Raw genomic sequence first — 72,089 nt, 5'->3', positions numbered from 1 at the left:
TAACAGGTAAGCTTGTGATGCAGTGTTAATAAAGGTATTTCATTTAATACACACTAAACAGAGACTTCAGTTTGTAAATGAAAATCTGGACCACACAGACTGAAGGAATTAGTCTATCTTTACTACGGATCAATACAGATTACTCTCTGGCAGAGGCAGGGAGTATTATGGTGATTCATAATCTACAACACAACATAAGCCCAGTGTCAGTACCACAGTTTTCTTCTTTTGAGTGCCTCGTTGTCTCTGCCCCTCTCACTACCATCATCGCTACAGTCTATAGACCTCCTAAGACTAATGAAGCCTTTTTGTCCGAGTTTGCTGATTTGCTGGCTATGCTGTGCCTCAAGTATAAGAGGATTCTTATTTTGGGGGACTTTAACATCCATAACAAAGGACTTTCTGTGTTTATTGGAGTGTTTTGATTTAGCTCACAAATTTCACAAATGGTAATCCATTGATATGTCATATTTCAATAACTTTCTTGCTTCTTCCTTAAGTTGTTTTTCTCAATCAGATCCCCTTGATGACAAAATTTCTCTGTTAAATAATGTTCTCATATCTGGCTTGGATACCTTTGCTTCTTTGAAATCACAGACCATTTCCGGTGTCCCTCAGTGTTCAATCTTGGGCCCCTTACTTAGCATTTACATTTTTCCTCTTGGTCAGCTCATAAGATCTCTCAGTCTTAATCATCATTTTTACGTAGATGACACACAGATTTACATTAATTCTAAACCTGGTGATAATGTGGCAGTCACTTTTCTTTCACATTGTATTGCTGAGATAAAAATATGGATGGCTCAAAATTTTCTCTGTCTTAACAGTAATAAGACTGAAGTAATGCTCAGTGGTTCTCCTCACCAGCTTTGTAAAGCTGGCTCTTTAAATTTAACCGTGGATGGCTATGCTTTAGAGTTTCAAACAAAATTTAAAAAATCTAGGAGTTATATTTGATGCAAGTCTGTCTTTTGATCCACATGTGCAGAATACTGTTAAAACTTCCTTCCTTCATCTCAGAAATATTGCAAGATTGCAGCCTATGTTATCTTTTTCTGTGGCTGAAAAGCTGATCAACACTTTTGTCTTTTCTCGCATTGATTATTGCAATGCGCTCCTTGCAGGAGTCTCTGAATCTACAATAAATAAACTACAGTATGTGCAAAATTCAGCAACCTAGCATTCAGAATCCTGACTAGGTCCAGGACAAGTGATCATATCACTCCTATTTTGGAATCCTTGCACTGGCTCCTTGTCAGGTTTTGTGTAGATTTTTAAAATTCTTACGCTTACATACAAGCCTTTGCATTGTTTGGCTCCTCAGTATTTGGCTGAGCTTTTAACCCATTTACACCCGAAACTGTGATCTCTGCTCCTCCAATTCTGGTCTTTTAATTGCTCCTCAGACTCATTTGCATATTACAGGTGATAGGGCCTTTTCTTCTTTCACTCCAAAACTGTGGAACTTGCTACCATCTGATCTTAGAGAAACCCAGTCTTTTAGTGTATTTAAATCTTCTCTTAAGACTTATTTCTTTAGGATTGCTTTTACTTGATTACTTTGGGTTTTTTGGGTTTTTGTTATTTAATTATTATTATTATTATTACTATTATTGTTATTAATAATTGAATTGTATTTTAATTATTAACTTTTTTTGATACATGTCTTTATACTTTCATATAAAGTGCCTTGACAGGCCTTTTTAAAGGCGCTATATAAAATAAAGTTTCATTCCAAAACCATGGACATTAATATGGACCTGCCCCCCTTTGTGGCTATAACAGCCTCCACACTTCTGGCTTTTTACAAGATTTTGGAGTGTGTCTGTAGGAATTTGCGCCAATTCAGTCAAAAGATCATTTTCGAGGTCAGGCACTGATGTTGGACAAGAAGGCATGACTCACAATAGATATTTCAATTATCCCAAAGGTGTTCAGTGGGGTTGAGGTCAGGGCTCTGTGCAGGCCACTGGAGTTCCTCCACACCAAACTCATTGAACCATGTCTTTATGGATCTCACTTTGTGCACAGTCATGCTGGAACAGGAAAGGGCATTTCCCCAAACTGCTGTCATAAACTTGGAAGCATACAATTGTCTAAAATGTCTTTGTATGCTGTAGCACTAACATTACACTTCACTGGAACTAAGGGGCCCAAACCCTGAAAAACAGCCCTAGACTAGCACTTACAGTTGACCAGGGCAGGGCATGCTGAAGGGTGTTCTCCAGGCCAGGTATTCACCCTGCAGTTAAAGCTCTCCCAAAGCTGTGCTCCTGGCCATTGAATAAGATCACAGTTAATTACACACACCCACACACCCCCCCACACACACACACACACCATTTGCACAGGCAGTCTAAGCTCCCACACGCATATAGCTCTGAGTGAGTGTACTGCTGGGATATATATATATATATATATGTATATATATATATATATATATATATATATATATATATATATATATATATATATATATTTGTGGGAAAGTATTTAAAACATTGTGCTAGAAATTGGTGAACCTATCATTTGTCATTTGAACCTTTTTGTAAACTGGGAAATTAAGTAGACTGTGGTAATTGAAGGTGATGGCTGCCAGGTAACAATTAATTAAGAATACCTGTTGGGACAATTACTCTGCATTGGGTTGAAACTGATGTGCTGGAAAATTGTGTGCTTGTTGAATGTTTGTGAAATCTTTGTTGAAATTTGAAATTGAAATTTGTATTTTGTTATTTTGTTTACACCCCCAATTGTCCCCATATACTGATACACATTACAATTCACTCATTTACTGTCATTTTACATAACATGTTACATGTAACATTGCTCCATATAGATATAAAATTAAAACATGTCTGCTTGCTCCCCCTCAATCCACTTTGTGGACATTGAAGCTCCTGAAGTTGAAACTCCAATCTGCCCAATGGCACCATGTCCTCAGCTTCCCCCTGGACTTCATCCACCTTCCCTTACACACCCACTCCTTCCAGCACGGTATATCCAGGAACCCATGTGCAGTTTGCCAAGTCAGCACTAGTGGGCAGCACTCCAGTGCAATCCCTCTCCTGGGAACAGGATCCAGACCACATGCAGCTATGCATTTCACCTGAATTTTCCCCTCTATCTTCTGTGGCCCAACAGGACTTAACTGGTGTACTCCCATCTCCTGGAAGAGATATTCAACATCTTACTCTACAAGTACAAGGGAATTGGGATACACTGATGGATTTCATGAAAAAAAAACAGCAGACAGTAGTTTGTGAACTTACCCAGAGGCTGAAGGCTACTTCCTCCAAACACGCGGGCCAAATTTCTAGCCTTGCTGTCAAAATGGAGGACAACCAATGGCAAGTTCTCACCCAATATGGTGACACACATGACTGCGCACACATGACACGTTGAGGCTGGCACTAGTCGACTGACCAAAGCCATGAACGTCATGATTTCAGAGGAACTCCAAAAAGTTGAGTCTACCTTTGTCTCTGAGGTGTGCCTCATGGTGGAACAGCTTCAGCTAGAAGTTCAACAGGACCTCAGAACCATGCAAAAGAACTTCCAAGAAAGCTATGATCAGCTTATGGCAGAACTTCACCAAAACAACACTCAAATTGCCAAACTTTGCACAGACTTAAACAGGTTTCAGACTGAAATGGCAGACAGATGTAACATTCAAGCACAGGAAAGGGCAGACCTACAAAAGAGAACGTACCACCACCCTCTCCTAATACTACCCTTCCCTCACCTCCATCTCCAGTGACTGCACCAACACCTCACACTACCTCTGTCATCAAAAGTGACCACATTACTTTCTTTCCATCTTCATAGTCATTTCCCACCTTTCCCACCTTTGGAAGGCCATCTGATGATGCTGACCCTTTGCTGTACCTAACCCACTGTCAGGACTTTTTGGCATTACACCCCCTGGCAGATGCAGGTATTTTGGCCACCTTCCACACTGTATTGTATGGCACATCAAGTGACTGGTGGGAAGTTGCTCGATCCTCCATAACAACATGAAGCAGGTTTGAATCAGCTTTCCTCTTTGCTTTCCTCACTGATGACTATGAAGATGAGCTGGCTGAGCAAGTCTGGACTAGGACACAGGGAAAGAATGAAACCATCAGAGATTTTGCCTTCACGTATAGAGCCCTCTGCAAAAGCTGGAAGCCCACCTTAAAGGAAAATGAAATGGTGAAGATGATTCTAAGGTAAAGTTTGGTGTCCCGCAAGGCTCTGTTTTAGGCCCGCTGCTCTTTTCTCTATATATGCTACCTCTGGGCAAAATTATCTGTAAGCATGGTATTAGCTTCCACTGTTATGCTGATGACACACAGTTGTATGTTTCAGCAAAGCCAGATGACAGACACCAGCTTAATGAAGTTGAGGAATGTGTAAAAGACATTAGAAACTGCATGTTTATTAACTTTCTCTTACTTAATTCTGACAAGACAGAAGTACTTGTACTAGGACCACATGTAGCTAGAAGTAAGCTTTCTGATTACATAATAACTCTGGATGGCCTTTTTGTTTCATCATGTGCAGCAGTAAAAGACCTTGGTGTGATTATCGACTCTAGTCTTTCTTTTGAAGCTCATGTAGATAATATCACTAGGATAGCTTTCTTTCATCTCAGAAATATTACTAAAATAAGAAATATATTGTCACTACACGATGCAGAAAAATTAGGTCATGCTTTTGTTACCTCTAGATTGGATTATTGTAATGCCTTACTGTCTGGATGTTCCAGTAGATGCATAAACAAGCTCCAGTTAGTACAGAATGCAGCAGCGAGAGTCCTTACTAGAACCAGAAGATATGACCACATCACCCCTATCTTATCCACACTGTATTGGCTCCCAATCAAATTTTGTATTGATTATAAAATACTACTATTGACCTATAAAGCACTAAATGGTCTCGCGCCACAGTACCTGAGCGAACTTTTGGTCTTTTATGATCCGTCACGCCTACTCAGATCAAAAGGTGCAGGCTATTTGTTGGTACCTCGAATAACGCGGGCTACAGCTGGGGGTAGAGCTTTCTCTTACAAAGCCCCACAGTTATGGAACAGCCTTCCACTTAGTGTTCGGGGCTCAGACACAGTCTCAGTGTTTAAGTCTAGGCTGAAAACATATTTGTTTAGTCAAGCCTTTTGTGAATAGTTTTCTTAGGTACAGGGGCAGGTCTGGAGGGTTTGACAGGCATAGAGTGTTGTGGTGAACTGGGATGTTTGGATGCTGTCGCCCCCCCACTCTCACACGTTCACTCAGGTTTGTCGACAGTGGAGTGGCTGGCTGCCTTATGTCCCAGGGTGCCTTCATGTCTGTGTTAGCTTCTGGCTCTCCCTTTTAGTTATGCTGTCATTCAATTCAATTCAATTCATTTTTATTTGTATAGCGCTTTTTACAAAGGTCATTGTCTCAAAGCAGCTTTACACAAACAAAAGTAAAGTGAAGTGTGTGTGTGTGTGCCGTCTCTGATGATCAAGCAGGGCGACGGTGGCAAGGAAAAACTCCCTGAGATGGTGATAGGAAGAAACCTTGAGAGGAACCAGGCTCAACAGAGAACCCATCCTCATATGGGTTTACACTGTAGTGTGCGTGTGTGTGAGCACAATGTGTGTTGGTGTAGTCCATGGAAAACAGCTGAAGCGTTTTTGTGGCAGTATGAAGCATTGCCGGTGGACAGGTCCAGAGTGAAGGGGGGGAGGTCTGGATCACCGGCAGCTCAGGAGTGTAGCTCGGCAGAAGGAGAAGGAAAGTGGTTAGGTACACTCACAGTCACCGTGTGGAGATAAAACTCAACATCCACGAGTCCCCCAGATCTACTCCTTTGATAAAAACACTAGTCGCTAAATGCTAGGTTAAATAAATAAGTCTTCAACCTCGACTTAAACACTGAGACTGTGTCTGTTTCACGTACATTAACTGGGAGACTATTCCATAATTTTGGGGCTTGGTAAGAGAAAGCTCTGCCCCCTGCCGTGGTTTTGGCAATGCGTGGTACTGATAGACAGCCTGCATCCTTAGAGCGAAGTAGGCGCGGCGGAACGTAAGGTACTAACATATCGCTTAAATACTGCGGAGCGAGACCGTTTAATGCTTTATAGGTTAGGAGTAATATTTTAAAATGTCATAGCTAGTCTTGCCGGAGTCCCTGCTTGCACTCTGCATGCAAAGTACATCGTGCTTAACCATTAGAGGACAAAAGCTCACCTAACAATCTTTTGCTTTCTCTCCATCTCTCTCTCTCCCTCACTCTCTGTTGAGCTACACACGCTACTCCTGAGATGCCAGTGATGCCAGTGATCCTGACCCCTTCTGCTCCTCCTCGCTGCCTGACCCATCCTGATGCCCTACTTCTGGTTGGAGTTCTCATCGGTTGAGTTCGCTCGCTGCTGCTGGGGGTGGCCCCATATGGACTGCCTGAAGAACTGTTTGGATTGCTGGGGATGGTGCCACTTGGGGGCTGTGGAGATGGCTTGGGGATCACATATGGGGAGCTGTACTGTAATGGCTTGGGACTGTGATTGCTGTAGTGGCTTTGGGGCTGCAGTTGCTACGAGCAGCTTCGTACTCAGGACTCCATCAGTGGACAGTGGATAGATTTTCAACCAGCCGGACTTCTTACAAAAACTGTGATGAATTTATTGGATGCACAATTGCACTATTTGTCCATATAGTATGAAGAGCTAGTGAATCTTGGTCATCAGTTGGAGAAGAACCATGAGAAACTACAATCACTACAATATGAAGGAAGTATGGGCTTTAAACATCATCCAACACCACAAAGACCCACCTCTAACTGACCCATTGATAGGCCCCAGGTCCAGTAAAGATTATCATTCACCTGGCAAATGTCCTCATTTTATCTCCCCTCAAACCAACCAGCCTCCCACCAGCAGCAAGCATATTATATTATATTATATTGCTTTTTTGCGTTAGTGCAATTCATTATTTTGAGTGTTTATGTAACCAGTGGCTTTTTGAGCTACTCTGGGTTGGAGTGATAACATGTGACAGCTTTATCCTGTCTGGTGCCTGAACATTAATTTTATTTAATTGAATAATTTAATTACATTTAATAATTAATTTAAAGTGTTCATTAAATTTGGGTTGGCAGTCACTGTTAACAATACTTCATGAAGAGGTTGGTCTTTAGTCATCGTTTGAAGACAGCTAGTGATTCCACTGTTCAGACATCTAGGGAAAGTTCATTCCACCACCTAGGTGCCAGAACAGAGAACAGTCTTGATGCATGACTTCCTTGTACCCTGAGAGATGGTGGGTCCAGAGAATTAGAGGGAGCATAGTGCAGTGTGGGGTGTGATAATCCTCATCCTCGACCTTTCAGCGGTGTTTGACACAATGAACCACAAAACTCTCTTGTCCACCCTCATGAGTCTAGGAATTCATGGTGCAGCATGGCAATGGTTTGTTTCCTACCTAGAAGGTCTGTCATATCAGGTGACATGGAGGGGATCCACATCTGCTCCCCTCCCACAAGGATCAGTATTTGGTCCTCTTCTGTTCTCCCTCTATACTCGATCTCTTGGTGAGGTCATATCTTCTGAGGTCATATCCTCATATGGACTGAACTAGCACCTGTGTGGCCTGTGTGTATAGAAATGGATGAATCTTTCTGATGTTGTAAAGGAGAAATTGACATGAGCGAGTCACTTTAACAATGTGAGAGAAAAAGGACATTTGATTGTCCATGGTTACCCCAAGGTTGCATGCAGTGACAGAAGGTGTGATCTGACAATTGTCCAGGGAGATCTCAAGATCCTGATATGGGGATGAATCACCTGGGCTGAACAGTTCAGTTTTGCTGGGTTAAGTTTCAGGTGATGAGCTGCCATTCATGATAAGATGTCTGCCAGACATGCTGAGATCTGAGCAGAAACATGAGTGAGTGAAGGAGGGAAGGATATGCTAAGTTGATTGTCATCCACTTAGCAGTGGTAATGAAAACCCATGTGAGGATATGACTTCACCAAGAGATTGAGTATAGCGGAAGAACAGAAGAGGACCAAGTACTGAGCCTTGTGGGACACCAGTGGAGAGTGTTCATGGAGCAAATATGGATCCCCTCCATGTCACCTGTGAAGAATAGTTATGGTTTTTCATTGTAGCTCTTACAGCTCTTCTTACTTTTCATATTATCAGCATGGTATGGTATATAATTTTCAGACTTACTGAAGCATGTTAAACAGTTCCCAAGATTCTGATAATAAAAACCTCCTTAGAATCCATCTATTGTGAACAAGAGTGTGTTTGCCAGTGCCTAGGAGGCAGTTTTAGCTGTGTGCTGAGTTGAAGACTGAACATTGAAGGGACAACACCTGGTTGAGGAATAAACCTTGAACGGACAACACCTGTGTATGTAAATGAAGCTTCAGTAAAACTATTCCTCTTCTCCAAGTTTGTGCCTGTTTGCATCTTTATTAAGAAGAAAATCAGAAAAATACTTCACAATCTATCAGTTGGCATAGTTGGCAGGATATGACTGAGATCCAGTGAGTATTTTTCAACAAGAAAAAACAAAGTGCGTGCATCAGGGAGGTAAGACGTCAATCCTCCATATTTCCTACTGTGGAACATTTAATGCCTCAGGCCATATCAAAGTAACCTGTCAAGAAAATCAAGAAAAGTTTGCAAGCATGTTTTGGAAGTTTTGGGTGGATGTTATACTGCATGCATAAGAAAAATCGTTAATGCTTAAGTGAGAACGCTTCCTCGTGAAGATTCAGTGAATGAATCTGCATTTGGAAGTGTTGAATGTTGGGTTGCTGAATGTTGAATTGCTGTGATGTGGAGAGAGCTGTGATTGCAAGTGACACTGCAAAAGACATATATTGAATTACATATGTAAATGACTAGTGAGATACTGCACTGAAGAAAGCCAGTAAGAAGAGATCGCTAAATCAGAAGAAGGCCTTGAAAGTGAATTCCTGCAGAAGAATAAAAAGTGTATCGACACGTTTCTGTTTATGTCTGATGTCTATGTCTCTGTTCTGTTTAAGTTTCAACTGTGTGTAAGTGAAGACGTCTACAGTGTGAATTGTGAACCACTGTGACCTGACCAAGTGACTAAGAGTCATGGCAGAAGAAAATCCTAATGCTAAATCTAACAGCATGATCATGTATGCTCATAAATCATTGTGGAACACGGAGAAAATCAAGAATGCATATGAGGGAATAAAAGCCACTGGTAATACACAGAAACAGCTCAAGAGAGGCTTGGTGGTTTTCTTGCATATTCGCAGACACAAAGAGATCCAGACAAAGTCTGAGACGGACAGAAGATTTAAAGATTATGAAAGGAGCACCTGAGAGAGAACTGTGAAGGCTGTTTATGTGGAAATCAAGTTAAATGCAAGCCTCAAACAACAACTAGAAGAGCAGCTTGAGTTAAATGTGAACCACAAACAACAAATAGAGCAGCAGCTTGAGGCTAAAGCAAGCATGGAATCTCAAATAGAACAGCAACTTAAATGCCAAGCAAATTTGGAACAGCAGCTTCAATGACAGCTTGAGGCAAAAGTGAGTTCAGATCAACAGCTTTTGTGGTTCAAGAATAGAGTGGCCAAGTTGGAGCAAAAATTGTCAAGAGAAAACATAGAAAAAGTTCAAAAACACTGGTGTTGCTTCTGTGAGCCTCCCTGCTCTCCCTTCCTTACGCCTTTCCTTACCTATCACTCAGTGCCCCTCCTTACTCTGAGATGAGTCGAAGACGAAATTGGTGAACTGCAATAATCTTGGAGGAAAGGGAAAAATGGAACAAGGTTGCCACCTACTGCCCGAGATGACACATTGTCTTGTACCAGTAATGGATGAGAGTGAAAGTTATGTTCAGGACTCAGACAGAGTGTTTCAGTCTCAGTGTTTAAGTCTCGGCTGAAAAAATATTTGTTTAGTCAAGCGTTTTGGGAATAGTTTTTTCTTAAGTAAAGGAGCAGATCTGGAGGGTTCACATGCATAGAGTGTTGTGGTGAACTGGGATGTTTGGATGCTGTCGCCCCCCCACTCTCACACGTTCACTCAGGATTGTTGATGGTGCAGTGGCTGGAGCTTTATGTCCCAGGGTGCCCTCATGTCTGTGTTAGCTTCTGGCTCTCCCTTTTAGTTATGCTGTCATAGGTAGTCTTGCCGGAGTCCCTGCTTGCACTCTGCAGGCAAAGTACATTGTCCTTAACTATTACATGACAATAAGTGGAAACCACTCACTGGGTTTCTCTGAGCTACTCATCTGGGTGATAAAGGATAGTGCAATTATAAATAAATCCTTTCTATAACTGTATACTACATTGACAAATAGTGCAATTGTGCAGCCAGTAAATTCATTAAATTTTTCACATGAAGTCTGGTTGACTTGTGCACTGCTTGATGTTCATTTGACTAGTGATGCTGTTCTCAACTTACAGACTCAGTTCAAATGGCAAGAAAGCAAATGATTGATGCTTGGACTTCTCCTGGTCCTGGTGGTCACAGCCTGCTTCCAGGACAGTGAGTCATTGTCTCCAAACCACAGCCCTTGCAAACACCATTAGAGCCAAAGTTTGAGGGACCTTATCAGATTATCCTTGTCACTGACACAGCAGTGAAGGTGAAAGGAAAACTATGGTGGATTCATGCCACACGTGAAGTTGGTCAATGAACCAGCTGAAAAGAAGCAGCAGCAAGACAGCAAGTCAGTAAGGTGAAGTGCTCGTGACCTCTCCCTGACTGGACTATGCATGCTTGCTCTGCATGACGTAAAGTCATAAACAGACCAGAAGAAATAAGCTTCACAGAGTTTCTAGAGACTGGGTAATGCTATCATAACAATTAATCTTTATTATCCATGTAGTCTTAGATGTTCTATACCATTATATCATGTAGTCTTATAAATGTTGTTTTACTGAGTGTTTCTAATTGATTAATATTATGTGTTAATAATTGTGTACTCTCAGAGTTTCAACAGATTGAGAAGAGAAGGAGTATAGGTATACAGTGACATTGTTGAGTGTGGTGAGTGTTTTTGAAGAAACTATACACACATTTAACCGTGTTGTCATATATCACAAGACAATGAGTACAAAACAACCACAGTCATTCTGAAGTGTATGAAGCACACTGAATTGTTACAATACATTTTTGAGAACTGCTCATGACTTGGCACAAGACCTGAGAAGAGAGCAATGTTGGATTTGTGGCCTTGTACACTGACGTGCTGAGATTTATCTACAAATTGCCATTCCATTCTCCTTAAGAGAGCATGGTACTATCCTCAAAAGAACCGAGTGCCTATATTTACAATCTTGCATTCCATCTCAAACCAGTGACAGCTATTAGAGAGCCCATTCCACTAGCTTATGTGCCCAAAGGCTTAATGACGGTAATGGTCCACAAGTAAGCCAAAGTTATTGTTCTTATTATTTGTGTTATGGCTTTCCACATGTTAAAATCACTATGGCCACACACAGACACTTTCGTGCTGAACACCCCTAAAGTGTTGGACAGAGCCCAACCGGCATATAATGGTACACTATTCATATGTGGTAGACATGCTTATCAAATTCTATGCTAACTGGGTGGGATCTTGTTACTGGGGTCATGTAGTGCCAGCCTTGAGGCATACCCCAGACCTTAAACACTGTAGAGCAAGCATGATCTGTTTGGTAATAAAGATGTTGTAGCTTGCCCAACTCAACACTTTTTTGCAGCTCTAGTTCCACACTACGAGATTAAATTTCTCAGAGTTGTTCATACTATGGAGTATATTGGTAATGACACTGCTAAAGCCCTTGCTAATCCTCAGAATTAGCAGCAGTACATAAAAATGACTCTTCAAAATTGGATGGCGTTAGATATATTACTGGCAAAAAAGGGGGTACTTGCGCTATAGTTGGTAAAGAGTGTTGCACCTTCCTCCCAGACACATCCGAGAACATTTCATATCTAGTAGCGAACATACACTGGCAGGTGTAGTCTTTGAGGGAGAGTGCTTAGACGCTTAATATTATTTTGCCAGTAATATATCTAATGCCATCCAATTTTGAAGAGCCATTTTTATGTACTGCTGCTAATTCTGAGGATAATTGTGCAAGGGTTTTAGCAGTGTCATTACCAATATACTCCATTGTATGAACAACTCTGAAAAATTTAATCTTATAGTCATCCTGGGGTGGACCATGAATTATAAGGCTTTCCCAGTAAAAGACACAGGTAGAACATATTTTCAGCCTCACCATCTCAGTTGTTATTTAATTTGTGGTCTTCCTTTAATCACTTATATAATCATTTATCATTTATCATTTAATCATATATATATATATATATATATATATATATATATATATATATATATATATATATATATAAATTCCTTTAATCACTTATATAATCATTTATCATTTATCATTTAATCTATATATATATATATATATATATATATATATATATATATATATATACTTGTTTTTTTTTTATTATGAATCTTTTAATAAATCAAAAGGTGGGCATGAAGAATAGTTATGGTTTTTCCATTATAGCTCTTACAGCTCTTCTTACTTTTCATATTATCAGCAGTATATAATTTTCAGACTTGCTGAAGCATGTTCTCTAGATGCATGTTTTAATGAAAACCTCCTTACAGTCGATCTATTGTGCATGAATGTGCATGCCAGGGCCTAGGAGACAGTTTTATCTGTGTGCTGACCTTGCGATAGCAGCCTAAGTAAGATGTTTTGGGAAAGGGCTTTTTGGGTATGTAGGGGAGTTGAGGACTAAACAGTGAAGGGACAACACCTATGTATGTTCATGAAGCTTCAATAAAACTATTCATCTTGTCCAAGTTTGTGCCTGCTTGCATCTTTATTTAGAAGAAAATCAGAAAATTAGTTCACAATCCATCACCTAATATGACCGACCCTCCAGTTAGGAAGCAAACCATTGCCATGCTGTGCCACAAATTCCCAGATTCATGAGGATGGACAAGAGAGTCTTGCGGTGGACTGTGTCAAACGCTGCTAAACGTTCAAAGAGGATGAGAACTGATGACAGTTGATTTAGTGGCATTGAGCTTCTTAGTGATGGCCACAAGGGCAGTTTCTGTGGAATTTGCCACTTTAAAGCCAGACTGGATAGAATCTAGGAGGTGGTTCTGCGAGAGATAGAGACAGTTGTTCATAGACAGTATTGAGGATTTTAGAAAGAAAAGTGAGAAGCGATACCAGTCGGTAGCTGCTGATATCCGAAGGATCCAAAGTGGGTTTCTTCAGGATATAACCCTTGCTGGCTTGAATGCAGTTGGTACATGACTAGATGTTATGGAGTCATTAATGATACTAGCAATGAAGGGGAGAAAGTCTTGTGAGATGGTTTGGAGCATTGTGGAAGGGATTATATCCAATGAGCAGACAGTGGGATTGCAGGACAAGATAACTTGCAGGATTTCTTCTGTTGATAGATGAGAAAAATATGTCAGGGAAAGAGAATGGTAATCCTAAATGCGTAGTGTAGGAGTTGGGGTAGGAGTGAAGGTCTGGCAGATTTTTCAATCTTCCCATCATAAAAGGTTGCAAAGTCTTCAGTAGTTCAGGAGGACAGAGAAGGAGGTGCCAGCAGATTAAGCAGTGAAGGAAAGATGTTCTGGAGCTTGCAAGGATCTTGTGCAGTAGCTTCCAGCTTTTCCTTATAGAAGGCAGTCTTAGCAGAAGTATCGTGGTAAAAGATAAGATCGGCTGAGACTTCAGTTTAAGGTATTCCAACCTTATATGCTATTAAATGTTCAAGGAGTGCTTTATAGAATTCCTATTTAGTCAGTGGTAATATTAAAATGATATCTATGCTCATATAAACTGAGGAAATACCACTGTCCTCCCTCCCAAAAAAATGCTGTGTCATCTGCTTCAATTCAGTACAATTCAATTTAATTTACATAGTGCTTTTGACAATGGCCATTGCCACAAAGCATCTTTACAAATATCTGCATATAGATATAGATTTAGATTTATCCCTAATGAACAGTAATACGGTGAAAAGGAGAAACTCCCTGAGAGGACATGAGGAAGAAACCTTGACAGGAACCAGACTCAAAAGGGTGAACCAATCCTCTTTTGGGTGACACTGGATAGTGAGAATAGAAATCATTACTCTTCTACCATTTTATACTATAGGGTCAAGCCGTGCATTGTGTTGGAAAGATCTCCAGTATAAACATCGGGGTCATCGTTGATTTCAGTAGAGTTTTAACTTTACTTCTGTAATATCCAGGCAAAGTTATTCACTGTATAATGAAAGAGACTTGAGCAATAGTTTTAAACCAATGCAATCATTAGGCTGTCCAAATGAAAACATCTATAACGATCTTTAAGGTATCTGTGTGGTACCATTCACAGCAACCTCAAAGCAAAATTTAGGCTATCCATTCAGGGCCAGGAGATTGCAAGATCCTGAGATGGGGTTGAATCACCTGGGAGCAGTAAGTGCTTCTTAGGTCAAAGTGGCAGGGTTTACATTTACAGAATTTGGTAGATGCCCTTTTCCAGACTGACTTTCTTTTTTTTTTTTTTTTTTTAAGATATATAACTGGGCAGTTGGGGGGTTAAGTGCCCAGCAGTGGTAGCACTGGGATTTGAACTCACATCCTTCTGATCAGCTGGCCAATGTCTTATCCACTGAGCTACCACTGCCCCTTGACAGCCTACCGATCACCATGGGTATATTGTGGATGATACCAGACAGTCACCCTAAAGGATAAGATTGTAGCAGTGGGGGCATGGTCAAGCATCAGCTGTGGGTGGAGAGGAGGTGGGTTGAACCAGCAGGTAGCATGATAATTTTCACCTGTGTCTTATTACTACCTGTCTATTTATGTGAGTTTCTTTGTTGTTTTCAGTAACTGAGGTAACCATAGAGAGAAAGAGATGCATAGTTGGTGGAGTGTGCAACACACATACAAATGCCTGCAGAGGGTCAACCTGAACCATGAAGTTGAACCAGGTGAAAGCTAGTGATGGCGGAGCTAGTTTGGTTTGTCCTTTTTGGGTGAGTTTTTGAAAAGCGCAGTGAAAATAAATGTGAGAGCAGAGCTCTGCTGAAATTCCACCTGCCTCCTGAGTCTTCCTCTGCACCCATACGAAACAGTTCTACACGCCTAAAGACAGCAATTGCCTAAGAATAGTTTGCATAGCAATTGCAATAGCAATTGCCTAAGAATAGTTCTTCATCATTACAAATGTGATAACTTCAGTTAAGAGATACAAAATACAAGAGAATTTCAGATACAAGAGACTTAAAACTCTAACAATGCTCATACTCAAGTTCCTTTTTAACACAAAGTTTCTTGGTGTGCACATGACGGAGGACCTCTCCTGGACTCTCAACATCACCTATCTAGCCAAGAAGGCCCATCAGTGCCTCCACTTTCTGCAGAGGCTGAAGAGAGCCAAACTCCCCTCCCATCCTCACCACCTTCTACAGTGGGACAACAGAGAGCATCCTTACCAGCTGTCTCACTGTGTGGTATGGAAACAGAACAGTCTTTGACCAGAAGAACCTACAGTGACTTGTGATAACAGCAGAAAAGACCCATCACCATTGCCTTGTACATTAACCACAGCATCCGCAAATCCACCAGCATGGCAGATGACCCCTCTCACCCATCTCAAGTACTGGAAAATCCGTGCCACCACCACCAGACTCTGCAAGAGTTTCTTCCTAGATGCATTCAGATTACTCAACACCCGGCTGCCTCCCAATACTCACCTGGACTATTCAAACACCTAACCCAGTACGGCTCAATACCATTGCACACCAGCACTTTAAAAGCTGAATCAGACGCTTTTTATTTATGACTTGAAGTGTGATTCTCCCGTACAGCCACATGTGTGCTAATCTATTGTATACAAGAGAAAATTTCATGCAGCCTGTTGTGTTGTGTATGATTGTGAAGCACACTGCCCAGATCTTTGGGTTACATTGTAAATGCCTGGTCAGGATGATGAAAAAAAATGACTAAATATAGTTTTTATTTGATTACACTTACTTACAAGACATTAATTTAAAGAATAAATTAAATTTAAATTGAAAGTATTATTCACTGCTGCATTCAACATTCCATTCACTTCAACTTAGAGCAATATATCTTTTCAGATACTATCTTCTTATGAAGATTTGAGAAATGTATTGATTTTGTGGCATAGAAATAATTAATTAAAATGGAAAGTATGAATCAGTTAAATATATAAATTATATTATTTTCTTTTTATCAAATTATATATTTAAAACTTTTTTTTTCATTTTTTTAGGGAGGAACCATGTTTGCTTTCAGTCTGTTTTCAAAAGAGTCCATTCCGTGTTGTGTATTGGACATTGTAAGACCTTCTTCGACTGTAACGTCTCCTTAAGGCAGCACAGCAGCCACACAGCAGACACTGAGAGATACACAGGAAAAAAAGAGAAAAAGAAAAGCAAATGAGATGAGAGAGAATTGAGAATCTGATTTTTGAAGTTGCTGAAATTTGTTACCTATTTTATTTAATATATAAAACTAGAAATCTTTAGTATTTGAAAACTAAAAGATACTAAACTTTAACATTTTGGTGAAACTTACACAGAGTAGAATCCAGCATGGTATGAGAATAATGGCTATACTACAGGGGATAATGATGGCCAGTGCCCATCCTGGAAGCCCTTCCTCATTGGGGGTCAGCAGCAATTCAATCCCAGAGGTTGTGGGTGCTGCGGTGAGAGGAGATGGGTCACTCAGTCCACTAACTATGAGTATCTGAGTAAGAAATCCACTTGGTACAAAACTGAGATCACTTTCCGAAAAGACGTATTCTGAATCAGCCACAATCATGGTAGAGTTACTCCTAAAAGGAATGAGACAAAATTAAATAAAGTGTGATGACATTTTAAAGTTAAATTTTATACTTTTTCACATATAAATCTATTCTCAGGGAGGTTTGAGTCATTACTTACATATAGTTTGCTCTTGGGAAGATAAATGGTTTAGAATTTGGGGAATTCAGAATTCTGTTAAGCTGAATATAAATGTAAAGATTATATACACTTGTAATGTTTCAAATAATTTAGAAGTTTTTGAAAAAAAAATGATTTTATTTTATTATATGACCTATGACTAGACTGCAAGACTGGCCATACTCACCAGGCCATTGATGGTGTCTTGGATTAAATCATATGTTTTGTTCCGTAGTTCAGTGTTCATAGAGAAGCTCACATTGTTAATTTCAAATCCAAAGCTAATAATGTACGAGTTGTTGCCGAATTCTAGAAGTAAAATGTGAGAGTTATAAACTATATACTACATCTTAATATTATTTACAAAACTGCATAATCAGGAAAGAGACTCACTCTGATAGGTGACATTCTGTATGCTGACAGGATTATACACTCTTACTGTTTCTGTATCTCGTGCTAATCTGACACTGGAGTCCAGCAGGGTATTGGCAGCTTTGATAACATCAGCCTCACTCGGTACATTTGTCAAGTTCTTAAACACTAGACGGAGATAAATCACCACAGTCCCCAGTCTGAAACAGGAGAGGAAGTAAGATGTGGTTATTCCACACTATGTGCAGATGAAAGGGGAATAAAAGTATGCTAATAATAATAAAAATTCAACTAATTAGAATTGATGTCCAGATAAATATGAAATATGGCCCTTATTCATCAGAGTTGCATGGTCAGGCTTGATTATAAAACTGAGCGTATGCAAATCCCAGTGACAGTTTCGTTATTCATCCATTTTGCTTATTTGCACGTTTAAACTCACATCTTCTTGGAGTGTGTGTAAATTTGAACATAATGTCTTAACAACCTGAAAAATGTTTAATTTGCACTTTAATAATCAAAATCAAATAGTCAATAATTATAGTAAGTTTAGTATAGTAGTGTAAATAACAACGATAAAAATCTAAGCATAAAAAAACACAATAGCACAAGTGTTATTAAACTGCACAGGTAATGAGATATAGTATTAATGTATAATGTGTATATGTAAACCAGAGGTGAAGACGTTGATCTTTATCACCTCGTTAGTACTTCAGTTGATGCAGAGACAACCCGCACACCTGGGATTTTCAAGACATCTGAAGATCATTGCATGTTTTTTCAAGTTATATTATTTCACATCAACACTAAAACATACCAGATGTGATTTTGTTTCATTTATTTAATTATTGATTTGTTTATATATTTGTGTGTTCAATTTATATAGTGCATTTCTAACACCCCAAGTTGCTTTACAAGTACAGTATGTAACACAAAGTAAAATAATTAAAAAAAAAGGCTTGAGTACTTTTTTTTAATACTATTCAAAATGGATTCGTTTTCTGGACATTTGTGTTATTAGTAATGTCAGAGGATGTCTACTAATTCTGAAAGATTCACATGGAATAGGCAATGTCCATAATTCACAGAAATGACAGGCATGTCTTCCTGATAAAAGGATATTTGTATTGGTGTTTTAAAGAAGGTAAAATATGGAGGAATCTTTCCAGACAACAGAGATTACCGAGATACTGTGGTAATAATTACATTACCCATCTCCACATGTAAAACTAATTCCATCTGAATAGGGCTGAATAGGGTCGTCTCCTTTTCAGTGTTTGTTTAATTTCTTTTAGCATTTTGTTTATATGAATAAGGATTTGTTTATTTGGTTTGTTGGAACTATATGAGTATTAAAATGAATAAAAACAAGTTGCTTTCATTGGATCTTGGGTAGCCTGCTTTATGCTTACTTGTTATTGGCTTACTGTACCAGGAAGTGTTTCATGTAAATCAGATGTATATGATGGTAAAATGGGGTGTGTTGTATGAATATGCCATGTAAAATCTGCATCGTTTCTACATAACTTTGATAAATAAGGGTCAGTGCTTGTTTTAATGGAAGACACTTTCATTAATAGTGCACAGTGAAATTATTTTATGAATGCAAGCACTTACAGAGATGGAGGTGAAGTGCTCTGCACAGAGGTGGTTGGTGTCAAACCTACAAAAACAAGATCTAACTTGTAGATACTGCAAGTGAAGGTCATACATAAGATACACAGTTCAATTATATATATTTATAAAGTTTAAAATGAATGTACCATATGCATTTAAAACATTGAGCAAGTTGGTTAGTTTTGTAATGTTTTCCCCTTGGAAATTGTACAGCATTTCCCCGACAATCTGATTAAATATGCTCCTGTAAATCAGATAATTTAGCATTAGATCTGTGTAATTCAGTGTTATGTTACCAAAGTTGAGTTTAAAAAAGTTACTTGGTTACATACATGAAGTTGGTTTTTTGTGGATGCAAAGTAGAATTCACTGGATCAGCCAGGATTATGGTAAGCTAATGAAAGAAAAAATGTTATATGGATTTACCCTGCATAGCAAAACTTACTTGAGACTAATTAATATGATGAAAAATATTCTGGGATTCAGTAGATTATTATTTCTCTGTTAATGGAGATGGAGACAGAATCACTTCTTTTTAATCTACCTATCTATATATCCATCTATCTATCTATGAGCAATAATTTATTTATTTATTTTACACACACACACACACACACACATATATATATATATATATACATATATATATATATATATATATACACTGGATAGTAATGTCTACACACAATTTCAGGTTTTTTGTATAAAAAATGAAATAAAGATAACCAAGATGTTCTCCACCTTTAGCATGTTATTGCAGCTAACAAAATTCAAGTAAAAAACAAACAGAAATGTTCTATGGGAAAAAAGAAAAACTTGGTTGCATAAGTGTGCACGCCCTTTCATTATGGGGCATGATATGATATGACATGATATGATAATTACTTTTGAACATTTTGAATGTATTAATCAATCATATTCAAAAGTAATTATCATACACCTGTTGTCACTGAAGTAATTAACAGCAAATATTTCTGTAGGATCTTCTTGGTTTCATCCAGCTGCTGAAGCTACGGTCTGCAAAGAGCAAAACATGCACAGAATCTCATTGTCAAAAGGAATTTCCAAAACATATAGATGTAGCATGGAACACAATGAAAGTCACCAGTAAGTGGAGAAAATGGGGCCTCACAGTGACATTACCAAGAAACGGACTTCCCTCCAAAATTGATGAAAGGACAAAACAAAAACTTAACAGGGAGGCTTCTAAGAGACCTACAACAACATCAAGATCACAGCCTCTGCACAACATGAGGCTCAGCATATCACCAGGTTTTGCAAACTAGCGATTCTCTAGCTAGCAATTTTCAGTGTATCTGTTTGTTAAAACTTTGTGAACAAGACATACAATCGACAAGCTCTTCTGGGCATAAAAATTCATTGTGAAAACACTGGATTTGAATTCCATCAGCTACCACTGGAGATAGCCAGGACATCATGCTTGAGTAAACCAGCCAGTCTCACAGGAAGTGCTGAAAAGACGGGGTAAGTGAGGTGAGCTGGCTAGGCTAAGCTAGACTAAGGCTAAATTCTCACTGACTGGTGTTACCTAGTATCTTCTTCACCAATGTACAGTCAACTAGACAGACAAATTGCATATATGGATCACTTGGAAAATGCTGATAGACTGCAACATAATGATTTACACAGAAACTTGGCTCAACAGCAATAACCCAAACAGTGTTATTGACCTTCATAGCTGATAGAACAGTTGTAGACTCTAATAAAGTAGAAAGTGAGGTTGTGTGTGCACCTTTGTAAACAAGGCCAGGTGCATGGACACTGTTGTTTCAGAGGCACAGTGTTCTACTAGATTGTTATTTAATACTGTAGCATAATTAACTAGGAGTAAGACCACAATAGAAACATACACAATAATTATATAGCAGTGATATTGAGTTCTGAATTATTGAGTTCCTGTTTTCAAATTGTTTGCCAGGAGTTCTTGCCTGTGACAGCATTTAAACTATACCATTTTTTTCTTTTTTCATCAATGATTTTGTGCTATTGTTTTATTTTGTTGTATTTTTCACTCTCCCCTTCTGCCACATTTTCATTTTCTCAAACAATGCTTTTGTTTTTGTTTAAATACAGCAAGCAGAGGCCAGCCACATTGGATTGGTCTAAAATAATCTCAACAAATCTTCGCCTAACGTATGTTAAACACTCAACATGGCAAACATTCAGCTTGTTCAGTGTGTTGTGTGCAGGATGTTTAGTCATTCTTCCTCCATCGTTAGTAATAGCTTTATCTGTGCTAAGTGTATATTAGTTAGCTCTCAGACTGAGAAGCCTGCAGCATTAGAGATGCGTCTCCAGGCTCTAGAGAGGGTTAGTGTTAGTGAGAGCAGCATAGTTTCTTTCTTCATAGTTTTCATAGTGGAAAGTCTGGATGCCTTAGGCGGAGTTAGCAATCCCCCAACTCTGGCATTAGAGCCCTCACAGCGGGGCAAATAGGTGACGACTTGGTGGCATAATCAGCTTATGAAATTAGCTAGGCCTTTAAAGGCTCCAGCAGCACTAGTTAGGTGTATACCGGAAGCCAGGGCGCCAGACATATCAGGAATTTTAGGGTCTTAGGCAAGCTCTCGACCCTAACTGAAGATAATAAAAATAATCCTAGATTGTTATTTAATACTGTAGCAAAATTAACTAGGAATAAGACCACAATAGAAGCACGCACACAATCATTATATAGCAGTGATGACTTCATGAATTTTTCCAATCGCAAAATTGAAAATATCAGACAAAAATTTCAGACTTTAAATTAAATTCAGATAATTTGATAATTAACCCTGTAGAGAACAATATAATGATAACAGATTAGCTGTTTGTATGTTTTACTCCCCTACAAGAGACCAAACTTATTTAACTAATTTCATCATTAATATCATCAGATTGTATACTAGATCACTTACCTACATGTTTCTTCAAACAGCAAGAAGCAATCGAACCTCTTCTTAAAAATAATCAATTCTTCCGTTAGCATTGGCTATGTACCTAAATCTTTTAAACTAGCAGTTATCAAGCCCCTGATTAAAAAACCTGACCTCAACCCCTAGAAAAGGTTGTAGCACAGCAGTTATGCTCATACCTACATAGGAATAACATTCATGAAATGTATCAGTCAGGATTTAGGCCTCATCGTAGCACAGAGACAGCACTGGTTAAAGTGGTAAATGACCTACTACTGGCCTCTGATCAGGGTTGTGTCTCCTTGCTTGTGCTGCTTGACCTTAGTGCAGCTTTTGATACCATTGATCATGCTATTCTCCTCGATAGACTAGAAAATGTAGTAGGCATTAAGGGAACAGCCCTTTCCTGGCTCAGGTCTTATTTGACTGATCGTTATCAGTTTGTAGATGTAAATGGTGACTTCTCTTCGCATACTAAGGTAAAGTTTGGTGTCCCACAAGGTTCTGTTTTAAGCCCACTGCTCTTTTCATTATATATGCTACTTCTGTGTAAAATTATTCGTAAGCATGGTATTAGCTTCCACTGTTACGCTGATGACACACAGTTGTATGTTTCAGCAAAGCCAGATGACAGACACCAGCTTAATAAAGTTGAGGAATGTGTAAAAGACATTAGAAGCTGGATGTTTATTAACTTTCTCTTAATTAATTCTGACAAGACAGAAGTACTTGTACTAGGACCACATGCAGCTAGAAGTAAGCTTTCTGATCACATAATAACTCTGGATGGCCTTTCTGTTTCATCATGTGCAGCAGTAAAAGACCTTGGTGTGATTATTGTCTCCAGTCTTTCATTTGAAGCTCATGTAGATAATATAACTAATATTGCTTTCTTTCATCTCAGAAATATTGCTAAAATAAGAAATATATTGTCACTACACGATGCAGAAAAATTAGTTCATGCATTTGTTACATCTAGGTTGGATTATTGTAATGCCTTACTGTCTGGATGTTCCAGTAGATGCATAAACAAGCTCCAGTTAGTCCAGAATGCAGCAGCAAGAGTTATTAGAATCAGAAGATATGAGCACATCACCCCTATCTTATCCACATTGCATTGGCTACCAATCAAATTTTGTATTGATTATAAAATACTACTATTGACCTATAAAGCACTAAATGGTCTCGCGCCACAGTACCTGAGTGAACTTTTGGTCTTTTATGGTCCGCAACACCTACACAGATCAAAAGGTGCGGGCTATTTGTTGGTACCTTGAATAGTGAAAGCTATAGCAGGGGGCAGAACTTTCTTTTACAAAGCCCCAGTTATGGAACAGCCTTCCACTTAGTGTTCGGGACTCAGACACAGTCTCAGTGTTTAAGTCTAGGCTTAAAATGTGTTTAGTCAAGGCTTTTGTAAATTGTTTTTTTCTTAGGTACAGGAGTAGATCTGGAGGGTTCCCAGGCATAGAGTGTTGTGGTGAACTGGAATGTTTGGATGCTGTCGCTCCCCCACTCTCATGTGTTCACTCAGGTGGAGTGGTTGGCGCTTTATGCCCCAGGGCTCCATCATGTCTGTGTTAGCTTCTGGCTCTCCCTTTTAGTTATGCTGTCATGGCTAGTCTTATTAGAGTCCCTGCTTGCACTCTGCACACAAAGTACATTGTCCTTAAACATTATGTGACACTCTCTGTCAAGCTACACATGCTACTCCTGAGATGCCAGTGATCTTGACCCCTTCTGCTCTCCAGATCTGAATGATCCATCCTGATGCCCTACATCTGGTTGGAGTTCTCCTCACTTTGAAATCACTTGCTGCTGCTGAGCATAGCCCCATATGGACAGCCTAAAGATACCTGAGATTACTGTGGATGGTACCACTTAGAAACCATGAAGATGACAGTTTTGCTACAATGGCTTAGGACTACAATTACTATGATAGGTTTAGGACTGCCACAAACAGTTTTGCACTCAAGTCTCCATTAGTGAACAGTTGATTACTTCAACAAAATATACTTCCTGTTAAAACTAATGAATTTTCTGGTTACACAATTGCACTTTTTGACCATACAGCAAACAATTTTAGAAGGGATTTATTTATAATTTCACTATCCAGCCTCACCCGATGAGGATGGGTTCCTATTTGAGTCTCATTCCTCTCAAGGTTTCACTCTCATACTGTTCGGGGATTTTTCTTTGCCACCGTCTCCTCTGGCTTGCTCATTAGGGATAAATTTATGAATTTAAAATTAATATCCTAAATTTATATATTTCTGTAAAGCTGCTTTGTGTCCACTGTTAAAAGTGCTATACAAATAAAATTTAATTGAATTGAATAATTATTAAGTGTAGATCCTTCTACCATCCTGTGAATTCATATGTACCATAATGACTCCTATATATGTCTCTTCCAGTGCTAAGTCATCTACAAAAGAACTTGGTGCTGCTACTAGCAAACTACAAACAGTACACTCGATCAGGGAAACACAACACAGGACCATCAAAGCCAAGCTTCCATCTGTTGACCTGCTTCTCACACTCTACACCAGTGATGTCTGCTCCTCCCTGAACAGCTCCTCACCCTAATGGCATTCTAGGCCATGTGCTCAAGGCCTGCGCAGAACAACTATCTGAAATCTTCATAGACATTTTCAACCTTTTCCTAGCCAAAGCAGTGGTTCCCACCTGCTTCAAGAAAGGAACCATTGTGCCAGTGCTGAAAAAATGCCACTCCATGACCCACACCCACCATCACCAAGTGTTTTGAGAAGCTGATCTTCTAGACCTGAAACTCTGCATCATCTCAACACTGGACCCATATCAGTTCGCCTACTACCCCAACAGGTCAACAAATGATACCATCACCACGGCACTCCACTCTGCCCAGACCAACCTAGATAATAGCAACTCCTACATTAGGATGCTATCCATTGACTTTAACTTGGCCTTTAACATCAATCATCCTTCCAAGCTTATCTTCAAGTTTACGGCCTAATACAATTACAGACAGATTACAGACAATTGCAGAAAGAGGTGCATCAGAACCTCCTTCTGTAATTGTACCCTGGACTTCCTCACTAACAGACCACAGTCTGATAGGTTCGACAGCCACATGTTCTCCACCCTTGTACTGAACACCAGCATCCCCCAGGGCTGTGTGCTTAGCCATCTATTGGACTCTCTGTTCACCCACAACTGTGTACCTTTTTGTGGCTCAAAATTCTTAATCAAATTTGCAGATGACACAGTGATGGTAGGCCTGATTAGAGATGATGATGAGATAGCCTACAAAGAGGAGGTCCAGTACCGGTGATGTGGTATGCTGACAACCTGTCCCTCAACACCCAGAAGACCAAGGAGCTCATTTTGGACTACTGGAAGAGGAGTACTGACCAGAGGAGTCATATGCACACCCCTATCTACATCAATAGGGCTGTGGTAGAGCATGTGACCAGCTTGAAATTCCTGGGTGTCGACATCTCCAAGGAGCTCACCTGGGCCATCAACACCTCCATCATGATCAAGAAGGTGATTGAGCATCTTTACTTCTTGAGGAGACTGAGGAAAGCTCACCTATCTACCCAGATACAAGTGAGCTTCTTCTGCTGTACCATTGAAAGCATACCGAAAGCATCTCAGTGTGGTACAGCAGCTCTTCAGTCTCTGACCATAAGGCCCTCTAGAAGGTCACGAAAACTGCCAAGCACATCAATAGTGCCCAGCTACCATCCACCATAGGCATCATATACATAATAGGTGAAAGGCATCAGCAAGGACATCTCGTACCCTTACCATAGATTGCTCACTCTTTTCCCACCGGGGAAGCACTACATGAGCTTCTGCTGCCCCAAAAGACTGAGTGCTGTATTACAAACAAAAGGTGACATGGTGTGTACACTATTATATCCACTCTATATGTATGCTTTCTCCAGGTTTATACTTTTGCCAACTATATAGTCAGTCTGTGCCATCAGTCTCTGATTATAACCCAGAGCAGTCACTTTGAGAAATTGTGTGATGAAATTTCATGTCACCATCACAAAGATAGCCATTGCGACAGTCTATGCTTGCGCACTTTAAGACAGAGCTTATATATCTATAATAACTCAGATAGAAATAATTATTTTCGTATGACCAGGAGTGTCTGTGTAACACAAACTGAGGTCTGATATAACTGCTATAAAACAGGTGTCATGTACACTCACAGCGTTATTGATGATTCTCTCCACTTGGTTGTAGGTGTCATTCCTGAATTCAGGATTCTCTGGCATAGGGATGTAACTGATGTTGATTGTGAAGATGACTGCACAGGAAGTGACTGAAATATCTGTGGAAAAAACAAAATGTTCATTAGAATGGTTAAGATCTCGAATGAATGGGATCATTATGTGAATAGTTGTAGCTGTACAGTGTTAAATACAGAAAACATACTCTCGTATGTGAAATTCAGCACATTTACTGAATCACTGAGGTTTGCATATCGAGAACTCAGCAGAGATGTGATGACACTGAGGACTAAACTCTCACTGGGAACGGGAGACGACAAGTTGAACAAAAGTCTGGTCTGAACCACAGCCGAGCCAGACCTGAAGACGCAAAAAAGTATTATTTTTTTTCTCAATCGCAATTCAGAACGATGAATGAATTCGCCGTTTACTAAACATGCATGAAATGATCTTACTGTATTATCGGAGTAGCTGCAGAAGACAACAGTGGAACTCTTGCAGTTGATGGAGGAACTGATGTATAATAACCTGCAAGAAAAGTTTTATTAATTCATAAAGTAAATAAAACATGCATTTATCTTCAATCAACAGAGAGACAGCAATCATAAATCAAGATTTTGTAGCACAGCTTACCACTTTGTTTCTGGAGCTCACTGAGAAAGGTGATTGGTATATTAGTATCTCCATCTTGGAAGCTGTACTCTATGTCACCTTCAATCTGTTTTCCAGAACATCTACGTAAGGCAGCAGAAAGTTAGATGGTCTTCATACCAAGGACTGTGCAGTAAGCGGTACAGTAAGCATTCTCGGAACAGAAATCAGTGCTGCTTTCAACTTACGTGAAGTTGGAGGAGTTGGGTGCAAATGGTTCTGCGCCGGGTGCGTTGAGAAGTGTGTTTAGCTGGAAAATGTGAATATTTTAAGGTTACGTGACGAATGATGTGACAGTTCAAATTCTGAATTTTTAGCTGTTCCAAATTTAGCAGTTGTTTGAACACTAGGTTTTCTATGCGTTGACCAAAAGTGGAAAATTTCCTAAATTATTCCCAGTGAATATGTATTCAAAATGTGATATGGGTAGTAAGCTGGCATTTAAAACTGATTTTAATGATGGTCCCAATTTTTACTGAGATGTCATAGGAGTACCCTTATCCAGTCTACATGTGTTCTGTGTATTTAGAGACGGCCTATGAATGTGTGCCTCAGCATTTACTAAAGGAGGTACTGCAGGAGTACGGGCTATCTGTGTCACTACTTTGTGATCCAGTCTCTGTATGAGTGCAGGGAGATTCATGCCAGTTTTCTTGTTGTTAAGTCAAAACTGTTTACGGTGGGTACTAGACTCTATCAAAGGCGTGTCTTGATTCCTGTTTAAGGTTTTCATGGACAGGATATCAAGGTGCAGCCCAAGACAGATTGGTGTCCAGTATATGGAGGTAGAAGTAACATCCCTGTTATTTGCAGATCACGTTCTCTCGTCACGATTCAGAGAGGATCTCTGAAAAGTCCTCGAACGTTTCGCTACGTGTGAAGTAGCTGGGATGAAAATCTACTGAGGCCATCATTTTTTCTCTGACAAAGGTGTGGTGCTCTCTTCAGGTGAGCGGAGAGACACTGGCCCTGGTGGAGTTTATCTGAATTGAGATATTATTCACAGGTCATGGAACAAGAGATTGACAAACAGATTACGCCAGCAGCAGCAGTCTTACAGTCACTGTACCAGTCTGTGGTTGTGAAGCAGGAGCTCAGTTGGTGGACAAAGCTTGGGGTAGAACCACTGCTCCTCCAAATCGAGCATAGGGAATTGAGGTGGCATGGGCACATTACAAGGATAACCATAGCTTGGCTTCTACTAGAGCTCTATCAGGCACATTGCACTGAATGAGGACCCAATGGCAGACCTAGGAGCTGCTGGAGTGGGGGTATCTGAGTGCCTCACTTGAAAGAAGCCCTTGACATTGGTTTTTTTCTGTTATGATATCACATGCTTTTCTGGCATTTTATACTGAATCAATGTCTGAGCAGAAGAATATGCCTTGTTATGCACATGGTCACCTCAAGTCAGCATGACTGTTATGTGTTTTCAGAATACAGATTATATGAATTGAATCCAATTCTTGTGCCAAAGTAACATGCTCCTACAGCCAACACAAAGTGCATTCAACATGTACACTCACAGCATTATTGATGGAGTTCTCCACTTGGTTGTAGGTGTTGTTCCTGCGTTCAGGGTTCTCTGGCATGCTGAGGTTACTGATGTTGATTGTGAAGATGACTGCATAGGAGGTGTCTGAAATATCTGTGGAATACACAAAACATCCATTAAAATGGTTATATACAGATGGGACAATAATGTGAACAGTTGGTGCTGTGATGTGTGATAAATAGAGAAAACATACTCTCGTATGTGAAGTTCAGCACATTTACTGAGTCACTGAGGTTTGAGTATCGAGAACTCAGCAGAGATGTGATGACACTGAGGACTAAACTCTCACTGGGAACGGCAGACGACGAGTTGAACAAAAGTCTGGTCTGAACCACAGCCGAGCCAGATCTGAAGACGCAAAAAAGTATTATTTTTTTTCTCAATCGCAATTCAGAACGATGAACGAATTCGCCGTTTACTAAACATGCATGAAATGATCTTACTGTATTATCGGAGTAGCTGCAGAAGACAACAGTGGAACTCTTGCAGTTGATGGAGGAACTGATGTATAATAACCTGCAAGAAAAGTTTTATTAATTCATAAAGTAAATAAAACATGCATTTATCTTCAATCAACAGAGAGACAGCAATCATAAATCAAGATTTTGTAGCACAGCTTACCACTTTGTTTCTGGAGCTCACTGAGAAAGGTGATTGGTATATTAGTATCTCCATCTTGGAAGCTGTACTCTATGTCACCTTCAATCTGTTTTCCAGAACATCTACGTAAGGCAGCAGAAAGTTAGATGGTCTTCATACCAAGGACTGTGCAGTAAGCGGTACAGTAAGCATTCTCGGAACAGAAATCAGTGCTGCTTTCAACTTACGTGAAGTTGGAGGAGTTGGGTGCAAATGGTTCTGCGCCGGGTGCGTTGAGAAGTGTGTTTAGCTGGAAAATGTGAATATTTTAAGGTTACGTGACGAATGATGTGACAGTTCAAAAAATCTGAATTTTTAGCTGTTCCAAATTTAGCAGTTGTTTGAACACTAGGTTTTCTATGCGTTGACCAAAAGTGGAAAATTTCCTAAATTATTCCCAGTGAATATGTATTCAAAATGTGATATGGGTAGTAAGCTGGCATTTAAAACTGATTTTAATGATGGTCCCAATTTTTACTGAGATGTCATAGGAGTACCCTTATCCAGTCTACATGTGTTCTGTGTATTTAGAGACGGCCTATGAATGTGTGCCTCAGCATTTACTAAAGGAGGTACTGCAGGAGTACGGGCTATCTGTGTCACTACTTTGTGATCCAGTCTCTGTATGAGTGCAGGGAGATTCATGCCAGTTTTCTTGTTGTTAAGTCAAAACTGTTTACGGTGGGTACTAGACTCTATCAAAGGCGTGTCTTGATTCCTGTTTAAGGTTTTCATGGACAGGATATCAAGGTGCAGCCCAAGACAGATTGGTGTCCAGTATATGGAGGTAGAAGTAACATCCCTGTTATTTGCAGATCACGTTCTCTCGTCACGATTCAGAGAGGATCTCTGAAAAGTCCTCGAACGTTTCGCTACGTGTGAAGTAGCTGGGATGAAAATCTACTGAGGCCATCATTTTTTCTCTGACAAAGGTGTGGTGCTCTCTTCAGGTGAGCGGAGAGACACTGGCCCTGGTGGAGTTTATCTGAATTGAGATATTATTCACAGGTCATGGAACAAGAGATTGACAAACAGATTACGCCAGCAGCAGCAGTCTTACAGTCACTGTACCAGTCTGTGGTTGTGAAGCAGGAGCTCAGTTGGTGGACAAAGCTTGGGGTAGAACCACTGCTCCTCCAAATCGAGCATAGGGAATTGAGGTGGCATGGGCACATTACAAGGATAACCATAGCTTGGCTTCTACTAGAGCTCTATCAGGCACATTGCACTGAATGAGGACCCAATGGCAGACCTAGGAGCTGCTGGAGTGGGGGTATCTGAGTGCCTCACTTGAAAGAAGCCCTTGACATTGGTTTTTTTCTGTTATGATATCACATGCTTTTCTGGCATTTTATACTGAATCAATGTCTGAGCAGAAGAATATGCCTTGTTATGCACATGGTCACCTCAAGTCAGCATGACTGTTATGTGTTTTCAGAATACAGATTATATGAATTGAATCCAATTCTTGTGCCAAAGTAACATGCTCCTACAGCCAACACAAAGTGCATTCAACATGTACACTCACAGCATTATTGATGGAGTTCTCCACTTGGTTGTAGGTGTTGTTCCTGCGTTCAGGGTTCTCTGGCATGCTGAGGTTACTGATGTTGATTGTGAAGATGACTGCATAGGAGGTGTCTGAAATATCTGTGGAATACACAAAACATCCATTAAAATGGTTATATACAGATGGGACAATAATGTGAACAGTTGGTGCTGTGATGTGTGATAAATAGAGAAAACATACTCTCGTATGTGAAGTTCAGCACATTTACTGAGTCACTGAGGTTTGAGTATCGAGAACTCAGCAGAGATGTGATGACACTGAGGACTAAACTCTCACTGGGAACGGCAGACGACGAGTTGAACAAAAGTCTGGTCTGAACCACAGCCGAGCCAGATCTGAAGACGCAGAAAAGTATTATTTTTTTTCTCAATCGCAATTCAGAACGATGAACGAATTCGCCGTTTACTAAACATGCATGAAATGATCTTACTGTATTATCGGAGTAGCTGCAGAAGACAACAGTGGAACTCTTGCAGTTGATGGAGGAACTGATGTATAATAACCTGCAAGAAAAGTTTTATTAATTCATAAAGTAAATAAAACATGCATTTATCTTCAATCAACAGAGAGACAGCAATCATAAATCAAGATTTTGTAGCACAGCTTACCACTTTGTTTCTGGAGCTCACTGAGAAAGGTGATTGGTATATTAGTATCTCCATCTTGGAAGCTGTACTCTATGTCACCTTCAATCTGTTTTCCAGAACATCTACGTAAGGCAGCAGAAAGTTAGATGGTCTTCATACCAAGGACTGTGCAGTAAGCGGTACAGTAAGCATTCTCGGAACAGAAATCAGTGCTGCTTTCAACTTACGTGAAGTTGGAGGAGTTGGGTGCAAATGGTTCTGCGCCGGGTGCGTTGAGAAGTGTGTTTAGCTGGAAAATGTGAATATTTTAAGGTTACGTGACGAATGATGTGACAGTTCAAATTCTGAATTTTTAGCTGTTCCAAATTTAGCAGTTGTTTGAACACTAGGTTTTCTATGCGTTGACCAAAAGTGGAAAATTTCCTAAATTATTCCCAGTGAATATGTATTCAAAATGTGATATGGGTAGTAAGCTGGCATTTAAAACTGATTTTAATGATGGTCCCAATTTTTACTGAGATGTCATAGGAGTACCCTTATCCAGTCTACATGTGTTCTGTGTATTTAGAGACGGCCTATGAATGTGTGCCTCAGCATTTACTAAAGGAGGTACTGCAGGAGTACGGGCTATCTGTGTCACTACTTTGTGATCCAGTCTCTGTATGAGTGCAGGGAGATTCATGCCAGTTTTCTTGTTGTTAAGTCAAAACTGTTTACGGTGGGTACTAGACTCTATCAAAGGCGTGTCTTGATTCCTGTTTAAGGTTTTCATGGACAGGATATCAAGGTGCAGCCCAAGACAGATTGGTGTCCAGTATATGGAGGTAGAAGTAACATCCCTGTTATTTGCAGATCACGTTCTCTCGTCACGATTCAGAGAGGATCTCTGAAAAGTCCTCGAACGTTTCGCTACGTGTGAAGTAGCTGGGATGAAAATCTACTGAGGCCATCATTTTTTCTCTGACAAAGGTGTGGTGCTCTCTTCAGGTGAGCGGAGAGACACTGGCCCTGGTGGAGTTTATCTGAATTGAGATATTATTCACAGGTCATGGAACAAGAGATTGACAAACAGATTACGCCAGCAGCAGCAGTCTTACAGTCACTGTACCAGTCTGTGGTTGTGAAGCAGGAGCTCAGTTGGTGGACAAAGCTTGGGGTAGAACCACTGCTCCTCCAAATCGAGCATAGGGAATTGAGGTGGCATGGGCACATTACAAGGATAACCATAGCTTGGCTTCTACTAGAGCTCTATCAGGCACATTGCACTGAATGAGGACCCAATGGCAGACCTAGGAGCTGCTGGAGTGGGGGTATCTGAGTGCCTCACTTGAAAGAAGCCCTTGACATTGGTTTTTTTCTGTTATGATATCACATGCTTTTCTGGCATTTTATACTGAATCAATGTCTGAGCAGAAGAATATGCCTTGTTATGCACATGGTCACCTCAAGTCAGCATGACTGTTATGTGTTTTCAGAATACAGATTATATGAATTGAATCCAATTCTTGTGCCAAAGTAACATGCTCCTACAGCCAACACAAAGTGCATTCAACATGTACACTCACAGCATTATTGATGGAGTTCTCCACTTGGTTGTAGGTGTTGTTCCTGCGTTCAGGGTTCTCTGGCATGCTGAGGTTACTGATGTTGATTGTGAAGATGACTGCATAGGAGGTGTCTGAAATATCTGTGGAATACACAAAACATCCATTAAAATGGTTATATACAGATGGGACAATAATGTGAACAGTTGGTGCTGTGATGTGTGATAAATAGAGAAAACATACTCTCGTATGTGAAGTTCAGCACATTTACTGAGTCACTGAGGTTTGAGTATCGAGAACTCAGCAGAGATGTGATGACACTGAGGACTAAACTCTCACTGGGAACGGCAGACGACGAGTTGAACAAAAGTCTGGTCTGAACCACAGCTGAGCCAGATCTGAAGACGCAGAAAAGTATTATTTTTTTTCTCAATCGCAATTCAGAACGATGAACGAATTCGCCGTTTACTAAACATGCATGAAATGATCTTACTGTATTATCGGAGTAGCTGCAGAAGACAACAGTGGAACTCTTGCAGTTGATGGAGGAACTGATGTATAATAACCTGCAAGAAAAGTTTTATTAATTCATAAAGTAAATAAAACATGCATTTATCTTCAATCAACAGAGAGACAGCAATCATAAATCAAGATTTTGTAGCACAGCTTACCACTTTGTTTCTGGAGCTCACTGAGAAAGGTGATTGGTATATTAGTATCTCCATCTTGGAAGCTGTACTCTATGTCACCTTCAATCTGTTTTCCAGAACATCTACGTAAGGCAGCAGAAAGTTAGATGGTCTTCATACCAAGGACTGTGCAGTAAGCGGTACAGTAAGCATTCTCGGAACAGAAATCAGTGCTGCTTTCAACTTACGTGAAGTTGGAGGAGTTGGGTGCAAATGGTTCTGCGCCGGGTGCGTTGAGAAGTGTGTTTAGCTGGAAAATGTGAATATTTTAAGGTTACGTGACGAATGATGTGACAGTTCAAATTCTGAATTTTTAGCTGTTCCAAATTTAGCAGTTGTTTGAACACTAGGTTTTCTATGCGTTGACCAAAAGTGGAAAATTTCCTAAATTATTCCCAGTGAATATGTATTCAAAATGTGATATGGGTAGTAAGCTGGCATTTAAAACTGATTTTAATGATGGTCCCAATTTTTACTGAGATGTCATAGGAGTACCCTTATCCAGTCTACATGTGTTCTGTGTATTTAGAGACGGCCTATGAATGTGTGCCTCAGCATTTACTAAAGGAGGTACTGCAGGAGTACGGGCTATCTGTGTCACTACTTTGTGATCCAGTCTCTGTATGAGTGCAGGGAGATTCATGCCAGTTTTCTTGTTGTTAAGTCAAAACTGTTTACGGTGGGTACTAGACTCTATCAAAGGCGTGTCTTGATTCCTGTTTAAGGTTTTCATGGACAGGATATCAAGGTGCAGCCCAAGACAGATTGGTGTCCAGTATATGGAGGTAGAAGTAACATCCCTGTTATTTGCAGATCACGTTCTCTCGTCACGATTCAGAGAGGATCTCTGAAAAGTCCTCGAACGTTTCGCTACGTGTGAAGTAGCTGGGATGAAAATCTACTGAGGCCATCATTTTTTCTCTGACAAAGGTGTGGTGCTCTCTTCAGGTGAGCGGAGAGACACTGGCCCTGGTGGAGTTTATCTGAATTGAGATATTATTCACAGGTCATGGAACAAGAGATTGACAAACAGATTACGCCAGCAGCAGCAGTCTTACAGTCACTGTACCAGTCTGTGGTTGTGAAGCAGGAGCTCAGTTGGTGGACAAAGCTTGGGGTAGAACCACTGCTCCTCCAAATCGAGCATAGGGAATTGAGGTGGCATGGGCACATTACAAGGATAACCATAGCTTGGCTTCTACTAGAGCTCTATCAGGCACATTGCACTGAATGAGGACCCAATGGCAGACCTAGGAGCTGCTGGAGTGGGGGTATCTGAGTGCCTCACTTGAAAGAAGCCCTTGACATTGGTTTTTTTCTGTTATGATATCACATGCTTTTCTGGCATTTTATACTGAATCAATGTCTGAGCAGAAGAATATGCCTTGTTATGCACATGGTCACCTCAAGTCAGCATGACTGTTATGTGTTTTCAGAATACAGATTATATGAATTGAATCCAATTCTTGTGCCAAAGTAACATGCTCCTACAGCCAACACAAAGTGCATTCAACATGTACACTCACAGCATTATTGATGGAGTTCTCCACTTGGTTGTAGGTGTTGTTCCTGCGTTCAGGGTTCTCTGGCATGCTGAGGTTACTGATGTTGATTGTGAAGATGACTGCATAGGAGGTGTCTGAAATATCTGTGGAATACACAAAACATCCATTAAAATGGTTATATACAGATGGGACAATAATGTGAACAGTTGGTGCTGTGATGTGTGATAAATAGAGAAAACATACTCTCGTATGTGAAGTTCAGCACATTTACTGAGTCACTGAGGTTTGAGTATCGAGAACTCAGCAGAGATGTGATGACACTGAGGACTAAACTCTCACTGGGAACGGCAGACGACGAGTTGAACAAAAGTCTGGTCTGAACCACAGCCGAGCCAGATCTGAAGACGCAGAAAAGTATTATTTTTTTTCTCAATCGCAATTCAGAACGATGAACGAATTCGCCGTTTACTAAACATGCATGAAATGATCTTACTGTATTATCGGAGTAGCTGCAGAAGACAACAGTGGAACTCTTGCAGTTGATGGAGGAACTGATGTATAATAACCTGCAAGAAAAGTTTTATTAATTCATAAAGTAAATAAAACATGCATTTATCTTCAATCAACAGAGAGACAGCAATCATAAATCAAGATTTTGTAGCACAGCTTACCACTTTGTTTCTGGAGCTCACTGAGAAAGGTGATTGGTATATTAGTATCTCCATCTTGGAAGCTGTACTCTATGTCACCTTCAATCTGTTTTCCAGAACATCTACGTAAGGCAGCAGAAAGTTAGATGGTCTTCATACCAAGGACTGTGCAGTAAGCGGTACAGTAAGCATTCTCGGAACAGAAATCAGTGCTGCTTTCAACTTACGTGAAGTTGGAGGAGTTGGGTGCAAATGGTTCTGCGCCGGGTGCGTTGAGAAGTGTGTTTAGCTGGAAAATGTGAATATTTTAAGGTTACGTGACGAATGATGTGACAGTTCAAATTCTGAATTTTTAGCTGTTCCAAATTTAGCAGTTGTTTGAACACTAGGTTTTCTATGCGTTGACCAAAAGTGGAAAATTTCCTAAATTATTCCCAGTGAATATGTATTCAAAATGTGATATGGGTAGTAAGCTGGCATTTAAAACTGATTTTAATGATGGTCCCAATTTTTACTGAGATGTCATAGGAGTACCCTTATCCAGTCTACATGTGTTCTGTGTATTTAGAGACGGCCTATGAATGTGTGCCTCAGCATTTACTAAAGGAGGTACTGCAGGAGTACGGGCTATCTGTGTCACTACTTTGTGATCCAGTCTCTGTATGAGTGCAGGGAGATTCATGCCAGTTTTCTTGTTGTTAAGTCAAAACTGTTTACGGTGGGTACTAGACTCTATCAAAGGCGTGTCTTGATTCCTGTTTAAGGTTTTCATGGACAGGATATCAAGGTGCAGCCCAAGACAGATTGGTGTCCAGTATATGGAGGTAGAAGTAACATCCCTGTTATTTGCAGATCACGTTCTCTCGTCACGATTCAGAGAGGATCTCTGAAAAGTCCTCGAACGTTTCGCTACGTGTGAAGTAGCTGGGATGAAAATCTACTGAGGCCATCATTTTTTCTCTGACAAAGGTGTGGTGCTCTCTTCAGGTGAGCGGAGAGACACTGGCCCTGGTGGAGTTTATCTGAATTGAGATATTATTCACAGGTCATGGAACAAGAGATTGACAAACAGATTACGCCAGCAGCAGCAGTCTTACAGTCACTGTACCAGTCTGTGGTTGTGAAGCAGGAGCTCAGTTGGTGGACAAAGCTTGGGGTAGAACCACTGCTCCTCCAAATCGAGCATAGGGAATTGAGGTGGCATGGGCACATTACAAGGATAACCATAGCTTGGCTTCTACTAGAGCTCTATCAGGCACATTGCACTGAATGAGGACCCAATGGCAGACCTAGGAGCTGCTGGAGTGGGGGTATCTGAGTGCCTCACTTGAAAGAAGCCCTTGACATTGGTTTTTTTCTGTTATGATATCACATGCTTTTCTGGCATTTTATACTGAATCAATGTCTGAGCAGAAGAATATGCCTTGTTATGCACATGGTCACCTCAAGTCAGCATGACTGTTATGTGTTTTCAGAATACAGATTATATGAATTGAATCCAATTCTTGTGCCAAAGTAACATGCTCCTACAGCCAACACAAAGTGCATTCAACATGTACACTCACAGCATTATTGATGGAGTTCTCCACTTGGTTGTAGGTGTTGTTCCTGCGTTCAGGGTTCTCTGGCATGCTGAGGTTACTGATGTTGATTGTGAAGATGACTGCATAGGAGGTGTCTGAAATATCTGTGGAATACACAAAACATCCATTAAAATGGTTATATACAGATGGGACAATAATGTGAACAGTTGGTGCTGTGATGTGTGATAAATAGAGAAAACATACTCTCGTATGTGAAGTTCAGCACATTTACTGAGTCACTGAGGTTTGAGTATCGAGAACTCAGCAGAGATGTGATGACACTGAGGACTAAACTCTCACTGGGAACGGCAGACGACGAGTTGAACAAAAGTCTGGTCTGAACCACAGCCGAGCCAGACCTGAAGACGCAAAAAAGTATTATTTTTTTTCTCAATCGCAATTCAGAACGATGAACGAATTCGCCGTTTACTAAACATGCATGAAATGATCTTACTGTATTATCGGAGTAGCTGCAGAAGACAACAGTGGAACTCTTGCAGTTGATGGAGGAACTGATGTATAATAACCTGCAAGAAAAGTTTTATTAATTCATAAAGTAAATAAAACATGCATTTATCTTCAATCAACAGAGAGACAGCAATCATAAATCAAGATTTTGTAGCACAGCTTACCACTTTGTTTCTGGAGCTCACTGAGAAAGGTGATTGGTATATTAGTATCTCCATCTTGGAAGCTGTACTCTATGTCACCTTCAATCTGTTTTCCAGAACATCTACGTAAGGCAGCAGAAAGTTAGATGGTCTTCATACCAAGGACTGTGCAGTAAGCGGTACAGTAAGCATTCTCGGAACAGAAATCAGTGCTGCTTTCAACTTACGTGAAGTTGGAGGAGTTGGGTGCAAATGGTTCTGCGCCGGGTGCGTTGAGAAGTGTGTTTAGCTGGAAAATGTGAATATTTTAAGGTTACGTGACGAATGATGTGACAGTTCAAATTCTGAATTTTTAGCTGTTCCAAATTTAGCAGTTGTTTGAACACTAGGTTTTCTATGCGTTGACCAAAAGTGGAAAATTTCCTAAATTATTCCCAGTGAATATGTATTCAAAATGTGATATGGGTAGTAAGCTGGCATTTAAAACTGATTTTAATGATGGTCCCAATTTTTACTGAGATGTCATAGGAGTACCCTTATCCAGTCTACATGTATTCTGTGTATTTAGAGACGGCCTATGAATGTGTGCCTCAGCATTTACTAAAGGAGGTACTGCAGGAGTACGGGCTATCTGTGTCACTACTTTGTGATCCAGTCTCTGTATGAGTGCAGGGAGATTCATGCCAGTTTTCTTGTTGTTAAGTCAAAACTGTTTACGGTGGGTACTAGACTCTATCAAAGGCGTGTCTTGATTCCTGTTTAAGGTTTTCATGGACAGGATATCAAGGTGCAGCCCAAGACAGATTGGTGTCCAGTATATGGAGGTAGAAGTAACATCCCTGTTATTTGCAGATCACGTTCTCTCGTCACGATTCAGAGAGGATCTCTGAAAAGTCCTCGAACGTTTCGCTACGTGTGAAGTAGCTGGGATGAAAATCTACTGAGGCCATCATTTTTTCTCTGACAAAGGTGTGGTGCTCTCTTCAGGTGAGCGGAGAGACACTGGCCCTGGTGGAGTTTATCTGAATTGAGATATTATTCACAGGTCATGGAACAAGAGATTGACAAACAGATTACGCCAGCAGCAGCAGTCTTACAGTCACTGTACCAGTCTGTGGTTGTGAAGCAGGAGCTCAGTTGGTGGACAAAGCTTGGGGTAGAACCACTGCTCCTCCAAATCGAGCATAGGGAATTGAGGTGGCATGGGCACATTACAAGGATAACCATAGCTTGGCTTCTACTAGAGCTCTATCAGGCACATTGCACTGAATGAGGACCCAATGGCAGACCTAGGAGCTGCTGGAGTGGGGGTATCTGAGTGCCTCACTTGAAAGAAGCCCTTGACATTGGTTTTTTTCTGTTATGATATCACATGCTTTTCTGGCATTTTATACTGAATCAATGTCTGAGCAGAAGAATATGCCTTGTTATGCACATGGTCACCTCAAGTCAGCATGACTGTTATGTGTTTTCAGAATACAGATTATATGAATTGAATCCAATTCTTGTGCCAAAGTAACATGCTCCTACAGCCAACACAAAGTGCATTCAACATGTACACTCACAGCATTATTGATGGAGTTCTCCACTTGGTTGTAGGTGTTGTTCCTGCGTTCAGGGTTCTCTGGCATGCTGAGGTTACTGATGTTGATTGTGAAGATGACTGCATAGGAGGTGTCTGAAATATCTGTGGAATACACAAAACATCCATTAAAATGGTTATATACAGATGGGACAATAATGTGAACAGTTGGTGCTGTGATGTGTGATAAATAGAGAAAACATACTCTCGTATGTGAAGTTCAGCACATTTACTGAGTCACTGAGGTTTGAGTATCGAGAACTCAGCAGAGATGTGATGACACTGAGGACTAAACTCTCACTGGGAACGGCAGACGACGAGTTGAACAAAAGTCTGGTCTGAACCACAGCCGAGCCAGATCTGAAGACGCAAAAAAGTATTATTTTTTTTCTCAATCGCAATTCAGAACGATGAACGAATTCGCCGTTTACTAAACATGCATGAAATGATCTTACTGTATTATCGGAGTAGCTGCAGAAGACAACAGTGGAACTCTTGCAGTTGATGGAGGAACTGATGTATAATAACCTGCAAGAAAAGTTTTATTAATTCATAAAGTAAATAAAACATGCATTTATCTTCAATCAACAGAGAGACAGCAATCATAAATCAAGATTTTGTAGCACAGCTTACCACTTTGTTTCTGGAGCTCACTGAGAAAGGTGATTGGTATATTAGTATCTCCATCTTGGAAGCTGTACTCTATGTCACCTTCAATCTGTTTTCCAGAACATCTACGTAAGGCAGCAGAAAGTTAGATGGTCTTCATACCAAGGACTGTGCAGTAAGCGGTACAGTAAGCATTCTCGGAACAGAAATCAGTGCTGCTTTCAACTTACGTGAAGTTGGAGGAGTTGGGTGCAAATGGTTCTGCGCCGGGTGCGTTGAGAAGTGTGTTTAGCTGGAAAATGTGAATATTTTAAGGTTACGTGACGAATGATGTGACAGTTCAAATTCTGAATTTTTAGCTGTTCCAAATTTAGCAGTTGTTTGAACACTAGGTTTTCTATGCGTTGACCAAAAGTGGAAAATTTCCTAAATTATTCCCAGTGAATATGTATTCAAAATGTGATATGGGTAGTAAGCTGGCATTTAAAACTGATTTTAATGATGGTCCCAATTTTTACTGAGATGTCATAGGAGTACCCTTATCCAGTCTACATGTGTTCTGTGTATTTAGAGACGGCCTATGAATGTGTGCCTCAGCATTTACTAAAGGAGGTACTGCAGGAGTACGGGCTATCTGTGTCACTACTTTGTGATCCAGTCTCTGTATGAGTGCAGGGAGATTCATGCCAGTTTTCTTGTTGTTAAGTCAAAACTGTTTACGGTGGGTACTAGACTCTATCAAAGGCGTGTCTTGATTCCTGTTTAAGGTTTTCATGGACAGGATATCAAGGTGCAGCCCAAGACAGATTGGTGTCCAGTATATGGAGGTAGAAGTAACATCCCTGTTATTTGCAGATCACGTTCTCTCGTCACGATTCAGAGAGGATCTCTGAAAAGTCCTCGAACGTTTCGCTACGTGTGAAGTAGCTGGGATGAAAATCTACTGAGGCCATCATTTTTTCTCTGACAAAGGTGTGGTGCTCTCTTCAGGTGAGCGGAGAGACACTGGCCCTGGTGGAGTTTATCTGAATTGAGATATTATTCACAGGTCATGGAACAAGAGATTGACAAACAGATTACGCCAGCAGCAGCAGTCTTACAGTCACTGTACCAGTCTGTGGTTGTGAAGCAGGAGCTCAGTTGGTGGACAAAGCTTGGGGTAGAACCACTGCTCCTCCAAATCGAGCATAGGGAATTGAGGTGGCATGGGCACATTACAAGGATAACCATAGCTTGGCTTCTACTAGAGCTCTATCAGGCACATTGCACTGAATGAGGACCCAATGGCAGACCTAGGAGCTGCTGGAGTGGGGGTATCTGAGTGCCTCACTTGAAAGAAGCCCTTGACATTGGTTTTTTTCTGTTATGATATCACATGCTTTTCTGGCATTTTATACTGAATCAATGTCTGAGCAGAAGAATATGCCTTGTTATGCACATGGTCACCTCAAGTCAGCATGACTGTTATGTGTTTTCAGAATACAGATTATATGAATTGAATCCAATTCTTGTGCCAAAGTAACATGCTCCTACAGCCAACACAAAGTGCATTCAACATGTACACTCACAGCATTATTGATGGAGTTCTCCACTTGGTTGTAGGTGTTGTTCCTGCGTTCAGGGTTCTCTGGCATGCTGAGGTTACTGATGTTGATTGTGAAGATGACTGCATAGGAGGTGTCTGAAATATCTGTGGAATACACAAAACATCCATTAAAATGGTTATATACAGATGGGACAATAATGTGAACAGTTGGTGCTGTGATGTGTGATAAATAGAGAAAACATACTCTCGTATGTGAAGTTCAGCACATTTACTGAGTCACTGAGGTTTGAGTATCGAGAACTCAGCAGAGATGTGATGACACTGAGGACTAAACTCTCACTGGGAACGGCAGACGACGAGTTGAACAAAAGTCTGGTCTGAACCACAGCCGAGCCAGATCTGAAGACGCAAAAAAGTATTATTTTTTTTCTCAATCGCAATTCAGAACGATGAACGAATTCGCCGTTTACTAAACATGCATGAAATGATCTTACTGTATTATCGGAGTAGCTGCAGAAGACAACAGTGGAACTCTTGCAGTTGATGGAGGAACTGATGTATAATAACCTGCAAGAAAAGTTTTATTAATTCATAAAGTAAATAAAACATGCATTTATCTTCAATCAACAGAGAGACAGCAATCATAAATCAAGATTTTGTAGCACAGCTTACCACTTTGTTTCTGGAGCTCACTGAGAAAGGTGATTGGTATATTAGTATCTCCATCTTGGAAGCTGTACTCTATGTCACCTTCAATCTGTTTTCCAGAACATCTACGTAAGGCAGCAGAAAGTTAGATGGTCTTCATACCAAGGACTGTGCAGTAAGCGGTACAGTAAGCATTCTCGGAACAGAAATCAGTGCTGCTTTCAACTTACGTGAAGTTGGAGGAGTTGGGTGCAAATGGTTCTGCGCCGGGTGCGTTGAGAAGTGTGTTTAGCTGGAAAATGTGAATATTTTAAGGTTACGTGACGAATGATGTGACAGTTCAAATTCTGAATTTTTAGCTGTTCCAAATTTAGCAGTTGTTTGAACACTAGGTTTTCTATGCGTTGACCAAAAGTGGAAAATTTCCTAAATTATTCCCAGTGAATATGTATTCAAAATGTGATATGGGTAGTAAGCTGGCATTTAAAACTGATTTTAATGATGGTCCCAATTTTTACTGAGATGTCATAGGAGTACCCTTATCCAGTCTACATGTGTTCTGTGTATTTAGAGACGGCCTATGAATGTGTGCCTCAGCATTTACTAAAGGAGGTACTGCAGGAGTACGGGCTATCTGTGTCACTACTTTGTGATCCAGTCTCTGTATGAGTGCAGGGAGATTCATGCCAGTTTTCTTGTTGTTAAGTCAAAACTGTTTACGGTGGGTACTAGACTCTATCAAAGGCGTGTCTTGATTCCTGTTTAAGGTTTTCATGGACAGGATATCAAGGTGCAGCCCAAGACAGATTGGTGTCCAGTATATGGAGGTAGAAGTAACATCCCTGTTATTTGCAGATCACGTTCTCTCGTCACGATTCAGAGAGGATCTCTGAAAAGTCCTCGAACGTTTCGCTACGTGTGAAGTAGCTGGGATGAAAATCTACTGAGGCCATCATTTTTTCTCTGACAAAGGTGTGGTGCTCTCTTCAGGTGAGCGGAGAGACACTGGCCCTGGTGGAGTTTATCTGAATTGAGATATTATTCACAGGTCATGGAACAAGAGATTGACAAACAGATTACGCCAGCAGCAGCAGTCTTACAGTCACTGTACCAGTCTGTGGTTGTGAAGCAGGAGCTCAGTTGGTGGACAAAGCCTGGGGTAGAACCACTGCTCCTCCAAATCGAGCATAGGGAATTGAGGTGGCATGGGCACATTACAAGGATAACCATAGCTTGGCTTCTACTAGAGCTCTATCAGGCACATTGCACTGAATGAGGACCCAATGGCAGACCTAGGAGCTGCTGGAGTGGGGGTATCTGAGTGCCTCACTTGAAAGAAGCCCTTGACATTGGTTTTTTTCTGTTATGATATCACATGCTTTTCTGGCATTTTATACTGAATCAATGTCTGAGCAGAAGAATATGCCTTGTTATGCACATGGTCACCTCAAGTCAGCATGACTGTTATGTGTTTTCAGAATACAGATTATATGAATTGAATCCAATTCTTGTGCCAAAGTAACATGCTCCTACAGCCAACACAAAGTGCATTCAACATGTACACTCACAGCATTATTGATGGAGTTCTCCACTTGGTTGTAGGTGTTGTTCCTGCGTTCAGGGTTCTCTGGCATGCTGAGGTTACTGATGTTGATTGTGAAGATGACTGCATAGGAGGTGTCTGAAATATCTGTGGAATACACAAAACATCCATTAAAATGGTTATATACAGATGGGACAATAATGTGAACAGTTGGTGCTGTGATGTGTGATAAATAGAGAAAACATACTCTCGTATGTGAAGTTCAACACATTTACTGAGTCACTGAGGTTTGAGTATCGAGAACTCAGCAGAGATGTGATGACACTGAGGACTAAACTCTCACTGGGAACGGCAGACGACGAGTTGAACAAAAGTCTGGTCTGAACCACAGCCGAGCCAGATCTGAAGACGCAGAAAAGTATTATTTTTTTTCTCAATCGCAATTCAGAACGATGAACGAATTCGCCGTTTACTAAACATGCATGAAATGATCTTACTGTATTATCGGAGTAGCTGCAGAAGACAACAGTGGAACTCTTGCAGTTGATGGAGGAACTGATGTATAATAACCTGCAAGAAAAGTTTTATTAATTCATAAAGTAAATAAAACATGCATTTATCTTCAATCAACAGAGAGACAGCAATCATAAATCAAGATTTTGTAGCACAGCTTACCACTTTGTTTCTGGAGCTCACTGAGAAAGGTGATTGGTATATTAGTATCTCCATCTTGGAAGCTGTACTCTATGTCACCTTCAATCTGTTTTCCAGAACATCTACGTAAGGCAGCAGAAAGTTAGATGGTCTTCATACCAAGGACTGTGCAGTAAGCGGTACAGTAAGCATTCTCGGAACAGAAATCAGTGCTGCTTTCAACTTACGTGAAGTTGGAGGAGTTGGGTGCAAATGGTTCTGCGCCGGGTGCGTTGAGAAGTGTGTTTAGCTGGAAAATGTGAATATTTTAAGGTTACGTGACGAATGATGTGACAGTTCAAATTCTGAATTTTTAGCTGTTCCAAATTTAGCAGTTGTTTGAACACTAGGTTTTCTATGCGTTGACCAAAAGTGGAAAATTTCCTAAATTATTCCCAGTGAATATGTATTCAAAATGTGATATGGGTAGTAAGCTGGCATTTAAAACTGATTTTAATGAGGGTCCCAATTTTTACTGAGATGTCATAGGAGTACCCTTATCCAGTCTACATGTGTTCTGTGTATTTAGAGACGGCCTATGAATGTGTGCCTCAGCATTTACTAAAGGAGGTACTGCAGGAGTACGGGCTATCTGTGTCACTACTTTGTGATCCAGTCTCTGTATGAGTGCAGGGAGATTCATGCCAGTTTTCTTGTTGTTAAGTCAAAACTGTTTACGGTGGGTACTAGACTCTATCAAAGGCGTGTCTTGATTCCTGTTTAAGGTTTTCATGGACAGGATATCAAGGTGCAGCCCAAGACAGATTGGTGTCCAGTATATGGAGGTAGAAGTAACATCCCTGTTATTTGCAGATCACGTTCTCTCGTCACGATTCAGAGAGGATCTCTGAAAAGTCCTCGAACGTTTCGCTACGTGTGAAGTAGCTGGGATGAAAATCTACTGAGGCCATCATTTTTTCTCTGACAAAGGTGTGGTGCTCTCTTCAGGTGAGCGGAGAGACACTGGCCCTGGTGGAGTTTATCTGAATTGAGATATTATTCACAGGTCATGGAACAAGAGATTGACAAACAGATTACGCCAGCAGCAGCAGTCTTACAGTCACTGTACCAGTCTGTGGTTGTGAAGCAGGAGCTCAGTTGGTGGACAAAGCTTGGGGTAGAACCACTGCTCCTCCAAATCGAGCATAGGGAATTGAGGTGGCATGGGCACATTACAAGGATAACCATAGCTTGGCTTCTACTAGAGCTCTATCAGGCACATTGCACTGAATGAGGACCCAATGGCAGACCTAGGAGCTGCTGGAGTGGGGGTATCTGAGTGCCTCACTTGAAAGAAGCCCTTGACATTGGTTTTTTTCTGTTATGATATCACATGCTTTTCTGGCATTTTATACTGAATCAATGTCTGAGCAGAAGAATATGCCTTGTTATGCACATGGTCACCTCAAGTCAGCATGACTGTTATGTGTTTTCAGAATACAGATTATATGAATTGAATCCAATTCTTGTGCCAAAGTAACATGCTCCTACAGCCAACACAAAGTGCATTCAACATGTACACTCACAGCATTATTGATGGAGTTCTCCACTTGGTTGTAGGTGTTGTTCCTGCGTTCAGGGTTCTCTGGCATGCTGAGGTTACTGATGTTGATTGTGAAGATGACTGCATAGGAGGTGTCTGAAATATCTGTGGAATACACAAAACATCCATTAAAATGGTTATATACAGATGGGACAATAATGTGAACAGTTGGTGCTGTGATGTGTGATAAATAGAGAAAACATACTCTCGTATGTGAAGTTCAGCACATTTACTGAGTCACTGAGGTTTGAGTATCGAGAACTCAGCAGAGATGTGATGACACTGAGGACTAAACTCTCACTGGGAACGGCAGACGACGAGTTGAACAAAAGTCTGGTCTGAACCACAGCCGAGCCAGATCTGAAGACGCAAAAAAGTATTATTTTTTTTCTCAATCGCAATTCAGAACGATGAACGAATTCGCCGTTTACTAAACATGCATGAAATGATCTTACTGTATTATCGGAGTAGCTGCAGAAGACAACAGTGGAACTCTTGCAGTTGATGGAGGAACTGATGTATAATAACCTGCAAGAAAAGTTTTATTAATTCATAAAGTAAATAAAACATGCATTTATCTTCAATCAACAGAGAGACAGCAATCATAAATCAAGATTTTGTAGCACAGCTTACCACTTTGTTTCTGGAGCTCACTGAGAAAGGTGATTGGTATATTAGTATCTCCATCTTGGAAGCTGTACTCTATGTCACCTTCAATCTGTTTTCCAGAACATCTACGTAAGGCAGCAGAAAGTTAGATGGTCTTCATACCAAGGACTGTGCAGTAAGCGGTACAGTAAGCATTCTCGGAACAGAAATCAGTGCTGCTTTCAACTTACGTGAAGTTGGAGGAGTTGGGTGCAAATGGTTCTGCGCCAGGTGCGTTGAGAAGTGTGTTTAGCTGGAAAATGTGAATATTTTAAGGTTACGTGACGAATGATGTGACAGTTCAAATTCTGAATTTTTAGCTGTTCCAAATTTAGCAGTTGTTTGAACACTAGGTTTTCTATGCGTTGACCAAAAGTGGAAAATTTCCTAAATTATTCCCAGTGAATATGTATTCAAAATGTGATATGGGTAGTAAGCTGGCATTTAAAACTGATTTTAATGATGGTCCCAATTTTTACTGAGATGTCATAGGAGTACCCTTATCCAGTCTACATGTGTTCTGTGTATTTAGAGACGGCCTATGAATGTGTGCCTCAGCATTTACTAAAGGAGGTACTGCAGGAGTACGGGCTATCTGTGTCACTACTTTGTGATCCAGTCTCTGTATGAGTGCAGGGAGATTCATGCCAGTTTTCTTGTTGTTAAGTCAAAACTGTTTACGGTGGGTACTAGACTCTATCAAAGGCGTGTCTTGATTCCTGTTTAAGGTTTTCATGGACAGGATATCAAGGTGCAGCCCAAGACAGATTGGTGTCCAGTATATGGAGGTAGAAGTAACATCCCTGTTATTTGCAGATCACGTTCTCTCGTCACGATTCAGAGAGGATCTCTGAAAAGTCCTCGAACATTTCGCTACGTGTGAAGTAGCTGGGATGAAAATCTACTGAGGCCATCATTTTTTCTCTGACAAAGGTGTGGTGCTCTCTTCAGGTGAGCGGAGAGACACTGGCCCTGGTGGAGTTTATCTGAATTGAGATATTATTCACAGGTCATGGAACAAGAGATTGACAAACAGATTACGCCAGCAGCAGCAGTCTTACAGTCACTGTACCAGTCTGTGGTTGTGAAGCAGGAGCTCAGTTGGTGGACAAAGCTTGGGGTAGAACCACTGCTCCTCCAAATCGAGCATAGGGAATTGAGGTGGCATGGGCACATTACAAGGATAACCATAGCTTGGCTTCTACTAGAGCTCTATCAGGCACATTGCACTGAATGAGGACCCAATGGCAGACCTAGGAGCTGCTGGAGTGGGGGTATCTGAGTGCCTCACTTGAAAGAAGCCCTTGACATTGGTTTTTTTCTGTTATGATATCACATGCTTTTCTGGCATTTTATACTGAATCAATGTCTGAGCAGAAGAATATGCCTTGTTATGCACATGGTCACCTCAAGTCAGCATGACTGTTATGTGTTTTCAGAATACAGATTATATGAATTGAATCCAATTCTTGTGCCAAAGTAACATGCTCCTACAGCCAACACAAAGTGCATTCAACATGTACACTCACAGCATTATTGATGGAGTTCTCCACTTGGTTGTAGGTGTTGTTCCTGCGTTCAGGGTTCTCTGGCATGCTGAGGTTACTGATGTTGATTGTGAAGATGACTGCATAGGAGGTGTCTGAAATATCTGTGGAATACACAAAACATCCATTAAAATGGTTATATACAGATGGGACAATAATGTGAACAGTTGGTGCTGTGATGTGTGATAAATAGAGAAAACATACTCTCGTATGTGAAGTTCAGCACATTTACTGAGTCACTGAGGTTTGAGTATCGAGAACTCAGCAGAGATGTGATGACACTGAGGACTAAACTCTCACTGGGAACGGCAGACGACGAGTTGAACAAAAGTCTGGTCTGAACCACAGCCGAGCCAGATCTGAAGACGCAAAAAAGTATTATTTTTTTTCTCAATCGCAATTCAGAACGATGAACGAATTCGCCGTTTACTAAACATGCATGAAATGATCTTACTGTATTATCGGAGTAGCTGCAGAAGACAACAGTGGAACTCTTGCAGTTGATGGAGGAACTGATGTATAATAACCTGCAAGAAAAGTTTTATTAATTCATAAAGTAAATAAAACATGCATTTATCTTCAATCAACAGAGAGACAGCAATCATAAATCAAGATTTTGTAGCACAGCTTACCACTTTGTTTCTGGAGCTCACTGAGAAAGGTGATTGGTATATTAGTATCTCCATCTTGGAAGCTGTACTCTATGTCACCTTCAATCTGTTTTCCAGAACATCTACGTAAGGCAGCAGAAAGTTAGATGGTCTTCATACCAAGGACTGTGCAGTAAGCGGTACAGTAAGCATTCTCGGAACAGAAATCAGTGCTGCTTTCAACTTACGTGAAGTTGGAGGAGTTGGGTGCAAATGGTTCTGCGCCAGGTGCGTTGAGAAGTGTGTTTAGCTGGAAAATGTGAATATTTTAAGGTTACGTGACGAATGATGTGACAGTTCAAATTCTGAATTTTTAGCTGTTCCAAATTTAGCAGTTGTTTGAACACTAGGTTTTCTATGCGTTGACCAAAAGTGGAAAATTTCCTAAATTATTCCCAGTGAATATGTATTCAAAATGTGATATGGGTAGTAAGCTGGCATTTAAAACTGATTTTAATGATGGTCCCAATTTTTACTGAGATGTCATAGGAGTACCCTTATCCAGTCTACATGTGTTCTGTGTATTTAGAGACGGCCTATGAATGTGTGCCTCAGCATTTACTAAAGGAGGTACTGCAGGAGTACGGGCTATCTGTGTCACTACTTTGTGATCCAGTCTCTGTATGAGTGCAGGGAGATTCATGCCAGTTTTCTTGTTGTTAAGTCAAAACTGTTTACGGTGGGTACTAGACTCTATCAAAGGCGTGTCTTGATTCCTGTTTAAGGTTTTCATGGACAGGATATCAAGGTGCAGCCCAAGACAGATTGGTGTCCAGTATATGGAGGTAGAAGTAACATCCCTGTTATTTGCAGATCACGTTCTCTCGTCACGATTCAGAGAGGATCTCTGAAAAGTCCTCGAACGTTTCGCTACGTGTGAAGTAGCTGGGATGAAAATCTACTGAGGCCATCATTTTTTCTCTGACAAAGGTGTGGTGCTCTCTTCAGGTGAGCGGAGAGACACTGGCCCTGGTGGAGTTTATCTGAATTGAGATATTATTCACAGGTCATGGAACAAGAGATTGACAAACAGATTACGCCAGCAGCAGCAGTCTTACAGTCACTGTACCAGTCTGTGGTTGTGAAGCAGGAGCTCAGTTGGTGGACAAAGCTTGGGGTAGAACCACTGCTCCTCCAAATCGAGCATAGGGAATTGAGGTGGCATGGGCACATTACAAGGATAACCATAGCTTGGCTTCTACTAGAGCTCTATCAGGCACATTGCACTGAATGAGGACCCAATGGCAGACCTAGGAGCTGCTGGAGTGGGGGTATCTGAGTGCCTCACTTGAAAGAAGCCCTTGACATTGGTTTTTTTCTGTTATGATATCACATGCTTTTCTGGCATTTTATACTGAATCAATGTCTGAGCAGAAGAATATGCCTTGTTATGCACATGGTCACCTCAAGTCAGCATGACTGTTATGTGTTTTCAGAATACAGATTATATGAATTGAATCCAATTCTTGTGCCAAAGTAACATGCTCCTACAGCCAACACAAAGTGCATTCAACATGTACACTCACAGCATTATTGATGGAGTTCTCCACTTGGTTGTAGGTGTTGTTCCTGCGTTCAGGGTTCTCTGGCATGCTGAGGTTACTGATGTTGATTGTGAAGATGACTGCATAGGAGGTGTCTGAAATATCTGTGGAATACACAAAACATCCATTAAAATGGTTATATACAGATGGGACAATAATGTGAACAGTTGGTGCTGTGATGTGTGATAAATAGAGAAAACATACTCTCGTATGTGAAGTTCAGCACATTTACTGAGTCACTGAGGTTTGAGTATCGAGAACTCAGCAGAGATGTGATGACACTGAGGACTAAACTCTCACTGGGAACGGCAGACGACGAGTTGAACAAAAGTCTGGTCTGAACCACAGCCGAGCCAGACCTGAAGACGCAAAAAAGTATTATTTTTTTTCTCAATCGCAATTCAGAACGATGAATGAATTCGCCGTTTACTAAACATGCATGAAATGATCTTACTGTATTATCGGAGTAGCTGCAGAAGACAACAGTGGAACTCTTGCAGTTGATGGAGGAACTGATGTATAATAACCTGCAAGAAAAGTTTTATTAATTCATAAAGTAAATAAAACATGCATTTATCTTCAATCAACAGAGAGACAGCAATCATAAATCAAGATTTTGTAGCACAGCTTACCACTTTGTTTCTGGAGCTCACTGAGAAAGGTGATTGGTATATTAGTATCTCCATCTTGGAAGCTGTACTCTATGTCACCTTCAATCTGTTTTCCAGAACATCTACGTAAGGCAGCAGAAAGTTAGATGGTCTTCATACCAAGGACTGTGCAGTAAGCGGTACAGTAAGCATTCTCGGAACAGAAATCAGTGCTGCTTTCAACTTACGTGAAGTTGGAGGAGTTGGGTGCAAATGGTTCTGCGCCGGGTGCGTTGAGAAGTGTGTTTAGCTGGAAAATGTGAATATTTTAAGGTTAAGTGACGAATGATGTGACAATTCAAAAAATCTGAATTTTTAGCTGTTCCAAATTTAGCAGTTGTTTGAATACTAGGTTTTCTATGCGTTGACCAAAAGTGGAAAATTTCCTAAATTATTCCCAGTGAATATGTATTCAAAATGTGATATGGGTAGTAAGCTGGCATTTAAAACTGATTTTAATGATGGTCCCAATTTTTACTGAGATGTCATAGGAGTACCCTTATCCAGTCTACATGTGTTCTGTGTATTTAGAGACGGCCTATGAATGTGTGCCTCAGCATTTACTAAAGGAGGTACTGCAGGAGTACGGGCTATCTGTGTCACTACTTTGTGATCCAGTCTCTGTATGAGTGCAGGGAGATTCATGCCAGTTTTCTTGTTGTTAAGTCAAAACTGTTTACGGTGGGTACTAGACTCTATCAAAGGCGTGTCTTGATTCCTGTTTAAGGTTTTCATGGACAGGATATCAAGGTGCAGCCCAAGACAGATTGGTGTCCAGTATATGGAGGTAGAAGTAACATCCCTGTTATTTGCAGATCACGTTCTCTCGTCACGATTCAGAGAGGATCTCTGAAAAGTCCTCGAACATTTCGCTACGTGTGAAGTAGCTGGGATGAAAATCTACTGAGGCCATCATTTTTTCTCTGACAAAGGTGTGGTGCTCTCTTCAGGTGAGCGGAGAGACACTGGCCCTGGTGGAGTTTATCTGAATTGAGATATTATTCACAGGTCATGGAACAAGAGATTGACAAACAGATTACGCCAGCAGCAGCAGTCTTACAGTCACTGTACCAGTCTGTGGTTGTGAAGCAGGAGCTCAGTTGGTGGACAAAGCTTGGGGTAGAACCACTGCTCCTCCAAATCGAGCATAGGGAATTGAGGTGGCATGGGCACATTACAAGGATAACCATAGCTTGGCTTCTACTAGAGCTCTATCAGGCACATTGCACTGAATGAGGACCCAATGGCAGACCTAGGAGCTGCTGGAGTGGGGGTATCTGAGTGCCTCACTTGAAAGAAGCCCTTGACATTGGTTTTTTTTTGTTATGATATCACATGCTTTTCTGGCATTTTATACTGAATCAATGTCTGAGCAGAAGAATATGCCTTGTTATGCACATGGTCACCTCAAGTCAGCATGACTGTTATGTGTTTTCAGAATACAGATTATATGAATTGAATCCAATTCTTGTGCCAAAGTAACATGCTCCTACAGCCAACACAAAGTGCATTCAACATGTACACTCACAGCATTATTGATGGAGTTCTCCACTTGGTTGTAGGTGTTGTTCCTGCGTTCAGGGTTCTCTGGCATGCTGAGGTTACTGATGTTGATTGTGAAGATGACTGCATAGGAGGTGTCTGAAATATCTGTGGAATACACAAAACATCCATTAAAATGGTTATATACAGATGGGACAATAATGTGAACAGTTGGGGCTGTGATGTGTGATAAATAGAGAAAACATACTCTCGTATGTGAAGTTCAGCACATTTACTGAGTCACTGAGGTTTGAGTATCGAGAACTCAGCAGAGATGTGATGACACTGAGGACTAAACTCTCACTGGGAACGGCAGACGACGAGTTGAACAAAAGTCTGGTCTGAACCACAGCCGAGCCAGACCTGAAGACGCAAAAAAGTATTATTTTTTTTCTCAATCGCAATTCAGAACAATGAATGAATTCGCCGTTTACTAAACATGCATGAAATGATCTTACTGTATTATCGGAGTAGCTGCAGAAGACAACAGTGGAACTCTTGCAGTTGATGGAGGAACTGATGTATAATAACCTGCAAGAAAAGTTTTATTAATTCATAAAGTAAATAAAACATGCAATTATCTTCAATCAACAGAGAGACAGCAATCATAAATCAAGATTTTGTAGCACAGCTTACCACTTTGTTTCTGGAGCTCACTGAGAAAGGTGATTGGTATATTAGTATCTCCATCTTGGAAGCTGTACTCTATGTCACCTTCAATCTGTTTTCCAGAACATCTACGTAAGGCAGCAGAAAGTTAGATGGTCTTCATACCAAGGACTGTGCAGTAAGCGGTACAGTAAGCATTCTCGGAACAGAAATCAGTGCTGCTTTCAACTTACGTGAAGTTGGAGGAGTTGGGTGCAAATGGTTCTGCGCCGGGTGCGTTGAGAAGTGTGTTTAGCTGGAAAATGTGAATATTTTAAGGTTACGTGACGAATGATGTGACAGTTCAAATTCTGAATTTTTAGCTGTTCCAAATTTAGCAGTTGTTTGAACACTAGGTTTTCTATGCGTTGACCAAAAGTGGAAAATTTCCTAAATTATTCCCAGTGAATATGTATTCAAAATGTGATATGGGTAGTAAGCTGGCATTTAAAACTGATTTTAATGATGGTCCCAATTTTTACTGAGATGTCATAGGAGTACCCTTATCCAGTCTACATGTGTTCTGTGTATTTAGAGACGGCCTATGAATGTGTGCCTCAGCATTTACTAAAGGAGGTACTGCAGGAGTACGGGCTATCTGTGTCACTACTTTGTGATCCAGTCTCTGTATGAGTGCAGGGAGATTCATGCCAGTTTTCTTGTTGTTAAGTCAAAACTGTTTACGGTGGGTACTAGACTCTATCAAAGGCGTGTCTTGATTCCTGTTTAAGGTTTTCATGGACAGGATATCAAGGTGCAGCCCAAGACAGATTGGTGTCCAGTATATGGAGGTAGAAGTAACATCCCTGTTATTTGCAGATCACGTTCTCTCGTCACGATTCAGAGAGGATCTCTGAAAAGTCCTCGAACGTTTCGCTACGTGTGAAGTAGCTGGGATGAAAATCTACTGAGGCCATCATTTTTTCTCTGACAAAGGTGTGGTGCTCTCTTCAGGTGAGCGGAGAGACACTGGCCCTGGTGGAGTTTATCTGAATTGAGATATTATTCACAGGTCATGGAACAAGAGATTGACAAACAGATTACGCCAGCAGCAGCAGTCTTACAGTCACTGTACCAGTCTGTGGTTGTGAAGCAGGAGCTCAGTTGGTGGACAAAGCTTGGGGTAGAACCACTGCTCCTCCAAATCGAGCATAGGGAATTGAGGTGGCATGGGCACATTACAAGGATAACCATAGCTTGGCTTCTACTAGAGCTCTATCAGGCACATTGCACTGAATGAGGACCCAATGGCAGACCTAGGAGCTGCTGGAGTGGGGGTATCTGAGTGCCTCACTTGAAAGAAGCCCTTGACATTGGTTTTTTTCTGTTATGATATCACATGCTTTTCTGGCATTTTATACTGAATCAATGTCTGAGCAGAAGAATATGCCTTGTTATGCACATGGTCACCTCAAGTCAGCATGACTGTTATGTGTTTTCAGAATACAGATTATATGAATTGAATCCAATTCTTGTGCCAAAGTAACATGCTCCTACAGCCAACACAAAGTGCATTCAACATGTACACTCACAGCATTATTGATGGAGTTCTCCACTTGGTTGTAGGTGTTGTTCCTGCGTTCAGGGTTCTCTGGCATGCTGAGGTTACTGATGTTGATTGTGAAGATGACTGCATAGGAGGTGTCTGAAATATCTGTGGAATACACAAAACATCCATTAAAATGGTTATATACAGATGGGACAATAATGTGAACAGTTGGTGCTGTGATGTGTGATAAATAGAGAAAACATACTCTCGTATGTGAAGTTCAGCACATTTACTGAGTCACTGAGGTTTGAGTATCGAGAACTCAGCAGAGATGTGATGACACTGAAGACTAAACTCTCACTGGGAACGGCAGACGACGAGTTGAACAAAAGTCTGGTCTGAACCACAGCTGAACCAGATCTACAAAGGACACAACATTGTTTTGATTAACTTTTAAAATTTAGAATGAAAAACTATTAAATTTACATCACACACAGATCGTACTTAGAGCTTACATTACTATTGGAGATGCTGCAGAAGTCCAAATCAGATCTCTTGCAATTGATGGAGCAACCGTCATAGAAGACACTACAAAAAAATTGTATCTGGTGAAATTAATAAAACATGCATTTAAGCTCAATCAACAGTATGAGACCACGATAAAGCACGATGGTTTGATGCAGTTTACCACTTTGTTTCTGGAGCTCACTAAGGAAGTTGATCAGTGTATTAGTATCTCCATCTTGGAAAATGTACTCCATGTAACCTTCAATTTGTTTTCCTGAACTCCTACTTAGAAAAGTAGAAGATTGTACTTGAAATCAGGACAGCAAGATGTACAGGAAGTATTCTCAGAACAGAAATCCCTGCTGTAGTCAACTTACGTCATGTTCAAGCATTTCAGTTCGAATTGGTCTCGCCCAGGTTCATTCAAAAGTATATTTAGCTGGATGGAATGACAAAGATTTTTTTTTAATTATAGAAGCATTTAGATATGTAATATTGTGTTTTTAGGTATTCTAATATTAATAACGTGTTATTAATATAACATTAACAGGTTAATGTTTTGAATAAAGGTGGCAGATGTCTTACTTATATCGAACAGAAATTCATACAATATAAAGTAATCAGTATACTTACTGATTTTTAAGGTCTAATTCAACAAATTTGGTTTGTGTCTTGGTAATGGTATATGTTTTCACATTATGTTGTACTTAAACTGTACTGATCAGAAGAACATGTTCTGCTTATTTTCTTAATTTACACTCACAGCATCATTAATGGACTTCTGCACTTCGGTGATGTTACTGAGGCTGAATATGAAGATGACTGCATAGGAAGTGTTTGAAATTTCTGGGGAATAAAGCAAATGTCTGATAAAGATGTACATTTCATTCACAATGAAGTGAATAGTTGTAATTGTATTTTGTGTTAGTGAAGAATTAGTAAACAGGTCATACTCTCATAGGTGAAGTTCCGGACTTTTACTGAACCACTGATGTTCGTGAGTTCAGAACTCAACAGAGCTGTGATTGCGCTAAGCACCAAAGTCTCACTGGGAATGGGAGCGGAAGAGTTGAACATCAGCCTGGTTTGAACCACACCTGTCCCAGCTCTGAAGGGAAAAAGCATAATGTAGATTACTTTTTCTTTCATTTGATTTTGAATATTTCCTTCTTTATTTATATAGTCATATAAGAATTTAACATACATTATGGAAAGAGGTACTGTACAAGTTGCAAGGTTGGGTGAACTTGTATAAATTGTTGATTCTGCAGTTGTAGTATTTGTTGAAATGGCAGATATAGTTAATGTAGTTACAGTTGTGGCTGAAATTGCAGTGTCCTCAGTTGCATTTGCTTCAGTTGTATTTATTTCAATTTTAGGTGAATTTGTTAGAGTTATTTCTTCAGTTATAGTCCTTGTAATTTGTGAACTTGGGGAAGCAGATGTATTTGCATTTCTTGTAAGTGTGGAAGGCTGTTGTTTGGAACCAGTGGCAGTGGTCAAATCTTCCTTGGGTGTTGTAGATGCTGGTGATATTGGTGTAATTGATAGAATTGACACTGGAGTTGCTGGTACTAATGTTGTGGAGCTGAAAGCTGCAGTACTTAGAGTGACAAAAGTTGTATTTGTTGTTAAATTTCTATTACCTTGACCCACTGTAAAAGGTAAAAAAGGAGGTTCTGCATTTGCTGTTTCACTTGAAATACTTGGAGTTACAGAGGTTTGTGAAACATTTGAATATAGTGTTGATAGTTCAATTGGCTGAGCAGAGGATGAAATTGCAATAGTCAATTCTGTTTTTGTTGCTAGAGTTGTTTGTGTTATGTATGCGGATGTAGTTATTAGAGTATCATCGGCAGTTGTGGGTGCTTCAGATGTAGTGTTTGGACCCAGAGTAGTTGCAGGTGTTGTTTCTGTGGTTGCTATATGCTGTGTTGTGGACACAGCGCCCATCGTTACTGTTGTTGATTTTATAGTTGTTAGTGGTACAGTTGTTGGTGTAGATGGTGTTTCCTCTGTAGTTGTTGGTGATTCAGTTCTAGTGTTTGGAGCTGGATTATTTGTTGATGCAGTTGTTTTTGCTTTTGTTGCTCCTGTGATTATTGCAATCTGTGTTGTAGATTCAGAGCTAGAGGGATTTTCAGTGTTAGATATTGTAAATGGTGATAAAGCTGTAGGTGTAGTTGCTAGTGTTTCTATTAAAGTGCTTGGATTTGGAGAAACAGTTGTTTTTGCTGTTGTTAGTGATGGTACAGTTGTGAATGTAGTTGTTAGGGTCCCCGGTTTTGTTGTTGGTGCTCCAGTTGTAGTCCTTGGAGGCAGAGAAAACGAAGATGTAGTTGATGCTGTTGTTGTCGTTTCTGTTGTCGATGTGGGCTCAAGAGTGGATGCAGAGATAGTGATCAGTTTGATCATTGGTGTAGTTGAAGATTGAGTTGTTGGTGGTTCATTTGTACTGCTTGGAGCTATACTAGTTGTAGATGCACTTGGTACTGCTGTTGTTGGCTCTGTGGTTGTTGCAACCGGTGTTGCGGGCTCAGTGGTAGTGGCTACTTCTGTTCTAGGTGTCATAATTGCTGGTGGTACAGTTGTATATGTTCTATGAGCTTCCTTTGTGGTTGTTGGCTCTTCAGTGTTAGTGCCTGGAAACAGAGCAGTTACTCTTGTTTGTTCTGTGGTTGTTGTAGACTGTGTTGTGAATTTAGTGGCAGTGGTTACTTTGGTTGTTGGTGTTGTGATTAGTGTTACATTTGTAGGTATATTTGCTGGAGTTTTCTCTGTAGTTGTTCGTGCTTCCATTGTGGTGGTTGGAGTGGAAATAGTTATAGATACAGTTGAATCTGTTGGGTGTGTTGTTGGTGTAGGCTGTGTTGTGAATATAGCGGTCACTATGGTTGTTGGTGTTTCTTTAGTAGTTGTTTGTTCTTCAGCTTCAGTACCGGGGGCTGCAGTAGGTGTGGGTGCAGTTGTTTCTGAGCTTGGTTGTTCTGTGGTTGGTATAGCCTGTTTTGTGGATTCTGTGGTACTGGATGGTTCTGTGGTTGGTATAGTTGGTGCTACAAGTGAAGATTGTTCTGCTGTTGTTGCAGTTTGTGTTGTGGATTCAGTGGTAGTGGTCACTTCTGCTGATAGTGTTTTAGTTGGTGGTGCAGTTTTAGATGTAGTTGATGGGTTTTTCTCTGTAGTTGTTGGTACTTTAGTTATGTTTGGTGTTAGTTCTATGGGTGTTATAGCCTGTGTTGTGAATTCAGTTATAGTGGTTGCTTCCATTGTTTGAGTTGTAGTGTGTGGCACAGTTGTAGGTGTAGTTGATGGAGGTTGCTCTGTAGTTGTTGGTGATTCAGATGTCGTGCTTGGAGCTATGGCTGTCAATAATGTAGTTGATTCTGCTGTTGGTTCTTCTGTTGTTGTAGCTTGTGTTGTGGATTTAATGGTTGTGGTCACTTCCATTGTCAGAGTAGTAGTTGGTGGCAGAGTTGCAGGTGTAGTTGATGGAGTTTCCTCTGTAGTAATGGATGTAGCAGGTAAGTTGCCTACTAATCCAGTTGATTCTGCTTTTATTAGTCCTGTTGTTGTTTCTGTGGATTTTGTGGATTCTATTGTACTGGCTTGTTCTATGTTTGGTGTAGTTGTTGGTGTTACAAATGAAGGTGGAATTGTTGAAGTTTCTTTCACAGTTTGTTCTTCAAGCACAGTGCTGGGGGTTGGAGTAGTTGTGGTTACAGTTGATTCTGATGTGAATTCAGTCTTACTGGTCAATTGGCCTGTTGATGTTGCAGTCTGTGCTGTGGACTCAGCAGAAGTGGTCACTTCTGTTGTTAGTGTTACAGATGGTGGTACAGTTGTAGGAGTAGTTGATGGAGTTTTCTCTTTAGTTGTTTGTATTTTAGTTGTGGTGGTTGGAGCTATGATGGTTGTTAATATAGTTGATTCTGTTGTTGATTCTGCTGTTGTTGGTTCTGTGGTTGTTGTAACCTCCATTGTGGATTCAGTGGTAGTGGTCACTTCCATTTTTAAAGTTGCAGTTGGTGGCAGAGTTGTAGGTGTGGTTGATGGAGTTTCCTCTATAGATGTTGATGCTTCATTCTTGGTGCTTGGAGCTAAGGTAGTTGTTGATTCTGCAGTTGTTGATTCTGTGGTTGCCGTAGCCTGTTTTATGGATTCAATGCTAGTGGTCACTTCCATTGTTTTGGTTATAGTTTGTGGCACAGTTGTAGGTGTAGTTGATGGAATTTCTTCTGTTGTGTTTGGGGCTATGATGGTTGTTAGTCCAGTCACTTTCGTTGTTGTGGAAAATGCTGTTGTGGATGCTGCTGTTGTTGATTCTGTAGTTGTAGCCGGTGTTGTGGGTTCAGTGGTGACTTCTGCTGTTGGTACAGTTGTTGGTATAGTTGTTAGTGGCCCCTCTGTAGTTGTTGATGCTTCAGGTGTAGTGCCTGAACCCAAAATAGTTATAGATGCAGCTAATTGTGCTGTTGTTTGTTCCATAGTTATTGTAGCCTGTGATGTGGATTGGGGAATAGAGATTGTTTCCATTAATTTAGTTGTAGTTTGTGGCACAGTTATCAGTATAGTTGATTGAGATTCCTCTGTAGTTGTTGATTCAGTTGTGATGCTTGGAGCTAAGGTAGTTGTTAATCCAGTTGATTCTGCTGTTGTAGATACTTCTGTTGTTGATTCTGTGGTTGTCGTAGCCTGTGTTGTGGATTCAGTGGTAGTGGTCACCTCCATTGTTTTGGTTGGAGTTGGTGGCACAGTTGTAGGTGTAGTTGATGCAGTTTCCTCTGTAGTCATTGGTGCTTCAATTGTTCTTAGAGCTAAGGTAGTTGTTAATCCAGTTGATTCTGCTGTTGTTGATTCTTCTGTGGATTCACTGGAAGTGGTTACATCCATTATTAGACTTGTAGTTGGTGGCACAGTCGTAGGTGTAGTTGATGGAGTTTCCTCAGTTGTGTTTGGAGCTATGATGGTTGTTAATCCAGTTGATTCTGTTGTTGTGGATGCTGCTGTTGTTGATTCTGTAGGTGTAGCTCGTGTTGTAGTTTCAGTGATAGTGGTTACTTCTGTTGTTTTTATAATTGTTGGTGTCCCCTCTGTAGTTGTTGATGCTTCAGGTGTAGTGCTTGAACCCCAAATAGTTATAGATGCAGCTGTTTGTGCCATTGCTTGTTCCATATTCATTGTAGCCTGTGATGTGGATTCAGTGGTAGTTGTCACTTCCATTGTTTTGGTTGGAGTTTGTAGCACAATTGTAGGTGTAGTTGATGGAGTTTCCTCTGTAGTCATTGGTGCTTCAGTTGTACTTGGAGCTAAGATAGTTGTTAATTCAGGTGTTTCTGCTGTTGTCGATTGTTCTGTGGATTCACTGGTAGTGGTCACTTCCATTATTAGACTTGTAGTTGGTGGCACAGTTGTAGGTGTAGTCGATGGAGTTTCCTCAGTTGTGTTTGGAGCTATGATGGTTGTTAATCCAGTTGATTCTACTGTTGTGGAAAATGCTGTTGTGGATGCTGCTGTTGCTGATTCTGTGGTTGTTGTAGCCTGTGTTGTGGATTCAGTGATAGTGGTTATTTCTGTTGTTGGTGTAGTTGTTGGTGCTTCAGGTGTAGTGCTTGAACCCCAAATAGTTATAGATGCAGCTGATTGTTCTGTTGTTTGTTCTATAGTTATTGAAGCCTGTGGTGTGGATTGAGGAATAGAGGTTGTTTCCATTAATTTAGTTGTAGTTTGTGGCACAGTTATCAGTATAGTTGATTGAGATTCCTCTGTAGTTGTTGATTCAGTTGTGATGCTTGGAGCCAAGGTAGTTGTTAATCCAGTTGATTCTGCTGTTGTGGATACTTCTGTTGTTGATTCTGTGGTTGTCGTAGCCTGTGTTGTGGATTCAGTGGTAATGGTCACCTCCATTGTTTTGGTTGGAGTTGGTGGCACAGTTGTAGGTGTAGTTGATGCAGTTTCCTCTGTAGTCATTGGTGCTTCAATTGTTCTTAGAGCTAAGGTAGTTGTTAATCCAGTTGATTCTGCTGTTGTTGATTCTTCTGTGGATTCACTGGTAGTGGTCAAATCCATTATTAGACTTGTAGTTGGTGGCACAGTTGTAGGTGTAGTTGATGGAGTTTCCTCAGTTGTGTTTGGAGCTATGATGGTTGTTAATCCAGTTGATTCTACTGTTGTGGAAAATGCTGTTGTGGATGCTGCTGTTGCTGATTCTGTGGTTGTTGTAGCCTGTGTTGTGGATTCAGTGATAGTGGTTATTTCTGTTGTTGGTGTAGTTGTTGGTGCTTCAGGTGTAGTGCTTGAACCCCAAATAGTTATAGATGCAGCTGATTGTTCTGTTGTTTGTTCTATAGTTATTGAAGCCTGTGGTGTGGATTGAGGAATAGAGGTTGTTTCCATTAATTTAGTTGTAGTTTGTGGCACAGTTATCAGTATAGTTGATTGAGATTCCTCTGTAGTTGTTGATTCAGTTGTGATGCTTGGAGCCAAGGTAGTTGTTAATCCAGTTGATTCTGCTGTTGTGGATACTTCTGTTGTTGATTCTGTGGTTGTCGTAGCCTGTGTTGTGGATTCAGTGGTAATGGTCACCTCCATTGTTTTGGTTGGAGTTGGTGGCACAGTTGTAGGTGTAGTTGATGCAGTTTCCTCTGTAGTCATTGGTGCTTCAATTGTTCTTAGAGCTAAGGTAGTTGTTAATCCAGTTGATTCTGCTGTTGTTGATTCTTCTGTGGATTCACTGGTAGTGGTCAAATCCATTATTAGACTTGTAGTTGGTGGCACAGTTGTAGGTGTAGTTGATGGAGTTTCCTCAGTTGTGTTTGGAGCTATGATGGTTGTTAATCCAGTTGATTCTACTGTTGTGGAAAATGCTGTTGTGGATGCTGCTGTTGTTGATTCTGTGGTTGTTGTAGCCTGTGTTGTGGATTCAGTGATAGTGGTTATTTCTGTTGTTGGTGTAGTTGTTGGTGCTTCAGGTGTAGTGCTTGAACCCCAAATAGTTATAGATGCAGCTGATTGTTCTGTTGTTTGTTCTATAGTTATTGAAGCCTGTGGTGTGGATTGAGGAATAGAGGTTGTTTCCATTAATTTAGTTGTAGTTTGTGGCACAGTTATCAGTATAGTTGATTGAGATTCCTCTGTAGTTGTTGATTCAGTTGTGATGCTTGGAGCTAAGGTAGTTGTTAATCCTGTTGATTCTGCTGTTGTGGATACTTCTGTTGTTGATTCTGTGGTTGTCGTAGCCTGTGTTGTGGATTCAGTGGTAGTGGTCACCTCCATTGTTTTGGTTGGAGTTGGTGGCACAGTTGTAGGTGTAGTTGATGCAGTTTCCTCTGTAGTCATTGGTGCTTCAATTGTTCTTAGAGCTAAGGTAGTTGTTAATCCAGTTGATTCTGCTGTTGTTGATTCTTCTGTGGATTCACTGGTAGTGGTCACATCCATTATTAGACTTGTAGTTGGTGGCACAGTTGGAGGTGTAGTTGATGGAGTTTCCTCAGTTGTGTTTGGAGCTATGATGGTTGTTAATCCAGTTGATTCTGTTGTTGTGGATGCTGCTGTTGTTGATTCTGTAGGTGTAGCTCGTGTTGTAGTTTCCGTGATAGTGGTTACTTCTGCTGTTGTTATAATTGCTGGTGGCCCCTCTGTAGTTGTGGATGCTTTAGGTGTAGTGCTTGAACCCCAAATAGTTATAGATGCAGCTGATTGTTCTGTTGTTGGTTCTATAGTTATTGAAGCCTGTGATGTGGATTGAGGAATAGAGGTTGTTTCCATTAATTTAGTTGTAGTTTGTGGCACAGTTATCAGTATAGTTGATTGACATTCCTCTGTAGTTGTTGATTCAGTTGTGATGCTTGGAGCTAAGGTAGTTGTTAATCCTGTTGATTCTCCTGTTGTGGATACTTCTTTTGTTGATTCTGTGGTTGTTGTAGCCTGTGTTGTGGATTCAGTGGTAGTGGTCACCTCCATTGTTTGAGTTGTAATGTGTGGCACAGTTGTAGGTGTAGTCGATGGAGTTTCCTCTGTAGTTGTTCTTAGAGATAAGGTAGTTGATAATCCAGCTGATTCTGCTGTTGTTGATTCTGCTGTATGTTGTGTGATGGTTGCAGCCCGTGTTGTGGATGTTGTATGAGTCACTTCTGGTGTTAGTATTGTAGTTGGTTGGAGAGTTGTGGGTGTAGTTGATGGAGTTTCCTCTGTAGTTGTTGATGATTCCCTTGTGGTGCTTAGAGCTAATGTAATTGTTAATCCCGATGATTTTACTGTTGTTGGTTCTGTGTTTATTGTAGCCTGTGTTGTGGATTCAGTGGTAGTGGTCACTTCTGTTGTTAGTATTGTAGTTTGTGGTGCTGTACTTTGTATCAGTGTAGTTATAAATGCAGTTGGTTCTGCTGTTGTTGGTTCTGTGGTTACTGTAGCCCATGTTGTGGATAAAGTGGTAGTGGGCAATTCAGTTGTGAGTATTGTAATTGTTGTTGGTACAGTTGTAGGTATAGTTGATGGGCTCTCCTCTGTAGTCATTAATGCTTCAGTTGTAGTGCTTGGAAACAGACTATTTGTAAATGCTGTTGATTCTGCTGTTGTTGCTGTAGTTGATAGCATTTCCTCTGTTGCTGCTGATGCTTCCCTTGTGGTGCTTGGAGCTAATGTAGTTGTTAATCCAGATGATTCTTCTGTTGTTGGTTCTGTGGTTATTGTAACCTGTGTTGTGGATTCAGTGGTAATGGTCACCTCCATTGTTTTGGTTGGAGTTGGTGGCACAGTTGTAGGTGTAGTTGATGCAGTTTCCTCTGTAGTCATTGGTGCTTCAATTGTTCTTAGAGCTAAGGTAGTTGTTAATCCAGTTGATTCTGCTGTTGTTGATTCTTCTGTTGTTAGTATTGCAGATGGTGGTACAGTTATAGGTGTAGTTAATGGAGTTTCTTCTCTAGTTGATGATCCTTCAGTTGTGGTGCTTGGAGCTAAGGTAGTTGTTAATCTAGTTGATTCTGCTGGTGTTGATTCTGCTGTTGATTGTTCTGTGCTTGTTGCAGCCTGTGTTCTGGATTCATTGGTAGTGGTCATTTCTGTTATTGGTACAGTTGTAGCTGTAGATGTCGGTGTCCCCTCTGTAGTTGCTGATGTATTAGTTGTAGTGCTTTGAACCAGTGTAGTTGTAGATACTGTTGATTCTGCTGTAGTTGATTCTGAGGTTGTTATAGACCATGTTGTGGATAAAATGGTAGTGGTAAATTCAATTGTTGTTGCTGTATTTGTTGTTGGTACAGTTGTGGTGGTTACTTCTGTTGTCATTGTTGTAGTTTGTGGTAGAGATGTAGGTGTAGATAATTGATTTTCCTCTGCAGTTGTTAATTTTTTAGTTGTGCTTGGAGCTATGGTAGTTTTTAATCCCACTGATTCTGCTGTTATTGGTTCTGTGGTTGTTGCAGTCTGTGCTGTAGACTCACTTGTGGTCAGTTCAGATATTTGTGTTATAATTGTTGTTGGGACAGTTGTGGGTGCAGTTGTTGGGATTTCTTCTCTAGTTGTTGATGTTTCAGTTGCATCACTTGAAGCCAGAGTAGTTGTAGATGCAATTGTTCCTTCTGTTGTTATTTTTGTTGTAGCCTGTGTTGTGGATTCAGTGGTAGTGGTTACTTCCTTTGTTAGGGTTGTTGCTAGCCCAGTTGTAGATGTAGTTGATGGAGTTTCCTCTGTAGTTGTTGGTGATTCTGCTGTGCTGCTTGTAGCAATGGTGGTTGTTAATCTAGTTGATTCTGCTGTTGATGCTACAGTTATAGTGCTTGAAGCTGGAATAGTTGTGTATGGAGTTGTTCCTGTTGTTGTTGGTTCTATGGTTGTTTTAGCCTGTTTTGTGGCTTCAGTAGTGATGGTTGGTGTTGGTGTTATAGATGATGGTATAGTTGTAGGTATGGTTGTTTCCTCTGTAGTTGTTTGTGTGTCAAATTTAGTGCTTGGAGCTGGAGTAGTTGTAACTGCAATTGTTTCTATTGTTGGTGCTGTGATTGTTTCAGCCTGTGTTGTGGATTCATTAGTGGTCACTTCCATTATTTGTGTTGTAATTGTTGTTGGGACAGTTGTACATGTAGTTGTTGATGTTTCAGCTGTGGTGCTTAGAGCTGGAGTAGTTGTAGATGCAGTTGTTTCTGCTCTTGGTTGTTCTGTGGTTGCTGTAGCCGGTGTTGTGAATTCATTGGTAATGGTTGGTTCCGTTGTTGGTATTGTAGTTGATGGTACTATTGTGGTTGTTTCCTTATTAGTTTGTGGTGCTTCACTTGTACTGCTTGGAGCTGGAATATCTGTAGATGCAGTTGTTTCTGCTGTTGTTGATTCTTTGCTTGATGTAGGCTGTGTTGTGGATAAAGTGATAGCAGTCAGCTCTGTCATTGGTGTTGTAGATGGTGATGACACAGTTATAGGTGTATTTACTAGAGTTTCCTGTGTAGTTATTTCAGTCATAGTGCTTGGATCTTGAGCAGTTATAGATGCAGTTGTTTCTGCTGCTGTTGCTTCTGTGGTTGTTATAGATTGTGCTTTGGATTCAGCGGTAGTGGTTGGTTCTGTTGTTTTTGATGGTAGATTTGTAGGTGTACTTGTTTGTATGTTCTCTGTTGTTGGTGATGCTTCAAATGTAGTGCTTGGAACCAGAGTCCCGGTAGATGCCGATGATTCTGCTGTTGATTCTGTTGATTGCTGTATTGTGGATTCAGTGATTGTTGGCCTGAAGTCAAGGCATCATGTATCAGAGATTATTCAAATATTTTACGGCAAAAAATTCTTTTATATTTTTACATTTGCATTTTTCCAAATTTCTAAATTCACCTTGCATGCAGACAATACTCAATACTCAGACAATAAGGAAATAGATTTTGGCAGCCCTACTTACGTTTGGCTTCTGGTCCCGCTAAATACCAACCATAGACACACTGTTACAAATACAGTATATTGTTATTATTTTAATGTAGTAACATGAATTAAATTATTTTATCTTTCAAAAAAAAAAAAGACTGAAATTCAGGAAGGCCTAAACCTCACAATTGATAACATTTATATTATCCCATGATAAAAATTGTATCATATGATAAATGACAAATTAAAAACTTTTCTTGTTTCTATTTCAATCTCTTACAAGCATGTTTCTGATAATATAGATTCACTGGCCCTTCTTATACATCATTTTATTATGTTTCTGTGTGAAGTATGTTTCAGTGAGTTTTTATTCAGAGAATTTGTTGTGCTTATATTTTACATAAGGATAATGAACAACAAATGTTTAATATATTTGATGCTGATAACAGTGATAAAAACAGAAGAGTTTTAAAACAAACAGCAGGTACAGCGGCCAGGTATGCTCCTACTCCATGCTTTTATGTTGTTTTTGGTCATGCTGATATTCTGGTATCTGATGTGATGTTAAGAAGTTAAAAAAAAAACATGAATTAGACTGGACAGTACAGAAATGTGGCTTGATTGTAATTGGAAAAAGTTCACAAGCTCTTGTATTTTGGGTAAAAGCAGAAGGCATGATGATGACACAAATTGTCAACCAATCTAGATATTTAATAATGTTGCCATAAAATACCTTTATGACAGTTTCACTGCCATATCAATCAAAATAGTATTCTAGTAGTAAGGAGAAAATGACGTTATCTTGTAAAATCAGATCTGTGGTTTATTTTTTTTTCTCCTGCAGTCAGCCTTTGGCAATTCATCACCTTCATATTCTTGAGTTTAGTGGTGCATACATACAGTGTGTATATGTATACGATATATATATGATCAGATCAAAACTAAAAGGTAAACTAAATTGAGCTTTGGCGCCCTCTAGTGGTCATTACTAGAAGATGAAAAACATTAACAGGACAATGAGACAAATATTCTCTGTGAAAAAAAAACTGATTAAATAAATACCTATACCTATTTAATTAAATTAATTACATTAATTAATTACATTTTACCAGGCAAAAACAATGTCTTTGATAAGAGAGAAAATGTAAGTGTCTAAAATAAAAGAATTATATACATGTAAATGTTTTTTTGTGCAAAAAAAGTATATAAACTATATTTTAATAGTATTTTCCTCTTATGTTGTCAAATATAGGATAAACCCACAGTCCATTTTAAAATTAAAAGGTTTAAAGTTTACTTACATATTGTGAGATGAGTAGTGTTACTGGTGCCATTATTTTTAGAAAAAGCAAACCTGTTGACATTCCATAAGATCAAATCTGAGTTTAAGGGTTTTTTTTAGATGTGTTAGATTTTTTTTTCCAATATTGCTGCAATTATCTATCAACTCTACAAAACAAGAACAATAATAAACAAACAAACAAACAAACAAACATGGGTAAATTATTGGACTTTCTTTACTTACGTTTCTTTCTCTATATTAACCTTTCATTGTGGTTTGTGATATTCTTGTGATATTCTTGTTCGTGATATATATATATATATATACAGTATTATGCAAAAGTTTATTGTGCAAAAGACACATGCATAGAAATGCTGTAGAGTAAATGTTTCTACATTAAAAAAAATCCTATAAAGGGCAGTAAACAGTAATAAATGAAACAAAGTCAATATTTAATGTGATGATCCTTCACTTTAAATAAAATAAAGCAGTATCTGAGGTGCAGTGTGTGCAGTTTTATAAGGAAATGAGCTGGAAGTGTTACTGAGCATCTTGCAGAAGCAGCCACAGTTCTTCTGGAGACTTTGACTGTCGACTCGCTTCTTATTTCTGCAGCGAAACCCAGCAGCCTTCATTATGTTTTTATCTGAAAAGTGTCTCTTATGGAATCTGCTGCTTTCTTTACTGACATACAAACATATTTCTGTAACGTTTCATTTTGTGCTGGAAAACTAATGTTTGGAAAACTATAATGTTTCTGTACTGAATCAATAATGTAGAAGTCAGAAAATAAACATCTATAACAAAGTTTGTACTAAATGAAAAGAGGGTGCCTAAGACTTTTGCACAGTACTGTATATATATAATCAACAACAGCTGATTTTCATTGTGGCATCATTTTACCAAAAATAAATAAATAAATAAATAAGTAAATAAATACAACCATTAATTTGTTTCTAAAATATATTTTCCAAATGGTGAAATGGTATTTGAAGCAGAATAGTGCAGAAACTTTCACATTTTGCTGTGTATAATCAGTAGTTTTAGCAATACATGTGTGCAAATAAAGGGCAAATGAATTAATAAAAAGGCTAAAGTGAAAGTAATAAAAATGCAAAAGATATTTTATTACCTTATTTTATTCTTCAAAGTCATAACCAGCTAATTTCAAATGATAATCTGTTCCTTGTAATTCTCTCAGCGATTTGTTGTCTAAATGGCAAGAGGATCTGTTGTGGAAGATGATTTCACCAAAAGGTAAACTGAAATTATAAGGAGTGGTTATAGGTGTAACTCCAGTGGCCTATCCCCCTTTTGCATGTGCATGCTGTGACAAAAGGCTATATTTACTCACCTAAACAATAATGGGTGTTCAATCAGACAGAGAGGATTATCACAAAAAGAATTACGTAAAAACACGCTTTCATCAGTTTACCACATTAGCAGACACATTAAAAGAACAGGTTTAATGCTGTATTCACTTCTGAAATTATATAAGCATTACTTGACTTATACTTGATTTCCAAACAGACTCAGATTAACAGTGATATGAGTTTCATGTACAATGTGTATAACTGTTACAAATGTGCATTAATGGATTGCATTTTATACTGCATTATTCATACTCCCAATTTTACTGTTCATTATAATTCAATATTTCCATTACTCCATATAAAATACAACAGAAATATATTACATATAAAATATACAATCTAAAAATACTGTCACAGATGTGTGCAGCATTGGAATAAAATGAAGTTTTTTACTTAACTAGTTACAAAACCAATTACAATTGGTACAATACAATTTTATTTTCGTCCCCATGTACCTTTTTTATCAATTAAAATCATTTTATCAAGTAGTTCATTATGTACGTATGAGATTTAGGTAACGCTACACACTGTCAGATGTCTGCCATTAACCAGCCTATTAATTCATTTTAAACAAACTGTCAAAAGTTTGTGGTTGTTTTACTATTTTTAGTAAATATTCTATACTTTACTCACCTTGTACCATCTTTCTTTCACTTTGTTAGGGTTGTCCACGTTATATTCTATACACTATCTATAGACTATTCACTACAATAACTATCAGAGACTCTTGTAAATTTCTTAGAACACACATAAGAAACAGAAACTCTGTTAAATGGGATTTGAAGACTAGCCATGTTGTCAAGAAGGCACAACATAGATTTTATTTCCTCAGCCAACTGAAGAGGTACAGTTGCGCAAGAAGCTGCTAGCGCAGTTCTACTCAGTAATTATTTAAAGTGTTCTGTCCATCTGGGAGGGCAACACAGACTCTCTGATGAGAAGACTTCAGCGGATTGTAATCAATGTCTCAAAAACATCTACCTTCTGTTCATTCTATATACTTCAGGAAAGGAGCTACAAAAATCACCTGCAACCCCTCCCACTCAGTCTACGTCATATTCAACCACTTCTGTCTGGCAAACAATACAGAACCAAAGCAATCCACTTTAGGAACATTGTCTTTGTTCCAGCCATCATAGAACTCAACTCCTCACTGTATTACATTCACTGCTGTATTTTGTCAGGTCTGTCATTAGAACATTGTTGCACTAAATATAGCTTGCACATTTTAAACATCTTCACTCTGTTCTACCAACCTTTGTCACATCAGAAAACAGAAAATTATAATCATACAATCAAATATCTGTTCACTACTTATTTTAATTTATTGTCTTTTTGTATTTATTGTCTGGTTTTTCACTTTAAAGATTGCCATTTATTGTTGATTTGCACATACACACACACACAGCTGAAACCAAGTTCACCAACATGATTATGGAGTAAAGAGTATTTTGATTCTATCAACTTCTCTGTCTTATCAACTCATCATTCAAATTCAAATTCAAAGCGTTTATTGTCATGTGCACAGTGAGGAAAAACAAGTTTCCCTGTACAATAAAATTCTTTCTTTGCTGTCCACATTGAATGCCAAGACAAATGCAAACTATGTAAAAAATAAAAACGCACATACATACAAACAAACATGATAAAGTGTAGCTATGTTGCAGAAGTAGAAATATAGATTATGTATATAGAAATACAGACTATGTACATCTGTATGTGTGAGTGTGCAATGTTGACTTGTGCAAAACAATATTATAGTACATGTAGTAACAGTAATGTGTTCACATGTAGCAGTAACATGTTGTATATCTCTATGTGCGAGTCATAGAGTCATCATAGTCCTATTCAAATTCAGTTAATGTGGTCTCTAGTGATACAGTTTATGACGTGGTACTAAAAACATAGATAAAAATCAGTTGATAGGCTGCTGGATGACAGTCTATTGATGACTGAACTATCCAAATAAAGTATTTCTGACATATGATTTAGTTGTTAGTTATTATTTTTTATTTTTTTGAGTAAACTAAATATTTCTTGTTACTTTGTTGGAATTCCATCCAATCAAAATCATTTCAAAATCTTCTAACATTGTTTTTCCTCTAAGATATATTGGACAGTCAATTTAGAGTACGACCCTGAAAAATAGTGAATATATAACTGTCAACAAGATCAGGAAAGGAAACTTTCCTCATAAAACTAAACTAATTGCATCCTGTGGATGTAGCACATCTAAGGCTTTAATGTTCCTTCTATAAGGGTTTTATTGAATCAGCTTAAAATTTCTATATAGTTGTTATGTTTGGCAGCCTCAATCTGTCCAACAAGAGTAGATTACATGACTTTGTGAAAGTGGACAGGAAAGTTATAGGGGTGGGCCAGGATAAGTTTACTGACATCTTTTAGAGGCATATGGTGAGGCAAGCCAATGCAATTCTTACTGTCCTGGTCACCCCTTGCAGGGGAAGTTTGAGTTATTGCCCTCTGGCTGGATAGCTTTTACTTGATGACTTTTTTTTTTAACTATTATTACTATTATTGTTATTATTATTGAATTGTATTTTATTATTAGCTGTCTGTGATACAGGCTTATATATTATGTTTTATGCTTTGTACTTCTGTTTCTATTTTCTTTTCCTATGTAAAGCACCTTGAGAGGCTGTTTTAAAGGTGCTATATAAAATAAATTTTTATATTATTATTATTATTATGATTATTATTATTATTATTATTATTGTTGTTGTTCTCACTTTAGGATGCCACTTGAAATAACCAAGACATTTTGGAACTCAGTTATTCCATTGGCCATAAAAATATTTGATTCTTGATCAAATTAATTCATGTGATGAAGGTGTGGCTCTTGTGTGATTTGTATATGTAGGTGTCACTTAAATGCATATTCAATTAAATTCAATTTTACTTGTATAGCACTTTTAACAATGGACATTTTCACAAAGCAGCTTTACAGAAATAAATACATTCAAATTACATTAAATCAAAATAAATTGTTACTGTATAAGTTTATCCCTAATGAGTGAGCCAGAGGCGACGGTGGTGAGAAAAACTCCCTGAGATGATATAAGGAAGAAACCTTGAGAGGAACCAGACTCAAAAAGGAAGCCATACTCATCTGGGTGACACCGGATAGTGCGATTATAAATCATTCCCTTCTGTAACTGTGTACTACATGGTCAAATAGTGCAACTGTGCAACCAGTAAATTCATTACAGTTTTCACATGAAGTCTGGTTTCTTAAACCGATCCACTCTCCAATGATGGAGACCTGAGTGCAAAACTGCTCACGGCAACTGCAGCCCCAAAGCCACCACAACAATTGCAGTCCCAAGCCATTACAGTACAACTCCCCATATGTGATCCCCAAGCCATCTCCACAGCCCCCAAGCTACACATCCCCAGCAATCCCAATAATCTTTAGGCCGTCCATGTGGGGCCACCCCCAGCAGTAGTGAGTGATCTACAACAGATGAGAACTCCAACCAGAAGTTGGAGTTGGAG

At 39.8% G+C, this 72,089-nt stretch overlaps 2 protein-coding genes across 2 annotated transcripts; both read right to left on the bottom strand.

Moving 5' to 3' along the window:
• Positions 1-26,310: 26,310 nt before the first annotated feature.
• Positions 26,311-61,026, bottom strand: LOC117596910 (serine-rich adhesin for platelets-like). Its single transcript, XM_053232330.1, has 54 exons — positions 56,281-61,026; positions 56,030-56,184; positions 55,840-55,922; positions 55,454-55,515; positions 55,258-55,358; positions 55,085-55,157; positions 54,835-54,989; positions 54,613-54,734; positions 53,275-53,336; positions 53,069-53,169; positions 52,891-52,963; positions 52,641-52,795; positions 52,419-52,540; positions 51,079-51,140; positions 50,873-50,973; positions 50,695-50,767; positions 50,445-50,599; positions 50,188-50,344; positions 48,679-48,779; positions 48,251-48,580; positions 47,994-48,150; positions 46,485-46,585; positions 46,057-46,386; positions 45,800-45,956; positions 43,863-44,017; positions 43,641-43,762; positions 42,303-42,364; positions 42,097-42,197; positions 41,669-41,998; positions 41,447-41,568; positions 40,109-40,170; positions 39,903-40,003; positions 39,475-39,804; positions 39,218-39,374; positions 37,709-37,809; positions 37,531-37,603; positions 37,281-37,435; positions 37,059-37,180; positions 35,721-35,782; positions 35,515-35,615; positions 35,337-35,409; positions 35,087-35,241; positions 34,830-34,986; positions 32,893-33,215; positions 32,671-32,792; positions 31,333-31,394; positions 30,699-31,021; positions 30,477-30,598; positions 29,137-29,198; positions 28,931-29,031; positions 28,503-28,832; positions 28,281-28,402; positions 26,559-27,004; positions 26,311-26,463 (listed from the first exon to the last, which is right to left on the bottom strand). Exons 1-53 carry the CDS (start codon positions 60,981-60,983, stop codon positions 26,939-26,941), a joined length of 11,865 nt encoding a protein of 3,954 aa, XP_053088305.1. The 5' UTR covers positions 60,984-61,026; the 3' UTR covers positions 26,311-26,463; positions 26,559-26,938.
• Positions 61,027-61,359: 333 nt separating this feature from the next.
• On the bottom strand, positions 61,360-68,430 carry LOC128317998 (mucin-2-like). Its single transcript, XM_053232329.1, has 5 exons — positions 68,333-68,430; positions 67,220-67,272; positions 65,956-65,995; positions 61,602-65,790; positions 61,360-61,371 (listed from the first exon to the last, which is right to left on the bottom strand). Exons 1-5 carry the CDS (start codon positions 68,353-68,355, stop codon positions 61,360-61,362), a joined length of 4,317 nt encoding a protein of 1,438 aa, XP_053088304.1. The 5' UTR covers positions 68,356-68,430.
• Between the last annotated feature and the right edge of the window lie 3,659 nt (positions 68,431-72,089).

Source organism: Pangasianodon hypophthalmus, chromosome 3 (assembly GCF_027358585.1).
Source record: "Pangasianodon hypophthalmus isolate fPanHyp1 chromosome 3, fPanHyp1.pri, whole genome shotgun sequence".
Lineage (NCBI taxonomy): Eukaryota > Metazoa > Chordata > Actinopteri > Siluriformes > Pangasiidae > Pangasianodon > Pangasianodon hypophthalmus.
Note: the sequence above shows the minus strand (reverse complement) of the source record. Positions and strands in the feature narration are given on the sequence as shown.

What these genes read in the sequence shown, in the direction of transcription:
- LOC117596910 (XM_053232330.1), bottom strand. Translation starts at nt 60,983, where the DNA reads ATGGAGGTGACCATTACCACTGAATCCACAACACAGGCTACGACAACC. An exon ending in GAATGCACTTTGTGTTGGCT is followed by an intron (nt 44,018 to 45,799) that starts GTAGGAGCATGT and finishes CTGCGTCTTCAG; the next exon opens with ATCTGGCTCGGCTGTGGTTC. An exon ending in GAATGCACTTTGTGTTGGCT is followed by an intron (nt 33,216 to 34,829) that starts GTAGGAGCATGT and finishes CTTTTCTTGCAG; the next exon opens with GTTATTATACATCAGTTCCT.
- LOC128317998 (XM_053232329.1), bottom strand. Translation starts at nt 68,355, where the DNA reads ATGACTTTGAAGAATAAAATAAG. An exon ending in ACTTTGAAGAATAAAATAAG is followed by an intron (nt 67,273 to 68,332) that starts GTAATAAAATAT and finishes GAATGTCAACAG; the next exon opens with GTTTGCTTTTTCTAAAAATA. An exon ending in CACTACTCATCTCACAATAT is followed by an intron (nt 65,996 to 67,219) that starts GTAAGTAAACTT and finishes TATTTGTAACAG; the next exon opens with TGTGTCTATGGTTGGTATTT.